This window comes from Argentina silus (genome assembly GCF_951799395.1).
Source record: "Argentina silus genome assembly, chromosome: X".
Taxonomy (NCBI): domain Eukaryota; kingdom Metazoa; phylum Chordata; class Actinopteri; order Argentiniformes; family Argentinidae; genus Argentina; species Argentina silus.
In genome coordinates, this window is record NC_139653.1 from 15,071,910 (window position 1) to 15,124,244 (window position 52,335).

Here is a 52,335-nt window from a genome sequence, read left to right on the forward strand (position 1 = left end):
ATCTCCCTTTATGAAATCCATGTACTGCACTGTCACTTTTCATTTAATTTCCATAGTAACCAAATATACTTGAGATATGAAAACAAAGTTTAAGGTTATTTTGGTGTCACCTTAATATATGTAAAAGAAATGCAAAAATATATTTTTTTCTTCAAAAGGAACCCCTGTGACACAAAAAAAGCCTGTAGTTGCAAAATCGACCACATACAGAAAATATGCCTCAACAACAAACTTCAGCAACTCACTTCATATAATTCTGATGGCATAATTTTTCGATGGCTGTGTACTAGGGATCCATGTCCTCTTGTAGTGTAGATACTGTCATGCTGATAAACAGTGTCATGCCAAAAGAACTGAGCCCATCGATGACACCAAAGACCACCATCTATGGAATTCAGTTCTCAAGGCAGAACACTGCCTCATTCGTACTTGTCTCCATTGAGGCAACAGCACCTTTGCCATCTTTTTAGGTAGTTTGTAGATTTTAGATTTATGGTGTAGTGTCCTCTGTCTGTTACAATCATGCCAGTCTGTAACTCAGCAGACTGAACTTGTTATGCTCAATTCAGAGCAAATACCATCACAGTTGAGGCTGATAAATTGCACTGGAACAATCATTGGCAACAGACTAGTGAAACAATGACAAACAGCTTATCACTCTCAGTTTCACCCTACAGTGACCTTCCCTATTTATTTCTGGAGAAAGGCAGTAGGATGATGTTAACAGATAACAACACCTCTTCCTCCTCAAACCCCCATATCTGATCCAAGTTCATTGATACATCTCCCCCTAATGGCTAAAGGTTAGGATTGGAGGATGATAAACGTATCCTACATCTGTGCATACAGGCAATGTCTACATAGATCGATGCCAAAGGATGTCTAAATAATCCATCTCAAGCACAGGATTCCAGGAAATGTTTCACAACCACTCTGAAGACAGTAAACAGAGAAGAAAGACAGTCCTGGTATTCTGATGCAAGTGCTGAATGTGATACATCATGCATACAGTAGAGCACTGGTCAGGCCAGAAGATGACTAATCATAGTTAACAGCACTGCAGTACAGTACAGTACAATACTTATTTATAAACATATCTTTTAATTCACAAAGGTAGAGAGATGTTTAATCCTGTTCAAGAATTGACAGTGAGACTTCAGTCAGAACTTCAGTGTTATTTCTGTCACAGTGGTTTATAGAGCATCGGTGCATTCCTGAAGAGAGAGACACAAACACACACACACACACACACACACACACACACACACACACACACACACACACACACACACACACACACACACACACACACACACACACACACACACACACAGTGAACTTTGTGAGAAAGACCACAGAGCTTGTTCAAGAAACTCTTGCCTTCCCATCAGTTGTACTGAGCATCAACTGGTCTATCTGCCTGAAACAGACTAAATGAAAGCCCCCACACATGTATCATGGAGGACCAGAGTCCCAGCTTTTACCCAATCAGAGATTAACCCCTTCCCCTACACCTGGGAATGGTTCTTCATAGATCTGCCAGGATCAGACTGATGTAATCAAAAGAGTTGAAACTCCATATAGCACTCAAGCAGCTTAAATGTAATTCCTGCCAATTTGCTTACAACCCACCCAGTTCATTCAGATCTATGAGGAGGCATCATGAAGGGTAGGGTATGTGCCTGGTCGAAGACTTCGCAACTTCGCAAAATAATTTTTTGTCTGTCCATATCTTTTATCTTTCATCTATCATTAAATGTCTAATAACAACAGCTCTTAATAAGCCCCTATTACAGCACATACACAATACTCACACATGCTAATAGTTCAGTATGTTTGTTACCCAAATACTTACAACAGACTACATTTCGGTAACTTACCAGACACTTCATTCAGGGCAAGAATTTCTTCTTAGTGCCTTTCCAAGAGACAGTGCTCTTGCCAGTTCAAAATCAAACACACAATAATGACCCCCCCACCCCCCACCAACCAATGACAGTTATAGATGTCCCAATCCGGCAGCTGTTGTACAGCTTTCCAGTTAGATGGAAAGACAATAGGCAATTGTGTTTCTGTTCATGATCCACCTGCATTGTCCAGACTGCTCTCCACTGTCTTCACTGTCCCATAGATACAGGAGTCACTGTCTGGCATTCAGAGAAAGGACTCTTAAATACCACTCCCCTGCACAACAACCTCCCTCTCTCTCTCTCTGTCTCTCTGTTTTTCTCTCCCCCTCTCTCCTTCTCTCTCCGTACGGTAAGCCTGGCAGTCACTTCCCAGTAACAAGGAAACAGTGGGAGTGAGCTGCACGCCCCCTCGCAGTGAATCAACGCAGAGCAGTTTCTGAGGAAAACCATCTGACAGACCCTGCCCTTGGTTACCATAAAGCAGCGAGGGGAAAGGCTCGGCCTAGTGAGGAAGCAGGAATTCCCCCGCAGCTCAAGAACAGCTGCACAGGGGAGACATGACAAGGCAGATGGTGGGGAACACACCTAGGTTGGTATCTGTGTGTGTATACATGAGTGTGTATGTGTGTACAGTACAGCTGTGTGTGTGTGTGTGTGTGTGTGTGTGGGTGTGTGGGTGTGGGTGTGTGAAAAGGAAATGGAAATTCAATGTACATGTAGAGTAAAGATTGAGTTGGTGACACAAACGTGGTTTCCACGAAACTTACAACACACTGTCAGCGGTATTCTGAGTAAGTGTTTTTCACATAATGTTGAAAGTACATTTAGCTGTACATTGCATCATTGACATACAGATAAAGTGTATGGGGTGGAGGTGGGAGAGTGATCAGTACATCTAGACATGCTCCTAAAAAAGAACATTTGTTCCTACAGTAGTGCATGTTAAATGGCCCTTAAGAGATGATGTGTAGCATTTGTGAAGTGTCAGATTACTAAAGCAAAATTAGGTCCTTAATCTGTTCCTGGCCACAGTACATTACCACAGAGAAATATAAGGGCCATGTATGATGTTTACTGTGTGATTATTATGACATAATTATAAATCCACTAATTTCCTGATCATGTTTTTTTCAGGTATTCAGGTGTAACAAGCCTTGAGTGATTGTGCACTGCTTGTTGAAACTCCCGGGGAACCCCCCCTGCTGTCCCTCTGGTTGTCTTCGGCCGACTTCCGTGATTGAGTTTTAAAGGGAATTCCACTCTGCACTTTACTGGATGTCAGTGGTCGACTTCCCTTCCCATACAGCTTCAGGCCCATTATATTTAGAATGAGAACTAAAGTCATTTACAGTAAAAATGTGGTTATTTTAACACTTTGCAGGGTTTCATGAGGACGTATTTGATGTGACCTCTCCTATGAATGCTGAAACATATGCTGACATATTGACACTGTATTTCAGTTAGGGTTGGTTGAGATATATATACAACAATATCGTTCATTGCTGAAGTACGGTGGAGACATACTACTTTAATATTGTATATCGCCCCAACCCTAAATTCAGTTTTTATTTACATCAGATGATAAACAAAATTAACAGTTTGTTTATACAGAGGAGAGCAGAAGATAACTAAATAAATTGAAGGTGAAATCACTCAGGAGGACCCAGCATTAAAGCGAACCACAGACCCCACAGAATCCCACTATTGATGTGCAGTGACTCTAGAATCCACTTTCAGACTACGTCCTTGGGCTGGTGGGATAAGTTGCAATTGACATTTTGTGGCGGACTTCAGAAACAAGCCTGGCTTTCATGCTGCTGTTTGAACACTGGGGAAATCGCCTGCAAAGGTCACTGAGCCCATTTCCTCTCCTTCCCCCCTATGCTTCTAAAGACCTTTAACGCTTCTCTGTGCTTTTCTCCTGCACTTCAGTTACTGGCAGCCATATTCAAATGTTCTATATGGGAAGTGAGAGAGGGTGTATGTGACCAAAGGCCAAAGGCAAGATGAGACAGCATCTTTTTCCTTTGTATATTCATATTGCAACTAATTTACTCATTCATTTAACCACTCCCACATGTTCCAATGAATACAAAAAAAACTTTATTTATAATACGAATACATGACAAGTCATAACACACTTCCTATATTGCAGTACAGCAGTATAGACATCACACAGCAACATTTTCAGAAGAGTGTGGAGACTGTGTTGAGTTATTCTTGTAGCCAATGTACTGTATTTGTGTATGTCCTGAGTTTTGTTTAACATAATGTCTTATCTTTACTATACTGTTAATGCAATCATTTGTATTGTTGCTCACAGGAGAATTATTCTCATACATTATTTTAAATGTAGAAGCCCCAACCCTTCCCCTTACACTACCATTGCCACAACTCATCATCAGCTTCCACCGACTGGCTCATTTCAGCCCTTGGCCTCCACTTAGTTGCAGTAAATGCAAACACTCAATTGCCTTAAACCAGGTAAAATCAAGATGAATACAAAAATATATTTCAAGATGTTTTTGTTGCCCTGAAGCGAAGGGCCACGACATGTCTCTGTAGCCCATCCTCCACATCCCACAGATGCAACATACGGAAAACACCTCTCTGCTCCACAAAACTCTCAAACAGGTGCAGTCCGCCCCCCACCCCAAAATAGTGGGCCTTTGTGGCCAGATACACCAGGCCATCTTTGGCCAGCAGTCTGTGGAGTGTCTCATGAAGCGCAGAGTAGTATGCTGGGTTGTAGATGGTCTCAGAGGTGAATATGATGTCATATTTAGGGGACGGGTCGTCCTTCAGGACCAAAGGCAGGAAAGTAGACCAGTCACCGGAGAAGAACCGACAACGGGACAGCTTTGGGTACTGGGATGGGTCCAGGGCTCTCCTCTTAGGGGACGGGCTGCCATCTTTTCCCTCCCTCCTCACCTCATTTCCCTCTCCCTTTACCTCCTCTTTCTTTCCCTTCCTCTTCTCCTCCTCCCTCTCCTCCTCCTGGTCTTCCTCCTCCTGGCAGTTTAGCAGTACATTAGGTAGTGTGAGCTGTTGAATAACTGTACTATTGTAATCTTGAAAGTGGACCTGTCCTGCTCCTCTCATTAGAGCCAGAATCCCCAGTAGTCCTGCACCACAGCCCAGGTCCAGAACCCTCTTCCCTCCAAACGTCTCCCCATCCCTCTCCACCAGCTCCAGAAGGTCATAGGTACACTCCCACACCTTCAGCCCCCCCTCGTACACCCCAGAGATGAGGTCTGATCTTTGGGCAGCAGTGCGGGACAGGATCTTCTCCCCATCCTCCCTCTCTGGAGCTGTGCTCTCAAACACAGACTCGTTCAGGAAGTGGAGTGGAGGAAGTGTTCCTATGGTAACAGTCTCAAAGACAGCGTCTTCCAGGAGGGATTGGGGTTCCTCGGGAGACAGGTGCTCTAGGGCCTCCTTTATTGGTTCTGCCGGAGTGCTGCCAGCTGTGGTCTCCTATCAGATAAAAACACATTTCATTTCATTTAACCTTTATTTATAGAGGGGAAACACACTAAGACCAATGCCTCAATATTGTCCACAATATTTACACAATAACAAAACAACACATAAAATACAACACAGTTCAATCTGCTATTCCACATCCACATATGGAATAGCCTACATGATTAAGGCATTGGCTACTTGTTCAGGAGTCTCTCTGTGTGTGTGTGTGTGTACATTCAAAGTTGCCTGAATGAAACATTATAACACAGAAAATGACTCCCTCTTGTGGGTGCTTATCCCTCTGGCACAGTTGTAGCGTAGTGAATACAGAATAATTATATGAATTACTAGCAATGATCCATTAGGCTGAGAACTGATAGCAGACTAAAATAAAACAGAATCACGTCACCAAAATTAGCCACATGGTAATTATATCCCCAATAACAGTAGTTGTGTTTCTAGTAGTGGTGGTAGTGGGTAAGAGTCAAGACTACAGTTGGGGTTATGGTTAGACTAACCAATAATTAGTTTGTCTCCAATTTAAGTCGAGACAGAGCTGTACAGAGCTCCTAAAAGTTTGAGAGGTCTTGGGCTTCGCTGGATCGCTGACTGCACTGTATAACCACGTCAACCAGGCGGCTCTCATTTTCGAGCCTGGGGACGATTACTGACTGACAGACACAGATAGAAGCTAGCTAAATTGAGTCGACACAGCTAGCTGTTTACTTACAGGTTTAATTGCGTGGTCTTGAGGACTTCCCTCCTCAGATGGACTTTTTGCATTTAACGGCACATCGAAGTTGAAACTGAATGACATTGTAATGCCAAAAGCGTAGTCACAATAGTATTGCAGGAATTAGCACCACCAGTCACTTCAGCATCGTCCATTCAACCACACGTGAACTACACGCGGCGCAGAGAATATAGAACTTCAAAACCCAGAATGCTTAGCGTCATAACAATAGTTATCAGAAAACTCATTTTGCCATGAGGTCATTCGGGACTGAGCCTGCGCATCAAAGACAATGTTATAAAGACGGGGTTGTTCCGTTTACAGCTGTCAAACCGCAGTCTGTTGGATTAAATTCGATTTTACCTCTGTATCATGATGGCTATTGCATTTTTCACAGCTGGTGTTCGATCCTAGAAAAGTGAGTAAATATGGGAATGTATCACATCGGTGGTAAATCGCACCTTAATGTACCTAATGACATACTCTTGATCAGTTTTCTACCTCTTGGCTAGAACACTGGGCCAGATGTCTGATCATTGACAGGGATTATGACTCAGGAAGATCGGAGGAGAGTGTTGAATTGTGTTGTTGTTCAATGTAGTCAATCGGTCCCCTTTTCTCCCTATTCGGTTAAAAAGGACCTTGATAATTAGCATTGCAGACAACAATGTTTTGTTTATAGACGCCGGCGACGGGCGCCAGTGTGGACGGGACCAGTCCACAGCATGATGTATGTTTACAGTGACATTAACGTCCATTCGGATGGCGCTCTGCTCCACCCTGTCCTGATCGGAATGCAGATAAGCAAGAGTTGCGTAAAATCTGAGTGGGCCTGTTTCTTTAACCAGTTGGACATGTAGCCGTTGCTTGTTGGTGGTTTGCATTGGACTCCAGTGAGTTCGCATAGATTGTCTATCTGTTGTTCTTGGTCTGTTCCTTTAAGAAAAGAAATTAGTGTTTGCTCCTTGTTATTCAGTCCCCTTTGAATTACGATCCTGTATGTGGATCATTAAACATCTGTCACATTATGTTTAGAAATGGCAGATGAATTGATGATTTGGTTGGAATATGGTTTGGATGGGGGGTTGGTCTAATCCTAAACTGGTATTATATTTATGATAAAAGACTTGCTAGCCCCCATATAGCCCGTCCCCCGTCCCAAATCTATCACAAGGTATGCTGTTAGTCTCAGTGAGTACACGTGGGAGAGTCATAGCAGAGATCCTGGATTCCTAATCACCCTCTGAGTGTTTGGAAACATGAATATAAGGGGCCTGTGTCTGTCAGGCTCCACAGTTACCACAGTAGAGTACTGACCTAAATCAATCAATCACACAGTAGTCAGTACTTGTGACACCATGGCCAGATATTGAAATAGTGTCTGCACTTGGAACATAATGAAACCTTGTCAGGAATGTCATTCAATTACACCGGTAGTCGGTAGACAGGCCCAAAGGTGTATGAATGAAGGGAGTTTTCATATGTCCACTGGTCTTAAAGCAAAGTAGACAAGGTAGGTGCAGAGCAGACTATCAGTTATCACTATGTCAAGGAACCTTTTTCCTTATTGATAAACTGTGCACGGTTGGGTCGGACAAAGGAGGGGAGGAAGTTGGATTCATACTAGCCTTGTCAGTCCCGGCTTTGATCCGATTGATACTGACTCAGAAAGTGGTAACTGATTTAGTACTGTAAAGCAGTGCATCTAAAATGTTTTTGCGTGCTTAAGTTTGTTCATGCCTGTGTGTGTGTGTGTGTGTGTGTGTGTGTGTGTGTGTGTGTGTGTGTGTGTGTGTGTGTGTGTGTGTGTGTGTGTGTGTGTGTGTGTGTGTGTGTGTGTGTGTGTGTTCAGGAGCAGAATGCGGCTGTGCCCTAGCTCCATGCTCCTGCTCCTCCGCTGGGTTCGGTTGCATGTGTGTGCCAGGAGGGGGCATAGTAGACTGCCCCTGTGTGTGAGAGAGAGATGGGCCTACCTGAGACTGCAGATCCAATCTCTCTACTACAACTCCCTATCTAATTCTGACGTAGTCATGGACTCACTGTTTGAACCAGTGTTCTGGATGGTCGATAAACTCACCCGCTGGTTCGGGATGGTACGTTTTTTTTGTGTGTGTGTGTGTGTGTGTGTGTGTGTTGTCTGTTCTTGCTCTATAAATGAACTTCTCTTTTGATTGCCTTTTAATAATCTCTCTCTCTCGCTCTCTTTCTCTCTCTCTCTCTTTCTCTCTCAGGTGTTTGTGTGTTTGGTTGTGATATTGACAAGTTCTATCCTGGCGGTAGCGTATCTGTGTCTGATTCCTCTGATACTGAAAACCTACACTCCAGGCTGGATAGTCTGGCACCTGTGCTATGCACACTGGAACCTGGTTATGATAGTCTTTCACTACTACAAAGCCACCAAGACCTCCCCTGGGTACCCCCCCACGGTTAGAGAACAACCTCACATTACAACAAAACAGACAATGTTGTGTGCAGTATATGAGGGCTGGGAATACAACACACAGATGTGTAATGAGGCTCTGTATCTACATTTCAGATGAAAAATGACATTCCCTTTGTCTCTGTCTGTAAGAAGTGCATCATTCCCAAACCAGCCAGAACGCACCACTGTGGAATCTGCAACACGTAAGACTATGTTAGCTTTTCTATATCCCATGTCAACTCGAGATGGATTCATATTGAGGTAGAAGTTGCCCTTAACCACAGATCTCGGGTCAGATTACCTACCCACCAATTCTGACCACCATTGATGGGAGGAAAACATATCTGTACAAGGGGAAACTTCTACCTAATAATAACATAATAATAACATATGCCATTTAGCAGAAGCCTTTATACAAAGTGGCTTGCATTACAGTGAGTGTATACATTTTTACAGTAAGTGTTTACAGTACATTACATATGGTAGCAATGGGAAACTAACCTAATTCAATGCTCTACAATGCTCTCTAATTGAGCCACATAGGGACACAACATGGTGCTGCTGCAAAGGGTTTACTGGATGGGTTGACTGATGATTGATTTGAGTGTTTTCCTTTACAGGTGCATCCTAAAAATGGACCATCACTGTCGTATCCTTTCTAATGGAGAATGAAAGGCATTATACTATATTATACATTCCATTAGGTTGTATTTTAGGACAAGTTTACTGTTGTTTTCAGTATGCTTCTTAACTCCTGTACCCCCCAGCCTGGCTGAATAACTGTGTTGGCCATTTCAACCACCGCTACTTCTTCTGCTTCTGTCTGTTCATGACTCTGGGCTGTTGCTACTGTAGCATCAGTGGAAGAAACATGTTCCTAGATGCATACAGCGCCATAGAGGTGAGACACACACACACACACACACACACACTGCTGGTATGCTGTCTCTGTTCGTTCTGGGTCTGCTCTCTCAATCTCTGTTCCTGAAATTTGTGAAAGGGCTCTCTCTAACTGTATCTGCTTCTCGTTTTCTGGGTCTGCTGTCTACTGTCTCTTACTGGGGTGTGTGTTCCTGGGTTGTTCCATAGCGCTTCAAGCACTTGGATGTGGAGAGGCCAGGAGTACCAGTGACAGGGATGGGGCTTCTTATAGGAATCCTACCCCCTGGGCAGGTATTACTAACACACACACAAACACACACACACATGTTGGGTGTTTACTATCTAAAGATACAGTGCCCTGCGTAAGTAATGGGACAGTGAAGCATTTTTTCTTCTTTTGGCTCTATACTCCAAAATGTTGGATTTTAAATCAATTGCTATTAGGTTAGAGTAGAGATTAGCAGCTTTTATTTGATGGCTTTTTGTGTACATATTGGTTTCACTATTCAGAAATTAAGAAAACACTTTTTATGCATACTGTAGTCCCCCTACTTTAAGGTACCCAAAAGGAATGGGACAATTGGCTTGACCGGTGTTAAGTCAGGTTTGTTCCGTCACATCATTTGTGCAGGCATAAGAGAGCTGTCAATGTGTAGTATTGATTTTAGTCTTTGGATCTGCCTTTGGAGTTTGCTATTGGTGTCTGTCAACATGAGGTGTCAATGAAGCCATTATTAGGCTGAAATATCTGAAAAAACTATCCAGAAACATAGCCAAAACCTTAGGCTTGCCAAAATCAACAATTTGGAACATCATTAAAAAGAAACAAAAGCACTGGTGGACTCAGCAATCGCAAACGGACTGGTAGGCCAAGGAAGACTTCCACAGCGGATGACCGAAGATTGCTCACCATAATTAAGAAAACCCCCAAAACAACTGTCCCACAGATCAGGAACACTCTCCAGGCGTGAATGTGTGAGACTACCATCCGCAGAATATGTCACCAGCCAAACTACAGACGCTTCACTGCAAGGTGCAAAACACTAGTTATCCTCAAAACGTATGGTCAGCCTGCATAGGTCTGGAAAAGGTATTGTGGACAGATAATATATTAATTTTATCATGGACCAGAGTGATTGTAAGAGGAATGTTTGGAGAAAAAAGGATCTGCCCAAGCTTTACAGCATACCACCTCATCTGTGAAACATGGTGGAGGGGGTGTTATGGCTTGGGCATGTATAGTTGCCACTAGAACTTACTAACTTGTCTTAATTGATGATTGTAACTAGCAGCAGAATGTATTCTGAAGTGTACAGAAACATCTTGTCTGCTCAAGTACAAGCAAATGCCTCCAAATTCATTGGATGGTGCTACATCTTACAGTAAAAACATACCAAACACCAAAACATACTGGCATAGCAACTAGGGAGCTTTTCAGGGCCAAAAAGTGGAAAGGTCTTGACTGGCCAAGTCAATCTTCAGATTTAAATCCAATTGATCATGCATTTCATTTCCTGATGATTTTAGGCAAAAAGACCTCAAAACAAACAACAACTGAAGATGGCTGCAGTACAGACCTGGCAGAGCATCACCAGAGAAGATTTGTGTAACCTTTATTTATGTTCTGTTTTTGTCAACAAGACTTCTTACCAGACGCCTCCACCTCCCTTCACCTTCAAGGACAAGATGTTTCACAAGAGTATCATCTACATGTGGGTGCTTACCAGGTGAGACACGTTCCTTTTTGAATACACTTTGAGTTTTGAGCATTGAATACACTGACACTAATGTCTGGATTGTACTTGCAGAGTATTTTGTCTATATCCTAGTAATCCTAGAGATTAAATTGCAAACATTCCTCCATGTGGATAATGCCAACAGTACCTTGTGTTCTCATTGGATGTTACTCATATCAATCAGTCAAAGCTTGTGTGATTCATCCTGACAGCACGGTGGCAGTAGCCCTGGGAGGTTTGACTATCTGGCATGCCCTGCTCATATCCAGAGGTGAGACCAGCATAGAGAGACACATCAACAGCAAGGAGACCAAACGCATGGCCAAACGGGGCAGGGTGAGGAAACACACACCTGTGCCTGTGTTTACATAAACTTTTAGCAGGGCTTTTAAAAACAAAACTTTGGTGATGATAAGACATATCTGGAGGGAAGTGTACTGTCAGTAATTCATTGAAATCTCCTCTGCTCCACCCCTCTCATCCCCTCCCCTACCTTCCCAGGTGTACAGGAACCCATTCAACTATGGCAAACTGAACAACTGGAAGGTGTTCTTCGGTGTGGAGAAAAGAAGGTGAGTTAGTCTTTTCTGTCTCCATTTCAAGTATATTCAACTTTATAGTGAACCAGGTCAGTTCTACATTTCTAATTGAACATTCTGTAACGTTGTGTAATGTTCTCTCTCCGATTTGCTTCTGCTAAAGAGCTGTGCACCACAGTGTGAGTCTGCCCCGAACAAAAAAATCTTTGCACCAATATAGGCGGGGAAGTAAATGGCAGTATTGGTGGACTTGTCAAGGTGAGTTGGCAAATTCAAACACCTATTGACGTTCCACGTTCAATATTTACCAATAGTGAAAAAAGACACTTATGGATCATAACGGACAGCAGCTGTCACCTGTCGGGGATAATCCCTCATACCACCAGTACATCCTCTATAAATATGAGGACGTAGGCTTAGTCTATATTCTTACATTACTAAAATCTGTAAACTATATTCTCTAAAATATCGAATGACCAATGTTGCATACTGTCCATTGATCACCTCCGATCTCTATTCCAATTACTGTTTAAATCATGGAACAGTGCTTGTCTTTGATAGGCAGTGTGGTGGAAAGTCTAGGGTTACCACATTCACTTAGTATTCGGTAAGACTCTGCACAAATAAGCACACACACAATATATGTTCTATTTACTTCTTTTAATGGTCGCAAGCATGGCAGTCTGATTCTAACAAACAGAGCACCCAATTCAGAGTTACAAGCAGACCTATAAGACTATAATATATATAACAGGGCGGGTCTTCACATATTCATATCTGTTTTTCCTTATTCCTCATCTTCCTCATATGCCTTGGCAACATCACATGGCCATGTCTAGCTTGCAGCACAGTTCATAAGCATTAGGACATAATACTTCTACTTCTCTGTTTCATCATACTCAAGCCATAAGCAAAGGGTGGCTCTAAGGTCACACAGTTGTTATCGACAAACACTTGTTTCATGATTAATGCTTACATGATTAATGCTTACATGATTAGTATTATTAACATTATTAACGCTTACCAGCATTTCATAGTACAGATTCTTATTGAGTATTAAACACAAACTAAATACTTATTGAGTATTTAAACACAAACTAAAAAGATGGTTCAATCATCCTGAAAGTAGTCAAAATCCACTTCTTCAATCCATGGTGATATTTGGAGGGGAACATAATATAAACTAGCATACAATAGGCCTATGTAAGTCCTATGTAACTCCCCACACTGCATGATTGCCTCCACTGATCACTGGAACTGTCCACATTGCTGTGTTTTTACATTGAATATTATCCACTATTGTGAGCTACCCTAAGTAGGCCTACAGTAGGCTACTTTAATAATAACCATACTGTCCTGAATGCATTTACAGAAAGGAAGCAAAAATTAAACTATATTATTAAATGCATGTAGGCAGCTGTAAGACTGAGCTAAAGTGGCAGGTAATTATGTCAGTCAATGATTGGGAGTCAATGAAAAGAGAATTGCCTATTTATTTAGCTGATGCAAAAACATGATAAAAGTCGCAATATGTAGGCTTGTTGAGTGCTTATATTATAATAGACACTTCAGCTTGTGATTATATTTGCTGCCTACACCTGTAATTATGGTAATTTTATTTGTTAAAAAAATTAAAATAATACCAACATTCACAGTATAATCCTGAATGTCATATTCAATTATCCCCACCCACTCATTGCTGGAGACCTGTCCTCCGCCACTACGCTCACTAAAGCTTAGTGATGCGCAGCACTCTTTAGCGGAAGCAAATTGGAGCCCCTAGTGTGTAGACTGATCTGATAGTCTCCCGCCTTCTCTCTACTCTCCAGTCATTGGTTGACGCGAGTCCTCCTGCCCTCTGGACATGCTCCTTTCGGGGATGGCATGACCTGGGACATCTTTCCAATCAAGAAAGACATGATGCCCGTATGACCCCTGACCTCAACAACTCGTCACATTGAGACAACTTCTACTCCCAGCAGCCCCAGCTCTCCTCACATGACTAGGCCTGGATATGAGAATTGGGGGTCTGGGCTGAATATTCAGCGGGCTACTGTGAGTGAGGAAACGTTTGCTCCTAAGCTGGCGATACAGCCCTAACACAACTTTACAATTGTAACTGTGGAAAAGCCACAGGTGTCTGGACCAGGAGGTATTCTGAGGTCTACAGCAATGACGAGAGACTGAGCATCCACACACTGCCTGCTGCTTTCACACCTGATCTTCACAGAGCTAGTGATGCTCCATGGCTCAGATGGCTCAGCTCAACATGGCGCTGGCAATATCTGAATTGTGGATTTGATCATAATGGATTTTTTGGACTTACATGATGAGTGAATGACCATGCTGCTCCCAATGAGAGATCTTTGTTAATGTGAGTGAAATAACACAACATCAACTATGTTTGGACTGCAGCACTCCTGGAGCATTAACCGTACTCTATAACCATGTTTACTGTTTCACTGCTAACACCCAAGAGAAGCTGTGCTTCCATGGAATCTGACTGCATTTTTTGTATGTTTATCTATCTTTAAATTAAATTCTTTTTACCCTGTCTTACTGTCCTAAAATAAGTGTTTTGTGTTTCTTCACACACACACACACACAGACACACACACACACACACAAACACACACAGGCAGTGCACTTTACATTACCCAAGGTTCATTTTGTCCCAGTCAGACAGCTATGTTGTTGTTGTGTGGGTGATGTCAGGGAGACAGGCAGGCAGGCAGTAGGAGATTACGTTGGATCTGTGCCAGCTCTGATCTGCAGACTCACTCTAAAATGAACTAGAGAGAGAGGAGAGAGGGGGGCAGGGAATGACAGATATACAGCTTAGCATTGCTAGATGATCAGGGGATGATGACAGAGAGACAGATACCGTGGACAGACAATGTAAAGGCAGTTCCACAGAGAGAGAGAGACTGAATGGTCTTCCTTTCCTCCATCTGCACTGATGTGAACAAGACAGAAAGGTGAAGGTTCACCCCTTGTTGTAGATTTCAGCCATGTTATTTTCACCTATCCTGCCTCAGAACACCAACAGCAGGGAGGATGCTGTAATGTTCTCAACTAAATGTTTTTCTACATGCCCACTATATCAGTCCATGATACTCAATACAACCACCAGAGGACAGTGTTGGACAAATTATGGTAGGAATGGAGCCGCTCGTACTGAAATGATGTCAACCATCTATACAATAAATACACTGTGCAGCAGAATAGATTATTGTGACATTTAGCAGACGCCTTTATCCAAAGTACATTTGTCTAAAGTAAGTGAATCATCTATACGTCATATATATATGTCATTATAAGAAAAACAAATCTATGCTAGGACCAGGGGCCATTGGCAGTCAAAGTGCTAGAAGGAGGAATGATTACTTTTTTTTATTATTTTTTATTATTTACAGTTGAGAAACTGTACAGGGGGTAGTGGGGATGAATAGGTCTTTAGGATGGACAGTTAAGATGTAGCCTGAAGAGATGGGTCTTCAATCTACGGCGAAAGATAGGTAGTGACTCTGCAGTCCTGACAGCAGTGGGAAGCTCGTTCCACCACCGGGGCGCCAGGACAGTGAAAAGCCGTGACCGAGTAGCGCGGCTGCTGCATCCTAGTAGAGGCGGCGATGCCGGGCGGCCAGCCGACGTGGAAGAACGGAGTTATCGGGCAGAGTTTGGGGGCTGACCATTATATCATCCACACTTGACAACTATGAAATTACCAAAATATCTCAATCAAATAGTTACTACAGAAACCATTACTTGATCAGATTTCATTTTTTGGGATTTACAATGTTTTAATATGGGGAAATGGTTGACTTAATAGGAATGTGTATGTACACTCCTCAGCTCTTGCAGTGCAAATGGCGCATGCGTATCAAATTAAAATTGGGCACCGGGAAAGAGGGATTTAAATTACACGTAGAAACAAGCTGCAGACGAATTGCGCGGAGGAACCAACATAGTTTGTTTTTACTTTCGCAGTTTAGACTGATTGTATATGCTCGTAAGCAAATTCAACCGACACAAGCTTTTCTACAGCAGCGGTAGGATAAGAGGAGATTCGCTTGGGACGCCGCAGGGGGAGTCGGGCACAGTGTGTGCAAGGTTGACACGGGAGCTTGACTGCTGACTCGGTATCGGCCACGTCGCTGCGGCTGAATCCAGGAATAACTTCGGAGTGAAGTTTGGATGTGACAAGATAACTGTCGACGAATGCACAACGTAGCAGACTGGCTATCCGGTAAATAAAATAATATGTTTGTTAAATTGATTGCTTGCGATGTAATAGCTAGATGCTGCCTGTAAAGTGAGTTTGCAAGAAAATGAAGCAATGTTTAAAAGTAATGCTGATCAAATGTTTTAGATATTCTTTTTTGTTAGAGAAGTTTGGAGTAACTCAGGTTGTATGTGTGGACTAGTCCATAGACTTATTATTGCGTCAGATCGTAATATTCACTGTCAGCTGGCTTTACACGTGACATTATCGCTGCCGACTATAAACAAACATTGGCAATCCATGGGTTTATCGTCATCACAACACATCATGTCTTGCATAAAGAATTTCAGATCATGCATGGTTTGTTGTTTCTATATTTTAGCCCTGTGCCACCTTTCCATCCATTAAGTTGGCAACAATATTGCTCATTATTGCTACTGTATATCTGACTGCGTGTATAATCTCCCTTATTGATACCGCTCATGGAGTAGCCTATGGACCTACGGGACCACTGATCTGATATGTGTTTGATCTGGACCCTAGGGACAGTCATGGGAGGCTGTGTGGGAAGGGACCAGGTGGATGGACATGAACCTGCTCTGAATTCAGCAAGGAGCAAAAAACGCGGAGGTAATTCATTCTCTATAAGATCATTTTATCCTCCCCAAATCCCAACCTAAACTAAACAACACAATGTCAGCTCATGTGAAATGATGGATAGGTGTTGGCCTTTGATAAGATGCAAGAATACCTCAGGCTGATCACACTCTCAAGCGTTAAGTGCCTTAGATAACAGATAGCCTTCCCTGTAATGTTTACATTGCTATGACGAGAAGATCCTGTCCTCATCGGACAGTGTTTATAATATAAACAGGATAATACAGTCCACTCCTAATATGTGCAATGGTATTAAACTATCTTAAATGCATGCTCTACACCAAAGCATGCGGGCATGTGGAGCAAATAGAAATAACTGATTAACTGTACAATTAATTGTAATTGCCCAGAACAATGTTCTGCCGACAGGCGCTTGCAGCTTATCAAACTGTTGTTTCCTTTCTTCCTTTGAGATTCTTTCTTAGAAATCTGGGAAAGGAAACATGTCTCCAAACAGATGTACAGTACAATGTTCTGTACAAATCAATCCAGTTCCTGGATGCACTCAGGTGGTCCAATCCTACAGTAGCAGATTATAATGGTCTGACCAGAGTTTACTGTCTTGCCTTTAGGTATTTCTAAATAGAGCTGATAGGATTAGGCTTGTTGTGTAAAGCATTAACAGTAGGAAGCCTCAGTACACGGCACTAAAGATGCCCTCTCCTGATATTGCTCCTCTCGCCAGATACAGTATATTGATCCTGCTGAAGTATTTCAGGTAGCTGTGTTTGTTTTTAGAGGATGTAAAATAGGACAGGGGTGTTCATTTCTAAGACAGTTGAGAAGTGTCATTACAGGTAACCTAACCTAGACCAGTATCTCTGATACTGAGTGTGTATTGAGTCTAGTAAACACAACGCCTCTGGGGTTGAGAAGACATGGGAGTCACTAACTCCAGGGACTACCACCCCCATCACCCCTCACAATCACCATCCCCTATCAAGGAGGTGCTGAAAAGTGAGTATGGATATTCAAGATTCAAGATTCAAGATATATATAGATATACAGATGGACTGTTTTGTGTTTCTACGTTGTTTCGTCTGTTAGAATTGTCATTGTCAGTCTCAGAAGTGTCAGTCTCTTAATGTGTACATAGATTGTCCTTTCTCTTTTCAATTTCACCATTAGTGTCATCAACAGCAAGCTATTATACACAGTTATACAAATGTGTATATATTGAGGTCAGGAAATCGATTGCACACAGAATGTGTTGTTCTATATTTATGTATGATGTTTGTTGATGTCAGGATCATGTGTTGCTGCTTAAGACCGTCATAAAGCCCTGACTGCTGTCTTTAAATAGTAAATACTGTGTGAGGACTAACCCCCTCTTGATTTTGATATCACTATTGCATATTATTCAATTCTTTAATCCAAGCCAATTTGTGTTGAAGTCAATAAATAGGTAGAGGTACTGGTAGCGTTGTTGAGCTCTTTGGCTGGCAGCAGTTCCTCATTTCATTAGATGTGTTTAGATGTTATAAAGCTCAGATAAACAAATTTTAGTAGAAGGTTAAGGTAATGTTGGGTTCAAGGTAGCTATAGAAGTCATTCTGTCATCCCTGATCCCTCTCCAGTACCATCACTCCTCACCCACAGCCCTGGGCACAGTGGACTGAGGCCAGGGGAGTACTGGGAGGACAAGGGAGTGTTAGGGAGAGGGTGGATAAGCAGGGCCTAGTTTGTGTATTCTAGACCATAGCCTTCCACTGACTAGACATCTGTAATAAAGGGCCTTACTGTTTCCTGGGCACTCTTTCCCGCATGGCATCACTAGCCTCCACACTCTGTGAATGCTCTCCCTGAGAAGTATTGTATTCTAGGGAAAGTCATAACTTTAAGTTGATTTGATAAACAACACTGCTATCTAGTACTGTATGAAACAAGCAAACAAGAAAGAAAAAACAAGAATGAGGAGCGCTGCTGTGCTTGCAGTATTTTCAAGAAAACAAAGAAGGTGCTCCTTGGAGACAAGGAGAGACAGACAGACAAACAAACAAAAAATAATGGGCTCATTTCCAAATTATTTCAAAACAGAAGCTATAATCTAAAAAATACCAAGGACTATGTTTTGGGGGAAAAGTTTTAATAGCCTTTATTGTGTGGCATACCTATCTAGTAAGTTTGATATCAATTCAATCAAATCTCTGTGAAAGCCAAGCATCAATTTACTTTGGTTGTCGGAACTCTCCCCGTGTCTTGCAATGTGACTACTGGATTGCAAATATCATGTTGTGTACCCCCGGCTTTAGACTGTAGTCAGTAATGAGTTTTGACCTCCTCTCACCCTCTCCTCTCTGCGGTTTGGACATCATAAACATAACGTAGGCCTATTTAGGTATATGCTGAGCAGATTGATCTGTGGTTGCATACAGTTACAGGTGGTCCTCTTTGTTTGTGTGCTTAAAAATGTGACCCCTTCTACTTCATGTAATAGGGGTCATATTTGTGGCTACACATACTGTACTTTAATCAAGTTCACGGATGAGAGAGTTGGTCTCGATGAGTGAGAATGGCTAGGCTAAAGACATTTTCTGAGTGATAAAAAACATTAATCAATAAAGCCAGGGCATGACAATAGATCCAGCATTGTACATCTGACCTGATCGAGATGGCCCACTACACGAGCAATGAGAATTAGTGATGTCCTCATAGCCTGTGTTTGGCTAATGTACAACCCACCAGCTGCTTGTTAGCACCAACAAGGGCTTTAGATAGATGCTGCTCGGATATGCCAACAGTGGGTGTGTGTGTGTGTGTTTGCGTGTGCCTTTTTCTGTCTGTTACATGGCGTTGATGGGGACAGCACAGCTTGTCCTGTGTTCTAACCCTCTGAAGCTTCTTGGCTAATCACTATGTCTATGTTTACACTGTTGTAATTGCATTCTAATGATCGCATTGGGATGTTGTAGCTATTAGCATTTACAGTTTGTAGACCACAGGTTTAGTCATTTGTTATGTAAGGTATTTGCGAGACTATCTGCTAAATCCACACATTTAATAATAATAATATTGCATTTATTTTGTATAGCACTTTTCTCAGACACTACATCCCATGAAGAGAACAAGAATAGATAGATACATAAAATGTAAAATCAGAATTCTTTTATTTGGCCAAGTATATTTGCACATACAGGAAGTTCCAGAGTCAGTGAGAGGCAAAGACCTTGTGAGCCCCACTGCCATGGGGAAGAAACTGTTCAACGCAAGGTTTTTGTCTTGATAGACCGTAACCTTTTGCCAGATGGAAGTCTATGGAAAAGGTGTTGACCAGGATGGAAAGGATCAGCGATGATCTTTCCTGCTCTCTTACTGGTCCTGGAGTGGAACAGGTCCAGGAGAGACGGCAGGTTGCAGCCGATGGCCTTCTCGGCTGACCGAATGGTCCGCTGCAGTCTACCTTTGTCCTTGGCAGTGGAGGCAGCGAACCAGACGGTGATTGATGAGCTGAGGATGGACTCAATGATGGCCGTGTAGAACTCGACCATCACTTTCTGCAGCATGTTGAATTTCTTCAGCTGCTGCAGGAAGAACATCCTCTGTTGGCCCTTCTTGATGGTGGAGGTGATGTTCTCCGCCCACCTGAGGTCCTGTTAAATTATTATCCCCAGGAATCTGAATGACTCCACAGTGTGTTCTCCTGAAGTCTACTACCATCTCTACAGTTTTTAGAGCATTCAGCTCCAAGTTGTTCTGGCTGCACCAGGAGGTGGACTCATCCCCATTGAAGATTAATCCAATGAGGGTTGTGTCGTCCGCAAACTTCAGGAGTTTGATAGAAGGGTGGCTAGAGGTGCAGCTCTTGGTGTAGGGGGAGAAGAGTAGAGGAGAGAGCACACAGCCTTGTGGGGCTCCAGTGCTGATGGTCTGGGGCTCCGAGACAAGCTTGCCCAGCCGCACGTACTGCTTCCTGTCTGTCAAGAAGTCAGTGATCCACATGCAGGTGGGCTCAGGCACGCTCAGCTGGGATAGCTTGTCCTGGAGAAGAACTGGGGCGGTGGTGTTGAATGTGAAGCTGAAGTCCACAAAAAGTATCCTGGTGTAGGTGCTGGTGGAGTCTAGGTGCTGGAGGATGAAGTGGAGTTCCATGTTGACTGCGTCGTCCTGGATGGAGAGAGGTGTGATGGGGGGGGTTGATAGCTGTGGAGAGGGGTTGGGTGTGTGGGTCAGAGTCAGGACTGGTCCATTGTCTGTCGAATCTACAGTAGAAGTAATTCAGGTCATTTGCAAGTCTGAGGTCATCCATAGAGTGGAGGGATTTGGTTTTGCAGTCTGTGATCTCCCGAAGGCCCTTACAGACCGACGAGGAGTCGTTGGCTGCGAATTCTTGTGCCAGCTTCTTTGAGTACTGTCGTCTGGCCTCCTTAATCTCCATGCAAAATGTGTACTTAGCCAGTCTAAACCTTTCCTTGTCTCCACTCCTGAAAGTCCACTCCTTCTCCAAACAAAGCTGTTTGAGTCTTGCTGTGAACCATGGCATGTCATTGTTGTAACTCACCCTGGTGCGTGTTGGAATACATCTGTCCTCACAGAAGCTGATCTATGATGTCACAGCCTCTGTGTATTCGTCCAGGCTGTTGGAAGCAGTCTTAAAAATGTCCCAGTCTGTGTTATCCAGGTAGTCACGCAGTTCCTCCACTGCTTCTCTGCTGCTCCAATTCTTATATCTCCACATAGCAGGTTTAGAAAGTTTTAGTTTCTGCCTGTATGCCAGGATCAGATTAATAAGTGCTGTAACGATGATAAAACACAGTCAGTAAAAACAACAATAAAAATAGTTAAAGATTAAGCAAGTTTAAAAAGATGGGTTTTGAGGGATCGTTTCAAAGAGGAGAACATTTTGTATTCTTTGATGTGGTTTGGGAGAGTGTTCCAAAGAGTGGGTAAGCCCGGTCCCCCCAGGTCCGTTTTTTTTAGTCGTGTTGATGGGGACAAGGAGGTTGGCATCAGCTAACCAGAGACTGCGGTTAGGGGTGTGCTGGAGGAGGAGGGCAGAGAGGTAGGAGGGTGGTGAGGAGAAGTTTAAACTGAATCCTAAATTGAACTGGGAGCCAGTGGAGGTTTTGGAGGACTGGAGTGATGTGGTCTCTGGAGTGGGTTCTAGTGAGCAGGCGGAAGCAATATGGTGGTATCCTTAGAGGTTGAAGTCTGCTAAATGTCAGTGAATCATGCCTTCCTCCTCTGGGACCTGCCATTGAAGGCAACTGACATTTACACCCAAGGCATGCAAGCATGCACACGCGCGCACACACACACACACACACACACACACACAGAGCGAGAACATCAATAAGATGACCCATTGCCCTGAGGTAAACTGTCTCATCCCATGGGGGGCCTGATTGGCATTGTTGTCATGATCTCATACCATGCATCCTACATGCATTATCTTCGTTAGATATTCATAAGTTGATATATATTTTTTTTTTTCTGTCAGAAGTGGTTCACAGAGATCTTATAGTCACCTGTGACGGCAGAGCACTCACCTTCCAGAGCAATGCATTATGGGACAGAGGGAAATAAATCCTGTCATGAGGCGCCCGATTACTGCCTGTAATCCACTGCACTGTTGTGTGTGTGTGTCACTGTCATTGCAGTAATCCACTTCACTATAAATAATCACTTTGATTTCCTTGCTTCTGTGTACTTTGTAGACCTACTCCAGAGAAAGACAGAGATCGGATATTCATTTAGAGGCATAAGATTGTGAAGTTGCATTCCTTTTTTACGCTTTATTGAACCAGCCATGTCCTGTTGAAAGATGTGTGTTGAAGGGCACATATCAGCTCCATTACATTACATTTCTATCTGTAACAATCAACTAAATGTTGTATCCCACTGAACAAGCCCCAGGTAAGATGATGATCATGCTACTGTAGAGAGGCATAAAGAATGGAGTTCTCTTGTTCTGGTGGTCTGAGTTCCCTTTGCGTGTGTGTGTGTGTGTTGGTCTCCGAGTTCCGTGCGTGTGTGTGTGTGCGTGTGCCTGCCTGCTGGACTGAAGCTCGTTAAAGAGAGGCTTCCTTCTGAGTCCTTGATGAGTCTCTCTATCCTTCTTTGACCTCTGTGGTGTTTACATGACAAATAGAATGATTATTATGACGATGTTCAAGGAATCCATGGTATATTACCAACTCTACCAGAGGCTGTACTGAAAGCACTGCTTGTCTAATGTGTGTTAATGTGACAGCACACAGTCTATGTGTTAGTAACTTTGTGTTACTTATTATTTCCCATGCTAATCCACAATGATGGGTGGGAGGCTAGGCTTTGGAGATACACACACACACACACACACACACAAAGGGAACTCCAACACAGCGACTTTGAGCCATCCTTAAAACATAGAGATGGGGATTCAGTGCCAATCTGGCAACCTTAGTGGAGGCTGAACCAGGTTTCTCAGAGCCCCTGAATTGGCATTGTAATGCTTTTTAGTTGCACTGGCCTAGCCTTCCGTCTATGGCCATGCTGCCCTCAACCCTGACTGATGTATTTCTCTTCCTCAGGACGGAATGAGCCTTTGAAGAAGGAGCGGCCCAAGTGGAAGAGTGAGTACCCTATGACCGAGGGCCAGCTCTGCAGTAAGAGAGATGAGTTTTGGGACACAGCCCCAGCCTTTGACGGGAGGAAGGAGATATGGGATGCACTCAGAGCAGCAGCCCTGGCTGTAGAGCGTAACGACCTGGAACTGGCGCAGGCTATAGTGGATGGAGCTTGCATTACCCTGCCACATGGTGAGTTAAGACACACACTCGCGCACGCAGAACCCTGTCTGTTGCTCTGAGATTACTGTGATGGTTACATAATGCTCACAGGGCAGCGTGACAAGAGCGGATGCCTTAATGGACAGGATGGACACTCTTCGTGTGTCTAGGTTGTCAGCACTATATTAACTCCCATCTGACTGCCTGCTAGACTGATCCATCAACAACCCCTAGCATTTACCCATTTGGGGTTTGCTGATCTAAGAGATTAAGAAAAATATTGATGGCTGCTCTTTGCCTTCCAATGGGGTTAGTGGAGATCCTGTGGTGGTTAGAGAAGGTTCTAGAGGTATGGAGCTTGTATTAGTGGTTAGGAGTAGAGGTTATTTTTCGGCTGAGCTTGTGACCGAGGGTCTCTGAGTGTCTGATGTCTGTGTCTCTCCCATGCCCTCTAGGTACTCTGACAGAGTGTTATGATGAGCTGGGAAACCGCTACCAGCTCCCCGCCTACACTCTAGCCCCTCCCATCAACATCATCACTGAGCGCACCAACGAAAGCGAAGCCTCTGAACACCCTGAGCAAGAAGCTCCACCCCCTCCACCCAAACAGGAGTTCCTGCTGCGCGTCCGCCTATCATCAGGTACACTAATGTTGAATACCAAAACTACCCCTAGTCCCTTTCCCCTACCCCCCAAGCACCTTAGGGCTACATGAGAGAATTGGGTAGGTATGATCAATATGGTAATGGTTCCACCCTACCCTCTGATGGTTCTGCCATATTGTGTATACCTATACATTCCTCACATCTACACTAGCACCTAGGAGGGGTTGATTGGGGATGAATGATTCTTATTGCACAATTGTTCAGATGGCAGCAACAAGCTGACTTGACGAATGTTGTTGACAGGTAAGGACCTACGTCTGACTGCCAGCATGGCAGACTCCATCTCCCAGCTGAAGAAACTGTTGGAGGGGCAGGAGGACATTGACGTGGCCCACCAGAGGTGGTTCTTCTCTGGAAAACTCCTCACTGACAAGACCCGGCTTCAGGACATCAAGATGCAGAAGGACTTTGTCATCCAAGTCATTGTCAACGAGAACCCACCTGTCATACCTAACTGAGGAGAGAGGGAGTGAGAAATGGAGAGGGGGAAGAGAAGGTCTTCCATGGGTTCACACTAAATTGTTAACCTATTTTGTACTGTGCCCGTGCAGATATTTTTCACATTGCATTTTCCAGCGAATAGCTTCCTAAAAGCTGAACTGGCCTGATAACATATCTGTGCTGTACTGGGTTTGGCAAGATGGTGTGAAAGACCCCTTTGTTGAGAAAGAAGGGGAGAGGGAGTGGAGAAGAGACACACACACACACACACAGATGATAAATGACTGATTTTTTTCTAGAGTGAAGAACTGATAAGTTGCCATTAGGCCGCTATCTGTCAATGCCATTTCAATAATTGTACCTTTGTGAAGTTCAAGACACTGGACGGTCTGGACCTATGGTTGCTGAAAATTGCTGTGAAAATGTGTGTATATTTTTTGTAATTAGGTCATATTTGCTTTTTGTATTGCTCCTCTTTTTGTATTTTTCCAGAACCCCCCCCCCCCCATGCGTCTTTCTTTTGACATCTTGAAAAGAATAATGTTGAACACATATAAAGAAATGTATATATCAATTTCAGTGTGCGTTTGATCATGTAAATATGTGTACATAATATATTTGAGGATATGAAATGTATTTTCATGTGACAATTGTATACGCTTTGAAAATTATAATTTGACAATCAAGTGATATTCCTGTTCATTAGGTAAAAAAAACACGCTGATTTAATTTTCATCTATTTTTAAGTTTGAACAACATGCTGTAGTTTTGTATGCACAATGATGCACTCAAATGAATGACTAACTTGATTAATTTGTGAATAAACATTCTGAATATAGTATTGTTGTTTTAATATATAATATATACATACATACATACACACACACACACTGATGTTGTTCTTCCTAGTTCCTGCATTGCAAAACTGCATCTTCTCATGTAATTATTTATTTTACGTTAAGCGCTAACCACTACGTTATTCTCTCTCAAAATTCACCAGAATTGCTTATTTAACAGGTGATATGCAACATTTTCTCTGGGTAGAAAGGGGGGGCACAGCCACCTTCACCCCATCACAATATTTTAGGCAGCACCCGCTCGCGAAATATACTTCCTCCGTCCCTGCATTAGTGACAAACGTGTTAAGCCGCTCCAAATCCTGTCTCTGTCACTGAAAAAGGAGACAATCTTCTGAACATTTTTCTCACCAGTAGTGTGTCCCTCCATATTAGGTATTAGGCCCAGCACGTCCTCCCAAAAGCACTCGCCATAAAAATCTTATATAAACAAAGCTATGCTGTCAGTGTTGTCTGTGGATTCGTCAACAGCCAGGGACGTGACCTCTGTGTTTCTCAATCTGTCCAAAAGGGTTTCGAAAACCTCCGTTGCTAGAACGTCAACTCTCCTTGCGGTTGAAGTGTCAGATGTGGGAACTTTTTTAATCGAGGGCATCACCAGATTTCTCACCTTGTCATCTGTGATCGCTTCCTCAGCAGTAGCTAACATCCACTGTCTCCGAGTCTGTAAAAGGCCTCTTCTTTTTAATCAAGGATCCATGCTATACTGAGAGAGGGTGCTGTTCTCTTTTGCGGAGCATTATCTAACCACGGTGACTCTTCTCTGCTCATAGAAGGCCGTTCGATTTTGAATTTTGTTGTTTGTTTCCACAGAAACGCACTCGTCACACATCAAGCACATTGGTTTTCCTCCTTCAGTTGATATGAACAGATACTTCCCAGTCCATTCACTGCTGAATTAACTTTAAGTTTCTTATTTAACCATTTAACCATGTAATTTAACCATTACAGGGTTTAGTCTTTCAATGCAAATGGATGTTTTGCTGAAGCCTTCCAGCTGGAAAGCAACTACACTAGAGGTAAAGTTAGGTAGCTACTTCACATAGCATGTGTTACAAAAATAATTAAAGATAAGTTGACTATTATATACTGCAGCGTTTCCCAACCGCTGTGCCGCGGCACACTAGTGTGCCGTGAGAGATCGTTGGGTGTGCCGTGAGAAATTATCCAATTTCACTTTTTTTTAATTAACATTTATTAATTATTATCTGCAAATAATATGCCATTGTCGAGTGTCTGTGCTGTAATATAGTGACTGGCAGAGTAATGTAATATTCCTCCGGGTGGCAGCAGGTAGCTAATTGCCTCGTTCCTTCTTAGAGACAAGAGAATTAGTGACGCATGCGACAGGTCGTGGTGACAGTGATGGAGAAGTTTTTAAAAAGGAAAAATGCAAACTCCGAACTGGGCCCTGGACAAGATTCTGACCCAGGTGAAGGCCCTAGTATGAGTGGTGGTAACAAGAAAGCAAAGACGGTGAGCTTGAGGCAATACAGCGAAAGCTATCTTTCGTTCGGATTTACTTTCACCGGGGATGAGACGACACCGACTCCATTATGCTTGGTGTGTGGCGAGAAGCTGTCCAACAGCGCCATGGTGCCAAGCAGCTTAAACGCCATCTCCAAACGAAACACCCGTCGCTTCAAAACAAGCCGATGGACTATTTTGTTCGCCTGCGTGAAAACACAGAGAAACAGGCAACTTTTATGAGGAAAAACCACAAAGGTAAATGAGAAAGCCCTCAAAGCTAGTTACCTAGTTGCTGAACTCGTAGCTAAATCAAAAAAGTCCCACTCTGTGGCAGACATTAATACTACCTGCCTGCATTGTCAACGAGATGCTCGGCCCTGACGCGGTTAAAGACATAGCTAAAGTCCCGCTCTCAGATAACACAATTGCCAGGCGTATTGATGACATGTCTACAGACATCGAAAGTCATGTTTTGGGAAAGATACGCATCAGTAGGAAATTTGCGTTGCAACTTGATGAGTCTACGGATATTATTGTATCAGGCTACAGTGTCATTTTGTAACATTTTTGGTTGGTGGTGTGCCGCAAGATTCTTTCAATGTAAAAAATGTGCCGTGGCTCAAAAAAGGTTGAAAACACTGATATACTGTATGTTAAAGATTATCTAGGGACTGATACTGAAACTAGGTAACGCTGAAGTTTCACACTAGATGTGTTGTCTATTAGAGGGTGACATCAGGCTAGGAATCTTACGGGGCACTGCTACAGGAGTGAAATATCAATGTTAGGACAGGAGATGTGCACAGGAACAGGCCAGGCCAGGCCAGGGAGGATTCTAACCTGTGACATTTTTCTTCTTTTTTACTAGGCTACTGAAATACTGAAGAAGGCTAAATAAGCAGGGGGACGGGACATGGGGTGAAGGTGTGTGTGTTTGTGTGTAACCAGCTGTTGTATGTTTTTGTTTTCACTGGAGCTACCTGTCCCTTTCATACTGTAGCTGTTCTTGATTTGTGTTTCCACCTATATACCATGTACTACTCTACAACACAATGCGTGCATGATGTTGCCTGACAAGATGTTAGAGAACTACGTTTAAACTTTACTTATATGGAACCATATGGATAACTTTGTATGTTGTAAGGAAATAAAGTGGGTGAAATGGTGACATAACACTCAATATAAACATTGCATTGCTGATTTATATCTGTAAGTAATTGGACATTTAGGGTTAGGGACATTTACGGTCACAGTGACAATGGCCACAGGCGTAAGTAATTTATAAAAATGTTTCCAAAACTGTTAAGAAATCATTTTTTGAGCTCTCCTGGCTGTACCTCTGGAGTAATTGAAGCAAGATAATTATTTTCTCAAATTGCACATTTTCAAGCTTATCATGACCAGTTGTGGTCCAAGTTTCCTCCAGTCACATCAAACCTTCCTGTTTGCTGTCACAAAATGCTATAAAAATAAAAATTACATGTACAGTAAGAATGGGTTCCAAGCCCAATTTCCTTGTTTTCGCAGCCACCAACAAAAAAGGTGAAATAATCGAACATGCAACTAACAGAAAACCTACAGTATAAGCAAGTGTTATGGCGTGGTACTGTAGAACTGTAGAAAAGGATAACTATGTAGAAATCATTACATGTTATTGCAGAAGACCAAAATGTTCCTGGGAGAGGTAGCCTCCGTCCAAACTGTCTTTAACTGAAACGATGCCACTGTAGGGGCACATGATGCACTTATAGTAATGGTGCATGTAATGATGAGAAGAACAATGTCTTTGGGATGAATGCACTGGCAAAATAATAAAATAACCCCCTAATGCGGTCAGCAAGGCCCACAACATAAAAACTCAAAAAAATAAATAATCAAAACACGTTCCCCGGCTATGTGTCTACAGTGACCTCCAGCATAGTTTGGTCAAACTGGAGTGTGTTTAAGTAAATGTCCATGCCAACTGACTCCGAGGGTTCCATGGGGTCAATGGTTGCGCTCAGCTGTTCCATTTACTGGTCAGTCAGTGGGCTGTCATGCACTGGAACAGTCACCCCAGAGTGGGGGTCTTCTTGAACCACTGCCCTCTCAGTGGAGTAGCGGAATGTGCAACTCCTGAAAGAACAAATAAATCCTCCAATTGGAAAATGATTGTACAACATTGTTCCATCAATGTTTTTTTCTGTGCAAGAGTGTTTTAAGTTGTTGTTGTACTATGCATTTAGAAATTGATTTAGTGATTATAGGTAAGCCATAAACAAATGTTTCATAGTAAAAAAGTTAAAAAAAGAAAAGAATATTGCTTAAACCATACTTATTAATGCATAATGAAAAAACTTCTTTTGTCAAGACATTTTCTTTAAATTATAATTTTTTCTGCCAATTACAAAACTGTACCTCTAGATTCTCTGGTTCCACAATGGGATTACGAACTTGACCCATTTCTCACAACTGGTTTGGTGTCAGGTTCTGCTCCGTTCTCATTGGATGGTTGTCCCTTCCCTCACTGAACACATCAAGAATGGCTTCCAGGCGGGGCAGGAACACATAATGGCAGCAGAATAGTTACTAGAGTAGAGTACTGCTACCGATGTCCAGCTGGCCCTGCTCCTCCAATATGTGAAGAATGTAGTTGAACATATTGGTCACAGCCATCAACACATCTCACCGCAGCCTTTCAATCCTGAGGTTACATTTTTTCCCAATAATAAATAACTTCTCATAGTATATAGGACTTTGGACATAGTTCCAAACAAACATATTTCATGACATATGTACATGTATGTACATCACATTAGATTCCCATTTGCTCTTGGAGCAGACATTTTTTAACTGAAATCCTAGAAATGAATTGACACTAAAATAATTGTACTGCCTTACTTTTGATTGTGCACACTTTTGCCTGCAATAAAACTCCCATTGTCTAGTCCATGCACTGACAACATCAGATGTGCCACTGTTACGTTTTCCACACCACAGTGTGCTCATACTCTAGTAAAAGGGGAAACAATTTCCTCATGATTATCTGCACCCTGTCCATACTGAAAGACATTTGTTTTTGGTTTCCTATAACATTTCTTCTTAAAGCCACAGGGGGAAAACAGTGCCACTTTCAGCTCCACCAAAAAAGCACATACTGTAGAATCATACCTGAGTGAAAACCCATAACGCTGAACAGACTCGTTGAAGAAGGCCAGTGTGGTGGCTGATGAGTTGTTCGATGCAGCTCCCAGATACATTATCTACATGAAAACCAAAAAAGACATGAATACAGCATTGCAACATCAAGCTGACCAAATACTTTCATTGCTAACAATCTTTATTACTCTTTACTTAATAATAATTATATGACAAACCACCCTCATTGCAGTACCCGCCACTGACTAGCAGTTCCAATTCTAATGCCTACGATACACATCTGCTCCAATGCAACCATGGCCTCTACATGGTTGTGTGTATTTCACTTATAGAATGAAATTGACATCTACCGATGCCCACCAGAAGCCCTCCTTTTTGCATACACTAACAACCTCAACGTCTTGTACAGACACTGCATGAAAGTAACGTTTACTGACGATACAGAAAATCAAACTCAAGCAAACCTAGGAGCTCCACATTTGCCTCAAGTAAACCTAGCAAAATAGCTAGTCCTCAATAGAGAACAGGTGGAGAAGCTTAGCTGTTTGTCTGAGAACTTTGGAGGACAGAGGGCTCCACTTCATCAAGAATACAAAAGTTTCAACAGAGCACCTGTGGCATCTGACTCCCAAGGCTGAAATGTACTGAATGACTCAACAGCTGACAGAATGTAGAACCTAGGCTATAGCCGACACATGGATAACACATTGCTTTCCAGTCATAGACACGTGTGAATAATTGGGGACATTGGTTGCTTACCTTTCTTGAAAAGCCATCAATTCTATCAAAGATATCCATGTTGTACCTGTTTATAACAGAAAATGCTTAGCCATATAGATTTGTATTCAAATTATGTTAAAGTTGTATATGACAGCGTCACGCTTTCATTACACAGGGTTGTTATTGCTACATGATTGATAATGCATTTGTTGCATGGACTGGACACTGCTATGGTGCTACCCTGCAATACACAGATAGGCAGCAAATGACATAGCGATGACAAAATAAAGGTCTGCATATCATTTCAATACAGACTTGTGTTCTCATCTTAAATATGACCTACTTTATAACTTTGTGGTTGGTGTTGATATGTACCAGATACTTGGGACAGGGTACAGAAGCCCGGGATAGCTACAAGTCAAACGCATAGAACCATTATCAAACTTTATATTTACATTACATGTATGGCATTTAGCAGACGCCTTTATGCAAAGCGACTTATAACAAATACATTTGTTTAAGTAAGTGAATCATCTATCCATCAGTCATCATAAGATAAAGTAATCAATGCTCAGACCAGGGGCCATAGGCAGTCACAATGCTTTTTTTTTTTTTTAGCATTACCTAGTTTCAGCATCAGTCCCTAGATAATCTTTAACATACAGTATATAATAGTCAACTTATCTTGAATTATTTTTTGTAGCACATGCTATGCGAACTAGCTATGGATTTAAATAACAGTAGCTACCTAACACCTCTTTACCTCTTGGATAGTTGCTTTCCAACTGCTCCAGCAAAACGTCCATTCGCGTTGAAAGTATAAACCCTCAGAACTAAATGTGTTGAAACTTATCTGTTGGGAAATCAACACAGCCTAAATTTTTTCCTGTGTAAACTCAGTGAAACCAATAATCTTAATAAACTGAAAAATACCTTACATAGTTTATGGAACACAACACCACATGGCTAACAACAAAACAAGGCATGATGTCATCAAACAGCGTTACGTGATTGGCTGGAAAAGAAATTCCGCAAAGATCTTGGATTGCAGTGGAGATAGCATCATTTAACCCCCACTTCAGCCCTGCATTTGTGGATCGTGTTCCGTCGAGAAGTGGAAAGTTAGTGCCAAAAACATGTAAATAAATGTAAACAGATCTACAGATGTAATGTGCAAATGCAGATTCGACAGTTCTAACTCAACGCAATACTTTTTTTTATAACTTTGAAAATATGTTTATCACTGCTTTCGTTTTTATTCACACATCATGATGTTTATATTTTAAAGCATTTACTCAAATAATTTTGCATTTATTAAAAAATGTTTTACGAATACAAATTAAGAGGTGTTTGTTTGTGGATAGTATATTACGTAAATGAAGGGGCATGGGCCTTGTTACTGAACATGTTGAACGTATCGGCATGTTATCTGTGTTCTTTGAGCTCCAATAGTGGAACTCCGCCCATCTACTTCCGGTCAATGTAAATGTATGTAAATGAGAATTTCTTCAAAATAAGAACACCCAAGTTAAAATTTATTTTGCATTTAAACATAGCAAATAGGGGTCAAGGAACCACAAAAATATGCTAATAATCTTAACAAATATATATCAATCATAAGCATATAATATTTGGTTTAGTATTACCCCAGAAGTGTTTGTAATTGTTTTTATATTATTATTATGAAATGGTATTGCCCCAGAATAATGGGCTGTACAGAACTATTTTTCAAAGATTTCCATACATCTCTGGTACCACTCTACTCCTCAACACTTCCAGAATACATATCAGGTGAGTTTGAATCTAGAGCTATGTCATTGCAAATGTTGCTGGCTATTTACTCCAGGCACACAGCTCAAATTACTCAGCATGAGCACGGCCGGATCTGGTCTCCGGGCCGCCAATTGAATAGACCTTCTGAAGGCAGTGAGTGGAAGAAATGATGGAAACTTGTCTTGAGTGGTAGACAGCGCCCCGTGTGGGGATGAAAATAAAGTCAGGGAAATCAAACATGTGACGCTGACAGTGACGTCATTCGGGGAGCGACAGTCTTCTGGAACAGATGTCTGGCTGAGCCAGCGTGATTATCTTAATCGAACAAAATGGTTAAATCGGGTAAACTACGATCTGGAGCAGCGTCCAAAGTCAAGCGATGGAAGAAAGGACACAGCAGCGACTCGAACCCCCAGACAAGCCGATACCGACAGGCTGCGAAAAGTCGCTTTTTCAGCCGTCCCACGGGTAAGCAGCGCTGGGTGTTCGGCCTGATCACACGTGGATAGTCAGCAAAGTTATGGGGCCGGTCCCGAGAGCTTGCTGGCTAAGTAGGAAGCTACCAGCTACAGATAAAACTTTGTAAACAACATAACTAGTTACCCTTTGCTTTCAAACTGTGTAAGCTAATAACCAAAACCAGCAGCCATATCTTTATATAGCCATGACATAATGTGCTATTTTAAGATACTTTAGCTTCAGCTAAGAAGCAAGCCCCCCCTATAGCTGTATTACACAGGCAATCAGCAATGTGTTTTGAAGAAAAGTATCCTAAAATTTGCTGTTATTTCATCCCTAGTTTCAATATTTCACATGTAAACAAGTAGCAAACCATATGTTAATGTTCACTAATATCTACGGATTAAAATGATATGCAATATGACTCCTCATATGATGTAAATGTTAAGAAATCACACAAAAAACGGTGCATTTCACTCTATGGGAAATCCCATAGCAATGATTTGTCAATGGAGAGGTATAAATCAAATTTGAATAAAGTTGATGATGATGATGATGATGTAAAACCTCTCAATTTGTATAGAGAGGGACCTAAACAATTAAATTGAATATTGGGCCATCGTAGATTTTGTCCACAACTGCCCCCCCATGGCTGTCTTTTTCAATATGGCCGCCAAGCATCGCTACAGGGCCTATACCCCATCCGTTTTAAATGGACTTAACTGAATTGATTATTGGTGCAGTAAGACAAATTATGGTTAATACTGTTTGTAGGGGTGTAGAGAACATAAACAAGACAATATATATTGGCTTGTTTTATGGCTTGCATCAGCAAGTCCAACTATAGTAATCTGTATGACTTTTTATTATTATTTGCATTATCTGCCGCCTCCACAGCTTAAACCTTAACAATTTTGACGTTTTCAACTATTAGTAGTTGATGTTGCCCTAAATTTACATGAGTTTCAATGGGGACCATTGTGTTTCATTGTAATATATTGCAAGATGCTTTTCATCTTTTAAGCTAATCACTCCACCTTTTAAAATGCTAAGCTAAACTTTCATTAAGACATTTTGCTAGCATTGGGGTTTTATCTCTCCACTGAATGAAAACTAGCATACTTTTTAAAGGTAACTATTTAAAGGACATATCTGGCACACCTCTGTCATATGTTTGTGTTCTATACACTTTGGTCATACTGCACCAATAATTTATTCAGATATGGCTATTCAAAATGTTTGGTCTTGGCCGGAAGACTGGACTACCTCTTGGCCAGGGCTTCCCAGCAAAAAAGACAGAGGGCTAGGGCTATCTCAATGATGTTCATCTGGTGCAAATGAAACAACAAACAAACAAACTGCCACTGATTAATAACCTTTGCTCTCTTGTCTCTAGAGAAAAGTGACCTGACAATTGATGCTCTCAAGCTGCACAATGATCTGCAGGCAGGACCCCTGGAGCGGGGCACGGGTGGCCGGGGAGATGCATGTATGGAGGAAGAGACAATGACAGAGAGGACATCAGGGACCTTCCTCAGTGGCCTATCAGACTGCTCCAACATCACCTTCAGAAAGGTGCAGCGCTTCTGGGATTCCAACTCAGCGGCCCATAAAGAGGTTTGTGAGAAATTAGTTTTTGCCTTGGTTTACAATGTTACTGGTTTAGGTTGCTGGATGATTATCACCTCCTGAATTTCCTCTCAGCTTCTGTGTATGAGTAAACTGTGATGATTGAACCCTGTTGGTCATATCTGATTCCTCCAGATCTGTGCTGTGTTGGCTGCTGTCACTGAAGTGATCCGCTCCCAGGGGGGAAAGGAGACAGAGACTGAGTACTATGGAGCTCTGGTGAGTCTTAATATTAAGTCTAAATCTTAAGCCGAACATCCCAGAAATAGTTAGATTTTAGAATTAGAAACAGAACATCCAAATGGCATGTTAGTAGTTTTGTAGACCATTGCCCTTGATGTTGTTCTGAAAGTGCTTTGCATTTCTGCTTGTTCCAGATGACCACCCTGGAGGCAGTGGAGTCAGGAGAGTCATTGGCTGCTGTAGCGTACCTCCTCAACCTTGTTATGAAAAGGTCAGAGTGACAGAGTTATGCTTTCATGAACTCTATCACCAATCACATCAGTCATATCATTGATCGCTACAAGAAATGGATGATTCGTTTTTAGTTAATTTTTAGAAGCATGACCAGGGTCTTTATAGTTGTGTTTTTGGAGTTGACTGTTCTGTGTTGTATCCCGCAGGGTTCCAACTCCAGTACTGATCTCTAAGTTCTCAGACACAGCCAAAGCCCTAATGGATGTCATGTCCTCTCATGCCAGCTCTGAGTCTGCCTCTGCCCTAAGATGGGTGAGTATGTTCTTCATACATATACAGCTCTGGGAAAAAATTAAGACACCACTCCACATTTTTCTTAAATCTGCATCTCTACATGTATGGCAGCCATTCCATTCCAGTGTCTGTTGAATTCCAATACAGGCACACCTCATTCTACTTAATGAGGTACTGATTAGGTGATCACCTGAACCAAATCTTATTTAATGAGGAAAAGTATAAAAACCACTGCTGTGGTCATCACTATCCTCTTGCAATAGGACCAGCTGGATGGCAAAAACAGTGCTAGTAGTACCTCAAAACTCATTCGAACTCCGCCAACTCATTCGAATGTCACTCAACAACCGTAGGATGACATCAAGTGACCTGCAAAAAGAATGGCAAATGGCAGCTGGAGTGAAGTGCACAGCGATGACGGTTCGAAACAGGCTCCTAGGGGCAGTCGTGCAAAGCTAGAAAAAAGCCCTTCATCAACGAGAAGCAAAGAAGAGCCAGGCTGAGGTTTGCAAAAGACCATAAGGATTGGACCGTAGAGGACTGGAGTAAAGTCATCTTCTCTGATGAGTCCAATTTTCAGCTTTACCCAACACCTGGTCGTCTAATGGTTAGACGGAGACCTCGAGAGGCCTACAAGCCACAGTGCACCTACTGTGAAATTTGGGGGAGTATCGATGATGATTTGGGGGTGCTTCAGCAAGGCTGGAATCTGTCTTTGTCTTTGTGAAGGACGCATGAATCAAGCCACGTACAAAGTTGTTCTGGAGAACTGCTTCCTTCTGTTCTGATAATGTTCCCCAACTCTGAGGATTGGTTTTTCCAGCAGGACAATGCTCCATGCCACACAGCCAGGTCAATCAAGGTGTAGATGGAGGACCACCAGATCAAGACCCTGTAATGGCCAGCCCAATCTCTGGACCTGAACCCCATTGAAAACCTCTGGAATGTGATCAAGAGGAAGATGGATGGTCACAAGCCATCAAACAAAGCCGAGCTGCTTGCATTTTTGTGCCAGGAGTGGCATAAAGTCACCCAACAGCAATGTGAAAGACTGGTGGAAAGCATGCCAAGACGCATGAAAGCTGTGATTGTAAATCAGGGTTATTCCACCAGATATTGATTTCTGAACTCTTCTTAAGTTAAAACTTTTAAGTATTGTGTTGTTTAAAAATGAATATGAACTTTTTTTTTTTTTTTTTTTTGCATTATTCGAGATCTGAGAACACTGCATCTTTTTTGTTATTTTGACCAGTTGTCATTTTCTGCAAATAAATGCTCAAAATGACAATATTTTTATTTGGAATTTGGGAGAAATGTTGTCATTAGTTTATAGAATAAAACAAACTGTGTTTTACTCAAACACATACCGATAATAGCAAAATCAGAGAAACTGATAATTTTGCAGTGGTCTCTTAATTTTTTCCAGAGCTGAATACACACACACACACACACACACTACCTTTACATTATTATATAACACTGTTTACTTTATTTGATCTGTAATAAGCAGATTGTTGACCCTTAACCTCTTAAATTGTGTCTACAGATCCTGTCATGTCTGGCCACTCTGCTGCGGAAGCAGGATGTGTCTGTATGGAGTTACCCCTCCACTCTCCAGACTTATCACAGCCTACTCAGCTTCACAGTACACAGCAAGCCCAAGGTCTGCCTTAACTACAGCCAAAACACTAACACAGGCAATGTGCTGAATATTGAATACATTGTCTGCAACAGAAATCGCATAGGTTTGCAAATGTTTTTTGCTTGGTAGTTATTCTCTTTCCCACTCTCTCTCAGGTGCGTAAAGCAGCGCAACACGGCGTGTGTTCCATCCTCAGAGGTAGTGACTTCTTGTTTACAGACAATGCACCGCCCCATCATCCTGCTGCTATGACGACCGCCAAGTTCTGCATCAAAGAGATGGAGCAAGCAGGAGGTACGACCTCTCACTCTAACACACCCCCTCTCTGAGTGTTCTCTTGGGATCCCCAGACAATATTGGACTGGACCAAGACTGATTAATTTCAACCATTATGGGTTTGCTCTTATGTGCTAGTCTGACCCAAACAGCAATCCCTTAACATGGACAATAATGAGCTAGTGAGGAGCGAAATGATGAACTGTATCATTCAAGTGTAGTAATCACCTTTGATTATCTTTGGTTATTTTGGCTCAGGCAGTAAAGAGGACACCACCACCCTGCATATGCTGGGCCTTCTGAAGGACCTGATGGGAACTTTTCCTCTTGGTGCCGTCAAGTCCTGTTGTGAGACTCTGCTACGAGTCATGACCCTCAGCCATGTGGTGAGAACACCGAGCTGGACACACACACACACACACACACACACACGCGCATCCACACTCTCTCTCTCTGCTTACCTCTCTTTGTGTTTCTGTCTTCTAGTTGGTGACTGCGTGTGCCATGCAGGCCTTCCATAAGCTGTTCAGTGGGAAGCCCAACCCTGCCACCCTGTCCCCTGAACTTAATGCTCAGATCATCACGGTGAGACACAAACACACACATACAAACCTTGCATACCTTTGAGAAGGGATGCAAATAAATGTGTGTGCCCTTCTGTCCCCAGGCCCTCTATGACTACCTGCCCAGTGAGAATGACCTGCAGCCTCTACTAGCCTGGCTGGCTGTCATGGAGAAGGCCCACGTTCACCTGGCCAGGTACAGTACACTACACCTGAGCATACACGTCACCAGAGCACACACCCTGAGTATACCTCACCCATCCAGTTAGGGAGCTTACAGGAGTGTGTCAATTGTAAATAATACTATGAAATAACATTCTCACAGCATCTCATTTAGGGACAGAGGAGGTTTAATGCAGAAGAGCTTTGATGCATGTTATGTTCTCAGACTGACACCGCTCCCCCTCTTTCTCTCTCTCTCTAGTCTGCAGAGTGCTCTGAGTCTGGGTCACCTCCCTCGTCTGTTCTCGACAGCCATGTCCTGCCTCCTGTCCCCACACACACAGGTGGTCTCTGCAGCAGCCAACACTCTCAAGGTAAATGAAGGATCATGTTGGTCATCCGCTCCACATAATCTAAACTTCTTGTGTTGACTCACTGTGAGTGTAGTCATACTCAAGGAAAGCCATGAATGCTTGATTGATAAGTTTAATGTTTTGCATGGTCCACAATCCCTAGCTATTACTTTCTGAGTAAAGCCTGTTTGGAGGCTAGGTCCCTCTCACCATATAGTATACACTTATTTGTTGTGTGTGTTGTAGACTCTGGTGTCTGAGTGTGTTGGCCCCCACATGGAGGAGATTGGTCCAGTTACCCCCACCGCCTCTGCTGGGAACCCTGCCTACGTCTGCAAGATGTTCCGGTGAGTTCCCTAGCCTGGTCTGAATGTCATGCTGTCTTAGTCCCTGGAAATGTGATGTGTGTGTGTGTGTGTAAGATTAATGACTCAGTCTTGTCCTTTGTGTGTTTCAGGATCGTAGAGGATGGTCTGTCCTATCGCTTCCACGCCTCCTGGCCCTTTGTGCTACAGGTGCTGGGCTGTTTCTACAGAGTGGCAGGAAAACATGCACACCCTGTCATGATCAAGGTAAAACACACATACACACATACACACACACACACACACACACACACACACACACATAGTACAATTTAAAGTACTGAATCTTTAAGATGCCAGCTGGCAGAAGACACTGTAAAAGTAGCTATTAACTGTTTGTGTGTTCTTCAGTCTCTGCAGTCCCTGGCTGACCTGCGCTCTACCCCACGCTTCCCCTTCAGTGGTGAGCTGGATCTGGCTCTAGGGGGCGCTGTGGAGAGCATGGGGCCTGAGGTGGTCCTGGGAGCTGTTCCCCTCAACATCACTGGCAACGAGTGAGTACACACTTGGGGGGGCATTTTGGAGATATGTTTTAGGGGTTCTTTTGACATTCTGTGTTTTGGGGTTGTTCTGAGGTTGTGGTTGTGTTTCAGGGATGACCTGGAGTTCCCTCGTAGCTGGCTCATCCCTGTCATACGAGATCACGTTAAGAACACACAACTCGCCTTCTTCACATCCTACTTCCTTCCTCTCGCCGCCACACTCAGACAGAAAGGTGAACAGTAATTCTGTGTGTGTGTGTGTCTTACAATGTACTGCCTTACAGTGTTCTTTTTTAAGTCACTCTGTCTAATAAATTACAAAATGTTGTGTGATGTAAAATGTCCTGACTCTGTTTCTGTGTGCATTGTAGCTGAGCAATTGGGGCCGGCAGGACAGAAGCTTGAGGCAAAAGTCTACCAGACCCTACAGCTGCAGGTAACCATGGAGCATTGTGTGATTGTTAGTTGATTATGTGGCCTGAACCATCCCCAGAGTGTTTCTCCGTGGCTTCCTCGGTTCTGTGTGGATGTTGTCCTGTTAGGATATGTTTCCAAATCTCAACCCTCCTCTGAGGTGTGACTCTCTCTGCTCCCCCATCAGATCTGGACCATGCTTCCTGGGTTCTGTGTGGGCCCTGTGGACCTTCTGGTGTCCTTCAAGGGCATGGCCCGGGCACTGGGCATGACCATCAACGAGCGACCAGACCTCCGACTGACCATTTGTCAGGCCCTACGCACAGTCATCACCAAGAGCTGCAAAACAGGTACAAACACACACACACACACTTGCAAGAAAACTGTATGCTGCATGTCCTCCTTTTGAATGAAGTTACTGTTTGTCCCTCTGTAGAAGAAGAGAAGGCAGAGGTGGGCCGGTTTGCCAAGAACTTCCTGCCCATCCTCTTTAACGTGTACAGCCAACAGCCTGCTCCAGGAGACATGGCCCCCTACAGGATGGCTGTCCTCGACACCATTAAAGTTTACCTGACTGTAACTGACACCGAGGTTAGAAACACACACACACACACCATTTCTAAGCATGTAAGCTTCAGCCACAAGTTTTGTGTTGGAGTGTCTGTGTGTTTATACTCTCTCCTCTCCTCAGATGGTCTGCACGTTCCTGCAGAAAGCTACAGAGAGACTGAGCAGTCCAGAGAGTACTGAGTTCATACGGTATGACACACACCTCCAGGCTGTCACACGTGTCCTGTGTTTATTCAGTATAGGTGGTACTCATCTAACCTGCTATGTCCCGCCCCTATCCTCTCTCAGGCTGTCAGTCATGGACCTGGTGGTTGCCATGGCACCATGTGTAGACGAGGTCACCATGAGTCAGACATTTGAGCTGATCAGGCCATACCTGGAGGTACCCCCACACACATTTCTCACTCAAATATGCTTTCTGTAAGTTTGATTTCAAAGTTACTTTTCAGTGATCTTGTTCCTCTCTGAATGTGTGTGTGTGTGTCTCTCTCTCTCTCTGTCTGTGTAGAATAAGGAGCCAGGCATGCAGAAGAAGGCATACCGTGTGTTGGAGGAGATGTGTGGGGGAGACCGGGAACAGTGTAGATCCTTTGTTCTCTCTCATCTAGAAATACTCAAACACGTACTGCTGGGAACTCTGAAGAATGCCTCCTCGCCTGCCAAGAGGGTAAGACCACCATGTGTATGTGGTTGTTTGTGGGGAAGAGTTGGAGCATCAGGTGTGACTACAGAGTCGGACTTACACTCACACCTTGCTATATCTTCTGAGTGTAAGTCCTTGTTTATCTGAGTTTGTTGACATCTTTTCTGGCATCTCGTATCAAAGAGATCGTTAAAGCTTCCCTCAGCTTCATCAAAGTCATCCTCTTCATCATGGACCCTGTCCTCCATCACTGTCACATCAATGACACTTGGGTCATGCTTCAATACTTTGGGGGCAGTTTGCATTAACATTTTAATATGATTTTCAACATGCTCCTTAGATCCACCTCTGGGGGGCGCTCCTGTGCTGGTGCTGTTGTCACTCTTAGTGCTGCAGCTCCAGCCTGGAGACCCTCGGCAGCTTTCTGGCTGTACAGTTGGAGGTGCTTGAGTCATTGGCGTGTGAGATCAGTCTACCTGCCCCTCCAGCCTCCCTGCTGCACTGGCAACCTTCAGTTGTACTGGCAGGAAGCTCCCAGTGCAGCTAGGCTGGGGGGCGGACACAACAACCCTTCAGTTACTCTGGGTATAATCCTGTAGCAGTGCACTTATGCCTGTGCAACATGCTCCTTAGATCCAACATGCTCCTGTGCCAGTACTGTTGTCACTGTTAGTGCTGCAGCACCAGCCTGGAGACCCTTGGCAGCTTTCTGTCTGGCTCCTATGCAGGAGAGCACACATTACATCATGTTTAGTTAGAACTGTGGTTCTCAGCCATGTTAGCTATACATATCCCCCCCCCCCAAAAAAACACAAAAAAAACAAAAAACAATGGGGTTTGGACCTTTCACCTGATTGTCCCATGCCACATGCCACTTTCTTGTCTCCCCCTCAAAACAAACCCATTAAACTCTCATTTCTCTCTCTCTCAGCCAAGACTGAAGTGTCTTATCCACATAGTGAAGCAGCTGAGTGAAGAACACAAGGACTTCATCACAGCCCTGCTACCAGAGGTACAGTCATACTCTACTAGTGTTGTCACGATACCAAAATGTTGACTTCGATACTGATACCAGCTTAAGTGTCACGATTTCGATTCTTAAATGATACCACGGTGACCCGAAAAAACATAATGAATCCATAATGAGATTTGATGGCTGATATTTTCATCAGTATACTATGCTGAACAACACATGAGTGAACACAAAATAATTCTATGATTTTTTTTTTTTTTTTTACATTCATTCAATATGATAGAAAATATAAGGTTAGATTTGTAAATCTGGCCGTAATACAGGCCCAGGTCTTATCTCAATGACATTAATATTTCACTAAATTATGGTTTGTAGATTTTAACCTAATCTTGAGATTTCATTTTTAATTCTAACTCAGTTCACAATTTGAGGACCTGCTGAACTTAATTTCCATCCCTGAATGTGTTATGTGATGGAGTCATGTCTTCTAAGCGTATCCTTAGCTATCAGACCAATCACTGACCTGTCGTGATTTTAACTCCTTGAAGTGGTCAGGATGTCTATCAGAAAGATGCTTGGCTAAATGTGTTGTGTTGCCTCCCTTTGACTGCATGGCTTTGTAACATCTCTTACAAACAGACGTGATTTCAGTCGGCTCGCCGTCGTCATTGGCTCTATAAGCAAAGTAATGCCAGATTTCACTTGTGGCATCCTTTTTATCAACAAGTTGGGGACGGCCAGCATCGACACTTGCGGCTTCCATCCTTCTTTTTTCTCCTTGTCGATTGTTTAGTGTTGTCTTTCCCAGCCACACACGCCCACTATGCATGCAGAGCGCATGCCATAGCGCACTGCCCCCCCGTGAGCATATAGACAAATTACACTTAATTACAGATAATGTTCCACACAGCTCAAAGTAAATACTGCGTCACGCATTTGTTAAAAAAAAAAAAAAACACTACTCTATATACACACACACATGCAATGTAGCTCTTCTCTTGGATGGTAATAGAGCATAGGCAATAGGTAAGTGATTTCATGTGAGGTGTTATGTTTACGTCCTCAGGTGATCATCTGTACTAAGGAGATGTCAGTGGGAGCTCGTAAGAATGCCTACTCTCTGCTGGTGGAGATAGGAAAGGCATTCATCCGTTTCAGTGGAGATGCCAAAGGTAACACACTCACACACACTAACCTTGCCCTAGCTAAGAGGTCATTGTCCCACCTCTCTCGTCTGACTGAAGGGGTATTAGTGAATTTCTTGGGTGCTTGGATTCTTGAATAGAGGCTGATATGCTAAAATGCTGTTTCTCTCTCTCTCTCTCTCTCTCTCTCTCTCTCTCTCTCTCTCTCTCTCTCTCTCAGAGGCTCTGGAGCAGTACCTGCTGTTGGTGTATGTGGGTCTGACTGGGTCAGTCACTATGATCACATGCACTGTCCTGGCACTGACCCGGCTGGTGTACGAGTACAAAGGTATGTCCGTGTGTGTTAGGGCTGCAATAATTAGTTGATTATTTAGATTATGTAAATTCGGTGATTTACATATTTATGACAGCGTCGTTAATTATATATATTTTTAAAATATATAAATTGCAATGCCTTTTAGTTGAACAACATATCACTGGTTCTGCTCAGTCTTTCATCACAGTCTCTCACCCCCCCCTGCCCTCCCTACCAATTCAAAATACAACACTTTATTATACCCCTCCAGCCACGGAGGACAAGTTGTAGGTGTGGTTGTGTTGTGAAGATGTTGGATGCAAACCCCGTTGTCTGTGCTGAGGAGGGTCCTTCCAGAATGATCAGACCCAGAGCATTTAAAGTGTGGGAATACAAAAACCCAATAATATGGTACTTTGTTTGCTGTGCAAAATCCAAATGGCATACCACATCAGTAAAACTGCTATACACGAGCAGTCGAAAAGGAAGCATCCCGGAGCCATGCGGGAACTTGACACACAGCCAGGACAGCACAGCACTGAAGTGAAGTGTTGATGCTAGCTGGCAGGCTATGTAGCTTGGCAGCTATTGCTACGTTTTAAAAACGGCAAAATTGCTCTGACACGTTCAAAGTGCTCCATTCAATGACGGTGTATGCTTGTGTGACTAGCGAAGTTGTCCTATAAAACGATAGCTGTTTTTTCCGCCCAAGCATTTCTGTAATCGATCTATGTAACGCAGCTATGTCCGGGGTCTCATACTCTGTACAGTAAGCAGTAGCCATGTGCGCAGTGCACAGTTGATCAAAATTCATCCTACACACATCCTCAAGTAATCTGTAATAGTTTTTCAACGCTATCCCAAAGTGCAGCACCTCCAACTGATGATCAATTTGATTCTTTCAGCATTTAGCTGGGCATAGATAACATTCATGTTATGATAAATGCTTTGTGATATCAAGAAACGCAAAAACTGCGGACTAATGGGTGTTCTATTCTTATAGGACAATAAAGCACAATAAAAGAAATTGATAAAAAGAAGGAAGAAATGGATAATTGCATGTACTGTACTCACCCTTAACTGTACTGTAGGCATTTACAGGCATTAATCAAATGATTGTCATGAACTGTCATATAGGTACAATTTAAATATAAAATAAAGTATGTGACCACTGAATGATGGCATTACAACTACGCACACTTTAATGCATTTGGAAAATGTATATCAATATCATTGCATTAAAAAGCATGTTTTTTTTGTAAATAACCATTAAGACTAATCAATAAAAAAATAATCTATAGATTAATTGATAACAAAATAATTGTGTGTGTGATTTGCAAGCCTCCAAAGAAAAGGAGCCAGCCAGCTAGCAAGGTCCTGCCAAATGCCAGGCATTTGTATGACCTTTGATAAAGGTGTATGGGCCCCTTGCATCTCTGTTCTTAACTGTAAATCCAAAAACAAAATAATGGGTGTGTGTGTGTGTTTCAGACTCTATAGATGTGTCCACCATGGAGCAGCTGTTGCATAACGTGTGTCTGCTGCTGACGTCTCGTACCAGAGAGATTGTTAAAGCTTCCCTCAGCTTCATCAAAGTCATCCTCTTCATCATGGACCCCAAGACCCTCGCATCACACGTCACTGTCATGGTAGTGTGTGTGTGTGTGTGAGAAAGAGAGAGAGAGAGAGAGAGAGACATTTTGACTGTGCTTCAATACTTGGGGGGGGGGAGAAAGAGAGTTTGCATTAACATTTAATGTGATTTTCAACATGCTCCTTAGATCCACCTCTGGGGGGCGCTCCTGTGCCGGTGCTGTTGTCACTCTTAGTGCTGCAGCTCCAGCCTAGAGACCCTCGGCAGCTTTCTGGCTGTACAGTTGGAGGTGCTTGAGTCATTGGCGTGTGAGATCAGTCTACCTGCCCCTCCAGCCTCCCTGCTGCACTGGCAACCTCCAGTTCTACTGGCAGGAAGCTCCCAGTGCAGCTAGGCTGGGAGGCGGACACAACAACCCTTCAGTTACTCTGGGTATAATCCTGTAGCAGTGCACTTATGCCTGCTAAGATGTGCGTCCTATGAAGGAGAACACAACATTACATCAAGTTTAGCTAGAACTGCAACAGACATGTTTAATATATTATGCATATTTATGCATTCATATGTGATTCTCTCTCTCTCAGATGGAGGGTGTTGGTAACATTAAGGATGATGTGAGGAGGCACTTCAGGACCAAACTGAAAAACATTTTCACAAAGTTCATCCGGAAGTTTGGGTAAGGATTCATATTCTGTGGTCCATCACTCATTATATTCCACCACTGCATTCTGATTAGTTTGAGGAGAATGGAGCGCATGTTGTAATACAATGTAATGGTATTTTTATGTCTGTAGCTTTGAGCTGGTGAAGAGCATGTTGCCTGTGGAGCACCATAAGGTGTTGGTGAACATCCGTAAGGCCGAGGCTCGCACTAAGAAACGCAGACAGGCAGATGAAGAGGACGACTCCGAAAGTGAGGTGGATACACCTAAAGCCAAGACAGAGAGGTAGACACCCATACCGAACCAAATACACACACACACACACACACACACACACACACACACACAGGAGAGGTGTACACTCTTACTTACAAAAGTACACTCTTACCTCCCCCCCGCCCTCCGCCCCAGTATTGAGGAGATCCTTGCTGAGTCGGACAGTGAGCTGTCAGAGGATGAGGGTAAGGGCAGTAAGAACCAGCGAAAGGCGGCAGGCAAACAGAAGGGTCGGGCCTGGCTGAAGGAAGGACAGGAAGACGAACCACTCAACTTCCTCGACCCCAAGGTCTCCCAGAGGGTGCTAGGTAATGGATCCTATTTTCAACTGTGTGGCTGCATTCACACCATATTTGACGGTCAGATATGACTGGATAGTTCTAAGCATATTGTCTGATCTAGATTCCATCATATGGATTCTACCTGTCTAGTCCTGTCAAATCAGCAGAGGGGAGTGAACAATGACAGAAGGGGAGGGAGCAACGTTGATTCTTTATTTGTATAGATAGAAAACTCTTATGTTTACAACGGAACTACTTTTAGTTTTGACATGGTTACTGTTGGTTTTCCAGCCACCAACCCTGACATGAAGAAGGCTCCCAAGAAGCAGCATGGCTTCAAGGTGACGTCCGATGGACGTCTGATCATCAGAGATGATGAGGAGGGAGACAAGACTAAAGGTAGGAGTCTATCTCTGTTCTGAAACATTACAGCTGGTGTAAGTCTCTCTCTAAGTCACTATCTGAGCTGATTTTAACCCACAACTCTCCTCCACAGATGATGAGGTGAAAGATATTCTGGAGGAGGCTGGAGTCAAGAGTGTGAGTATTCATCAGCTTGGAACACTTGACTAATATATTACCACCTAGACACAATTTTAGATGATCTGAAATGTTTGACGTTGTTAATGAAACCTCTTCTTTTCGTTTATCTCTCCCTCTTTTAGAAAAAGACTCAGAAGAGGAAATTCCAAGATGGCAACTTGGATGATGACATGGAGATTGAGCCCCAGATGAAATATAAAGGTAAGGAGGATCACAACAAATGATCACAAACGGCTGCAAAATGTCACATTGATTCAGTCAGACCTGCTATAACAGTTGTTTGTGAGGCCTTCTCAGTGGTCTCCATTGTAAACTGGGCCTGCCTTTATATAAAAACTGGAATCACTGAATCACACTGCCATTGAATAATGTTAACGATCATCTCACCATTTTCCCTTTCTCCTCAGCTGGAGGTTCAGGCATCCACAGACCCCTAGGGGGCAGCAGGGACATTGGGGGAGACTACAAGTCCAAGGTGAGCAGCACACACAAAAAAGCACATGCAAAAAAGCCTTCACTTACATCTATCAGAAGTGTGTCTGAGTAACTGTGTTTCTGTCCTTTCTTTCAGAAGGGTAAAGGGGATGTGAAGAGGAAAGGAAAGGTTGATCCGTACGCCTACATTCCCCTGAGGAAGGAACAGTTGAACCGCAGGTATGCACAACTAATAACTAGTAAACCCACAGTCATTACAACCAACAACTGCATCACATCTTTAGTCTCTGTGGTTGTGTAGATCTCATGAGTTAACCCCTTTGTGTGTGTGTGTGTGTCTGTCTATAGGAAACGTGCAAAGATGCAAGGCCAGTTTAAGGGCATGGTGCGAGGGGCCCAGAAGGGGGCGCTGTCTGGGAAAAAGATGCAGAGGAACAAGAGGAGGGCTTGAAACAAAGTTTATTAGAACTGTGTGTGTTTGTCTGTCTCCGTGCTTGTTCTGGAGAATCAGCCTGATTAATCCAAACTACATATGGCTATACACTCACTTATCTTTCAAACAAGTGGACATGAGGAGACCCATATGTACAAGCAGTGCGTGTCGTCGTGGGATACACAGTGTGACAGCGAAAGAGAAAATATGAATTAAAGATGGCGGTTGCCTTTTAACTCTGGACGTCTGTTGTCATTGAGACATGGTACAGTATCCAGCTTTTTCAATAAATCTTCAGTCACATGATTATTGGCACGTGTGCTGATGGATTACTATCCATCTATTAAACAAGATAAATGTATTTGTGTGTCTTGCTTAAAAGGATAAAAAAAAAATGTTGCTGATAATAACTGTACAAAGAATGGCTTGCATATCAATGCTCTGTTTGACCACTAGAGGGCACTCTGTTTGAAAATGAATACAATTGATAAGAACTGGCAATACATTAATAGATTTCCTCTCAGATTCCAGCACAGTTTGTATCTTTGTATTGAAATATGATTAAACAAACCATTCTTGACTCAATCTTTGTGTCATATTGGTTTAATTTACTTGTGTAGCAACACTCTGCACTTACCATTATGATGTTGACATGTAATTATCTTCACATTAAAATTGAGCTTCCCAGCAGTACCTAACCACACATCACAACAAACATTACAGATGGCAAACGCATCTGGTGATCTCAGACTGGGCCTCCAGCGTCCTGATAGTGGGGCCTCTTATAGGAATAGTAAACTAGGAGGCTAGGCACAGTGTAAGACGGTGGTTAGTTGGTTACCATGGGTGAGAGGACATACCGCTGAAGGGTTGGAGTGTCCAGTGTGTGAATGAGTCAGTCATTCCAGTGTGCTGTCTGGGCTGCCTTCTCAGCCCTGTGCTAAAGCAACACTGTCCAGCGTAGGCAGAGCAACAGAAAGAGATCTATTCAGGAGATTACGAACACCATCATACAACACTCCTACTGTTCATTGTTCTCTCTCTCTCTCTCTCTCTCTGTCTCATGTTCTCTCTCTCTGTCTCTCCCTCTCACTCTCTCAGAATAACTGCAACGTCTTATTCTGGCGAGTCAGGGGAGATTCAATGATAATTTAGACCATGAGATAGTGTCCACAAGGGCTTGTGTGTGGGTCAGTATGTATGAGAGGGAGTGGAATAGTATATATTGAAAGAGTATGCTGCATGAAATCATCATCCCAAGCCTACATGCCTGTCTTGAGGTCAGCTCCAGTGATTACAGGACAGTTTCAGGGGTAGGGGTTAGGTTAGGTTAGGGTTAAGTTAGGGCTAGGTTAGGGTTAAGTTAGGGCTAGGTTAGGGTTAAGTTAGGGCTAGGTTAGGGTTAAGTTAGGGCTAGGTTAGGGTTAAGTTAGGGCTAGGTTAGGGTTAGGGGCCAGAGATGGGAGCTGTGGGTTGTTCTCAGACTGGTCATGTCAACCAACGGATTGTTGCATAACATGAGTCATGTGGCGGCAGACAGAATCAGGTATTTCAGAGTCAGCTGTGTGTATCTGAACTCTCAGGTCTATCAGAGGAGGGGGAGCAGATGTTCTGTTCTGGAAAATTGAAAAGCCTGCACACTGATGCTCCTTTTTTTACTACAGGATGACGTTACATTTCTGATATGGAACATTCCCAATAATGGTCGATTGAGCTGTATTAACGACCACAGCCACAGCTTATTACGTCTACTAGACTGGTGTAATGGGAAACTACAAGATAAAAAAACATTTGCTGAACCATTCTATACAGTTCAATTGATGTCCTTTTAGATATATTCATCACGTTTCTTCAACAGGGCACTTGGCCTTACAACTTTATGGCACACCAAAAGGGTAATTAGTTTGATTAAAGCAAATGCACTGAAGAGGAAAACATTACATCAGTACATGTTTAATCTTCTAAATCTGACACAGTCAATAAATATGCCACTGGATTTCAGTGCTGCATAACTTCTCATTTATGTGTTGTGAGTCAGCTAAACTAGCCAACATGACTTTGTGAAAGTCATTCCCCTACTGACTGGCTTGGGGGAGGAAATGATTAATATGATATTGGATATCAGTCTCATCCTTAACATTACTCAGTAACACAATGCACAGACTCAGTCAGACTATCAGGAGCCCCTTCCAACTAACACATACAAGTCTAGTATCTAGACACATGGTATAAAGACTCAGAATAAAAACACTGAACACCAATACAACAAAAACTGCTTTAATGAGAACTGATACACAGATATTTCATTTACATATTTTGGATTGTTAATACATGGTACAGAGGGAAATAAAGTAAATGATTGTTTGAGTGTTAAGAACAAGCTGCAATGTGTTCCTGTAGAGGACCACCAACAGGACAAAGACATGATGGAACTCCTCTTCATGTAAGTGCTCAATGCAAACCTTTCATACTCCTAGTCCAAATACAAAGTAACCATGGACCTAAATTAATCATTTTTCTATTCTATTGAATACATTAACTTCATATAGCCCCCTCCCACTATGTTAACCAGTGCTAAGAGAATGTGACGACATCAACAAAGAGACCAAGTAATAGAAATTAAATGAGTAACAGATTAACAGGGTAGGTAGAGTGAGAGGTCAACTGAAACTTCCTCTAGACTCTGGCTAAATAAATTAAATAGTCAAACTGCCCTGCAGTTAAAATTATTATTTTTTTTTTGTGTGTATGGTGATCATTCAGTCATTCAAGAGAATATTCTTGAGAGTATGAATGAGATAAACATTGATAAGCCTCTTTGGTTGAATAGAAAGACACATAGTAATTGCATCTTATCGGGTTAAATGCACCCCTAGAATACATCCTCTAATATATCCTCTACTTCCTTTCACAAACCCTCAACACCTATCATCTTAACACCCTCCACCACTATATCCCCCTGGCAATCACTCTACCATCTGAAAGCTGACCATCCTCACATACTAAGAACACATGCAACCCGCCATTAAAAAAATTGTCAAAGTTACATTTCACAATCTCAATGTTGAACGTTCAGTATTTAATTACCTAAGTCTTTCCCTTCAACAGTTGTAATTTCATTAATAAAAACGTATCAACAACACTGTTCTCTCTGCTAAATATAAACAAAAACAATTCCCAACAAATACAATTCAGATTTTCTTAGTTTCTAACATGTAAACTCAGTAGTTGATCTGATATTCATCAAATATCATTTTTGCTGTCCAGCAACAAAGCTCAGTCGGAACCCCTGGCTCTCAGAAACACCTCTCTCTCCTGGGGGGTGAGGAGCGGGGAAAGTTTGGGGGATAGGGGGGAATTTAAAGTTAGAGTAAAGAATTTGTGGATGAAGGGTGATGTGGAAGGCTGATGGGGAAGTGTTTAGGGGTTAAAGGGGAGAGTTTATGGGTGAGGGGTGAGGTTATTGTTCTTTATGGGAGTGAGAGTTGTGGTTGTGAGGTGTTCTTTGGATTGGGGTCCATTCTGGGTTGCCTTTCTGGGCTATCCCCCTCCTTGTCCTCAGGGCCTGGGTGGGGGGCGAGAGGGTGGGGGGCCTGGGGGCCCTGGGGGTGCACGGGCAGGAGGCGGACCAGGGGGAGGCCGAACCATTGATGGGGGAGCTCGGGAGGGTGGGGTGGCGCGAGGGGCTCGGGAGGGTTGGGTGGAGTGGGGGGCTTGAGTGGTGGGCTGCACCAGAGGCTGCTGGTCTGGAGGAGGGGGAGGAGGTGGGGTGTAGATGGCAGAGTGAGAGCGGGGAGCAGGCTGGGCTGGAGTGGAGTTCTCTTCTCTGACCCGGTGGAACCTGATACAGCGACCCTGGAAGACAGACAGACACACGTACACGTTATATTAACATGGTGTACAGAATAGCACAAGTAAACAGAATGGGGGCCTGTTCTCCCTCTGGGTCCCTACCATGCCCAAGTGACTCATTTCAAAAGGACCGTAAAGGAGCTGGGTCATTCTCCCTTACCAGCCTTGCTGACAGAGGCTCAAGTGTTCTGGGTTCCAACAAGGACATAGAGCTGGTTCTGCGTGTGTGTGTGTGTGTGTGTGTGTGTGTGTGTGTATGTGTGTGTGTGTGCATGTTCTGTGCACACCTGATGGTGATGTTGGCTAAAACAGGCACAAACACACTGTGCACTCACACATAGATACTTCAACTATCTACAGTTGACAAGATACCTCCCCTCTTTCTTCTCTCTCTTCCTCTATCTCCTCCCTTCTTCCTCTCCTCCCCTCCTCCTCCATCTTCTGTTGTGTCTCTCTTGCTTGTTTTGGTTAAGAGCAGAGGATGGCTTTATGTTTCGTATGTAGCTGACTTGTTGGAATGTAATGGGTGGTTTCAAAACCCTCACAATGGTTAACAGAGGGCCTTTGGCTTTTAACATAATTTACAAGTCTGGAAGAATGGAACGCTTCTCTTATTGTTCTCATTGATGGCCTCTCTTCGGTCTCTTCCACCCTCTCTTCTCACTCGTTCTCCCACCCTGCCGCTCTCTTCTCTCCCCCCTCTCTCTCCCTCTCTTTCTCTCTGGAGTGTAGGTTCGAGTGTAGGCCATTCTGTAGCAGACCCTTGGTGGTCTGATTTAACACCTTATTAAACAGAGAGGCCCTAAAGTCACACTGGGGCCATTGAGAGGGGCCAGGGTTGGAATTGTGACGACCCATTGTGTGTGTGAGTGTGTGTGTGTGTGTGTGTGTGTGTGTGTGTGTGTGTGTGTGTGTGTGTGTGTGTGTGTGTGTGTGTGTGTGTGTGTGTGTGTGTGTGTGTGTGTGAGGTGATTGATTGGGCAGCCTTGTTGGGGGGTGATTGCGGTGGTCTTGTTGGTGGGATGCAATGAAAAGGCAAGTTTGTGAGCAGCAGAGCAGCAGCCCTACACCAGAGAGAGCATATGGGCACAATGAAACAACAGCCTCATGAATATGTGTGTGTGTGTGTGTGTGTGTGTGTGTGTGTGTGTGTGTGTGTGTGTGTGTGTGTGTGTGTGCGCGCGTGCGTGCGTGTGTAGCAGGCTTACACCCGAGAGAGCATATGGCCTCAATG

At 43.1% G+C, this 52,335-nt stretch overlaps 4 protein-coding genes across 7 annotated transcripts; 3 read left to right on the forward strand and 1 right to left on the reverse strand.

Annotated features, from left to right (window-relative positions):
• Positions 1-3,996: 3,996 nt before the first annotated feature.
• Positions 3,997-6,258, reverse strand: mettl18 (methyltransferase 18, RPL3 N3-histidine). Its single transcript, XM_083695241.1, has 2 exons — positions 6,109-6,258; positions 3,997-5,387 (listed from the first exon to the last, which is right to left on the reverse strand). The coding sequence occupies exons 1-2, from the start codon at positions 6,193-6,195 to the stop codon at positions 4,425-4,427; spliced, it is 1,050 nt and encodes a 349-aa protein (XP_083551367.1). The 5' UTR covers positions 6,196-6,258; the 3' UTR covers positions 3,997-4,424.
• Positions 6,259-6,390: 132 nt separating this feature from the next.
• Positions 6,391-14,244, forward strand: zdhhc16a (zDHHC palmitoyltransferase 16a). Of its 4 annotated transcripts, XM_083695832.1 has the most exons (12): positions 6,391-6,529; positions 7,964-8,204; positions 8,343-8,537; positions 8,648-8,736; positions 9,154-9,182; positions 9,301-9,434; positions 9,623-9,706; positions 11,057-11,142; positions 11,364-11,487; positions 11,653-11,723; positions 11,854-11,948; positions 13,520-14,244. In XM_083695832.1, the coding sequence occupies exons 2-12, from the start codon at positions 7,971-7,973 to the stop codon at positions 13,528-13,530; spliced, it is 1,152 nt and encodes a 383-aa protein (XP_083551958.1). In that variant the 5' UTR covers positions 6,391-6,529; positions 7,964-7,970; the 3' UTR covers positions 13,531-14,244. The 4 variants fall into 4 exon arrangements, with proteins under 4 accessions (XP_083551958.1, XP_083551956.1, XP_083551957.1 ...); XM_083695830.1 differs by lacking the exon at positions 11,854-11,948 and having other exon boundaries at positions 6,402-6,529; XM_083695831.1 differs by lacking the exon at positions 9,623-9,706 and having other exon boundaries at positions 6,402-6,529.
• A 1,559-nt stretch (positions 14,245-15,803) lies between these two features.
• On the forward strand, positions 15,804-25,190 carry LOC310823522 (ubiquitin domain-containing protein 1-like). The gene is made up of 5 exons (XM_083696394.1): positions 15,804-15,939; positions 16,459-16,545; positions 23,082-23,309; positions 23,735-23,920; positions 24,188-25,190. The coding sequence occupies exons 1-5, from the start codon at positions 15,912-15,914 to the stop codon at positions 24,400-24,402; spliced, it is 744 nt and encodes a 247-aa protein (XP_083552520.1). The 5' UTR covers positions 15,804-15,911; the 3' UTR covers positions 24,403-25,190.
• Positions 25,191-32,620: 7,430 nt separating this feature from the next.
• Positions 32,621-47,834, forward strand: rrp12 (ribosomal RNA processing 12 homolog). The gene is made up of 34 exons (XM_083695805.1): positions 32,621-32,811; positions 34,199-34,419; positions 34,567-34,650; positions 34,809-34,885; positions 35,055-35,160; positions 36,689-36,805; positions 36,940-37,078; positions 37,319-37,446; positions 37,547-37,645; positions 37,728-37,819; positions 38,048-38,159; positions 38,385-38,485; positions 38,596-38,710; positions 38,855-38,997; positions 39,097-39,218; positions 39,357-39,421; positions 39,587-39,749; positions 39,836-39,990; positions 40,091-40,158; positions 40,258-40,351; positions 40,478-40,636; positions 41,544-41,624; positions 42,652-42,757; positions 42,951-43,058; positions 44,517-44,674; positions 45,204-45,295; positions 45,414-45,566; positions 45,693-45,865; positions 46,130-46,237; positions 46,335-46,378; positions 46,504-46,582; positions 46,789-46,856; positions 46,953-47,035; positions 47,165-47,834. Exons 1-34 carry the CDS (start codon positions 32,673-32,675, stop codon positions 47,265-47,267), a joined length of 3,855 nt encoding a protein of 1,284 aa, XP_083551931.1. The 5' UTR covers positions 32,621-32,672; the 3' UTR covers positions 47,268-47,834.
• Positions 47,835-52,335: the final 4,501 nt, after the last annotated feature.

Coding starts and splice junctions, on each gene's coding strand:
- LOC310823522 (XM_083696394.1), top strand. CDS start 15,912: ATGCACAACGTAGCAGACTGGCTATCCG. Junction 16,546..23,081: donor AAGGAGCAAAAAACGCGGAG/GTAATTCATTCT, acceptor TCTCTTCCTCAG/GACGGAATGAGCCTTTGAAG. Junction 23,921..24,187: donor GCGCGTCCGCCTATCATCAG/GTACACTAATGT, acceptor TGTTGTTGACAG/GTAAGGACCTACGTCTGACT.
- mettl18 (XM_083695241.1), bottom strand. CDS start 6,195: ATGTCATTCAGTTTCAACTTCGATGTGCCGTTAAATGCAAAAAGTCCA. Junction 5,388..6,108: donor AAGACCACGCAATTAAACCT/GTAAGTAAACAG, acceptor TTTATCTGATAG/GAGACCACAGCTGGCAGCAC.
- rrp12 (XM_083695805.1), top strand. CDS start 32,673: ATGGTTAAATCGGGTAAACTACGATCTGGAGCAGCGTCCAAAGTCAAG. Junction 44,675..45,203: donor CATCACACGTCACTGTCATG/GTAGTGTGTGTG, acceptor TCTCTCTCTCAG/ATGGAGGGTGTTGGTAACAT. Junction 45,296..45,413: donor AAGTTCATCCGGAAGTTTGG/GTAAGGATTCAT, acceptor TTATGTCTGTAG/CTTTGAGCTGGTGAAGAGCA.
- zdhhc16a (XM_083695832.1), top strand. CDS start 7,971: ATGCGGCTGTGCCCTAGCTCCATGCTCCTGCTCCTCCGCTGGGTTCGG. Junction 9,707..11,056: donor GAATCCTACCCCCTGGGCAG/GTATTACTAACA, acceptor TTTGTCAACAAG/ACTTCTTACCAGACGCCTCC. Junction 11,724..11,853: donor TTCGGTGTGGAGAAAAGAAG/GTGAGTTAGTCT, acceptor CTTCTGCTAAAG/AGCTGTGCACCACAGTGTGA.